Source organism: Papaver somniferum, chromosome 1, assembly GCF_003573695.1.
Source record: "Papaver somniferum cultivar HN1 chromosome 1, ASM357369v1, whole genome shotgun sequence".
Taxonomy (NCBI): Eukaryota; Viridiplantae; Streptophyta; class Magnoliopsida; order Ranunculales; family Papaveraceae; genus Papaver; species Papaver somniferum.
Genome location: NC_039358.1, coordinates 243,911,811 through 243,982,055, shown reverse-complemented (window position 1 = coordinate 243,982,055; position 70,245 = coordinate 243,911,811). Strand labels below are relative to the sequence as shown.

The following is a 70,245-nucleotide window of genomic DNA, read 5'->3' as shown; positions in this document are numbered from 1 at the left end:
GGAAACTGGTTTGAGCCTTGGGCTCAACAGTTCAATTTGATTTGGGCTTGGTTTTTGAAAGTTGGGCTCTGTTTCAGTGAGCTGATTTGAGCTTTGGGCTCAGCAGTTCAACTATGAGTTGGGCTTAACAGAGAACTAGGCTTTGGCCTTGGTCTTACAGTTGGTCTAGACCTTGGGCTTCTGTTTTAGTAAAGAATCTGGGCCTTTGGGAGTGATTTGGACTTGGCTTGGCAACTGCATGGGAAATGCACAACAGAGCAGGTGCACAGCAGGGATTGCAGCAGCAGCTTCAGCAGCAGCACTAGCAGGGGAAGCAACAGCAGGAGCAAGGGCTGCAGCAGTTGCAGGGCAGGAGAGGAAGCAAAGCAGCACAAGTGCTGCAGTAGAAGAGAAAGGGCAGCTGCAGCTTGACAGCAGCAGTTGCAGAGAAATGCAGCAGCAGCAAAAGTGACAGAAAAAGAACTGCACAGCAGCACAAGAGCTGCAGCAGCAATTGTAGCAAATAGAAGAAATGCAGCAGGAGCAAAGTAAGCAGTGAAAATGCAAAACAGAAAATGCATGTAAACCAAACAAATGAAAGAAAACATACTAACAGTTGAAGATGGATGGCAAACTAGGGCATTGATTCCACCTCTTAACCTAGACTAAGTTGGATATTCCAATTGCAACCAAAATGTCCTCCCGGTACTAGTTATCTGATTAAAGCATACTAGTCTGAGGTTTGGACCATAAGCAATTCACATGGGTTGCTGCCTTCAGTCACAGGGGTATCCTAACTACAGAGTATGCCTGACATACAATGTGAGAGCAAAGTGATGAAAAGCAAAAATTGTACTCTCCTACACAGTGGCTTTAAGGTTTCATCTTCACCCTAGTGGTGAATTAGAACATGCTAACAAACATCAAACAGATACACACAACAACATCATACACATCACAATAAAAAACATATGCAAATGGTTAACAGTGCAATGTAACAGGAGCAAGATAATAACAGTAACAATTGAAATTAAGCTAACCCAAATTGGGTGGAAACTTGGCTAGTCCAAGAACAGTTTTTACATCTCCTACACATCCCCTTTTATAGTTTTACAAATCCCTAAAATTTCTACAAACCCTAATGTTGATAACCCTAAATTGATTTTTGGGGAAAATCAAATTTGACATACCAATTGGATAATTTCGACCCAACCCATGCTTTGTACTGGCTTTACGCTGCTCGAAATCCCCTATTCTTCGTCTTCTTTGCACTGCAACCCTATCTTGGAGCGAAACCCTAAGCCTGCCTCTCTTAATCTTAGCACCTATGTGAGAAGACGCTACGAGGGAGAGAGATAGACTAGGGGGTTCGATAGGTCTCTTGGTCGGCTGGTTGTGGTGGTGGTGGAGCTCGAGGTCTGGTGGTGGCAGTGGAGTTGCAGGCGATGGTGGTTCTGGAAATGGTCGGGTGGAGAAGATGAGTTCGATGTTTTGGGAAGGAGGGAGTGTTTGGGTGGTAGTATAGGGTTTGGTGCTAGGGTGTGAAGCGGGATCATCTGAAGTTGATGCGCAGCGAGGAGATCCGTCGGATGTGAAGATGGTAGGTGGATCTAACGGTGGTATGAGAGATGAACTTCGACCGTTGGATTGTGAAATACAACAAAGTTAACGGCGAAGATCGAGGTTAGGTGCTGTAGTGTTAAGCGAAAGTATCGAGATTTGATGAACAGCAAGGGAGCGACCGTTGGATTCAACTACCATCTAATCTGAAGGCTTGGAATTTCAGCGCTGTGGTGTTTGGCAGAGACTTCAGATTTTGATGATCTATGAAGGAGAGATCATCGGATGCTTTGAGAACTGATCTGATGGCTGAGAACGGAGGCGTTTGTGTGTAGAAAATGAGGTGTGCGCACCATTCTTCGCGGCTTCCTTGCGTGATTTCTCCCGGCTTTTCACTACTTTTCTGCTCTTTTCCGCTCCGCAAGTCATCCAGACTTTATTTATTACCTAAAAATGCAAAATTAAGTAAGAAAAATATTTATTCTTGAAAACAATGAAAATACAGAATATGGGATAAAATGTAGAATTAATGCATAAAAGATGAGTTAAATGCCAACAAAAAAGGATAAATATATACAATATTTGGCACTCATCAGAAATCTCGCCACCTCAAGGCTATCCCAACTACTGTTCCCTTCCATCTACTCATTTATTCCAAATCTCCTGCGACATCTTCGCAAGATAAACCTTTATCTCCAATTCATGAAGACACTGCCTCTGACTTCATTTCTTCCAAATCTCCTGCGATATATTCGCAAGATAAACCTTTATCTCCAACTCGCGAGAATGCTGCCTCTGATTTCATTTCTCCAGTTGATCTTCCTATGACTGAAACTCCCCTTATGGTTCCTTTGCGAATGAAGCCTCTTCCTTCCCATGAGAAGTTTCTAACTTTCTGGCTCTACCAGTTCTCTTCCAAGTCTCCTCCTTGCGAAAGACCGTGGAAGGGATAATATTGCTTTCAAGGTTTTATCTGAGATTCTGATGATGGCAAGAAGTCTTCTACTGATCCCATCAAGTCTAATGTTTGCGAAATTCTGAGCAAGCATTTGGGTTCTGACAAAGCTGCTTCGCAGACAACTTTAGAAAAAAATGTAATGCTCTTCGTCTTGAAAATCAGAAACTTCAGAATGTTTTGCTGGATCGTGATAATCTTCGCAAGAAGAATGATGAATTAAGAGGTATGATTTCCTCATCTATGTCTTTAATTTGCCTTTTCGATGGTTTTATCCTTCCCCTGTTAATTATCCTTTAAATCCCTCTTTCGCATGTTAAGCATTAAATCAGAAACGAGTAATGGAGAGATATCAATTTGAATCTGCTGTTGAAGAAGCCCGTGTTGATAAAGAAGTCTTAATGGATCAATATAACCAATTAGATAACTCTATTCATATTCTCTTGATCAAATAAATAACTTACCAATGAAAATACCCAATTAGTTGAAAACAAGATCTATTAAGTAATGAAGTATCTCGTCTTTCTTATTCTTTAACCAAAGCTAATTTAGGGATGGAAACTTTATCAGATGAGAATAAAACCTTCTCAAGAGAAGCGAGTTTATTTAAACAAGATGGCGATATCTTCGCAACAACTTAATATTCTCCAAAAAGTATGTGCTGACCAAGAAAATCTCTTCGCTCTTTAAGAAATGAACTTAAAGAAGTAACAGAATCATCTATCACTGAAAGAGATTCACTCATTCAAGGTAGAATAGCTTTAAGTGTGAAGGCAAATCAGCTTAAAGATCAATATTCCAAATTAGAAGAATCTTATTCTTCTCTTGCGAAGAAAAATGCCTTCCTTGTTTCTAAAGAGAAAAATCTTCAGTCTCGACTTAAAGGTTTAGTTGGAGATAAATTTGATGACGCAATGGATCATTGGGAGAATAGTTGTCTATCCTTGATTCAACACTTATTTCGCAAAAGGAAGGTAGTCATAATAGTTTGACTGCCTTAATTATCTTTCCTTTGTCATATCTCTCTGAATTCCTTATCTTAATAAAATTTTGTATTCTATTTTTCGCAGAGTCTGAGAAGAATCTTCATTCTTCTATTTCTGATTTGGAGGCTAAATATGCTAAAATTCGCAAAGAGAATGCATTACTTGTCTCTACTCTTACTGGTTCTCGCGACCGGCAGAAAGGACTTGATTATCTTGCTTATTTTAAGGATATTCAAGATAGGAATCATCAAAGCACTTCTTCGCCAAGTTCATCTCCGGGCTGAAGTCCTTGTAAATGACATTTTATGTCCAACTCTCTTCCTCCTACATCAATTGATCCTTTAGAAGTAGATGATGATGAAGTTCCTCGTCCTGCTGATAGTGATTACGATTATGAAAGCGGTGCAGAGGATAATTTCCTGGAAGATGAAGAAGAAGTTCCTTCTAAAGAAGTATCTGCTGGTGTTAATCAGAATGAGAAAGAAATTTCTCCTGAAGAAGTAGTTGCTGGCGATATCAAGATGCTAATCAAGTAATTGCTGGTGATAATCAAAATGCTAGTCATGAAAGATCAAAGCCGAAATGAAGGAGAAGCTTGCGAGAATGTTGGCGAAGAATTCTGTCATCTCCTGCTACTGATATTGATATTGAAGCTTGAGCTTCTTTTCTAGCTTTGTTTTCTTGAGCTGTCTTATTTTTATTACTTTTGAGAGCTACATTTTTCAATCGACTTTTTGGAGTCAACTTTTCTTTTAATATTTTGTTGATAAGAAAGATAATGCTTCTTGTATATCGATTCCCATACTTGCCTCTCATTATCTTTCTTGCAAAAATAATCTGTTATAAATGCTTATAATTAGTTTGTTTTATTATATGGTCTTATTTTGCCTTCCTAATTAAAGGTCTTATTATGCCATCTCTTGTCATTGCGACAAAATCGCAGGACGTCCTTGCACTTTCATACAAAAACCCATTGATCTTGTCTTAACTTTTTTTTTATTATGGCCTCTTCAGGAATGTTGCGACAATATGACAGGCCTAAATATTCTTGCGAAAATAAAGCCCCATGACATTGCCGTCTTGCGATGAAATCGCAGGACGTCTTCGCACTTTCATGCGAAAACCCATTGATCTCATCTTATCTTTTTCTTTTGTATTATTGCCTCTTCAGGATGTTGCACAAATATGACAAGCCTTAATTATCCTTGCGAATAATAAGCCTCATGACATTTGCGTCTTAAGACACTTATCAGCTCCCTAATGGAGGGTGCCGCCCTTATCTTCCCCCTGGTTGCCCCTTCAAGGAGGCGTACTTCTACCATACAAGGTTAGCTCCTCCATCCAGTCTTAACAACAACCAGTTGTTTTCGCAGCCTCTTATCCCTTTTACCTATAGGGCTTATGGTTACGAGACTGCACCCTAAGTGGGGTTTTCTTCAGGCCGAGTGCAGTATAAGCCAAGACTTGTCAAGAATGGCAAGGACGCTTCAAACGCCCTCGGCACTCTTGACTCAACCGTGTACCTCGGCGCCTTGATCAGATCTGCACTCCTTGGGAGAGTCCTTATTACCTTAGTCGCCCAACCTAAGTCATATGCTTAAGTTGAGAATCCAAGGTGCCTCTCCCGGATGGGTTTTATTGACCCCAAATCTCCATGACTCAGGTTCCGGTGGCGGTATAGCCTTTCCCTGAGCATGTAACAGGTACCCCCTAATATGACGTACTTTAGGTCTTACATTTGCCTCTTGCGAAATTTTATTCGCGAACTAGGGTGTACGCCATAAAGGTTCGCCCCTTTCTTTTATGTCATTGTTTCTGCGAAAATTTCGCACATCATGATCTTGTTTGTCATGAATAATCCTGCAATTATTCTTTCAGAATTCATAACTTCTCAAAGCTTCTTACGGATAATATCTTTTCAAGTACAACTGTTCCATGGTCTATCTAATCTATGACCAACATCTCTTCCTTCTGGGTCCATTAATCTATAAGCTCTGTTCCAACTATCTCCTTTATGTAAGGTCCATCCCATTTTTTCGCTAATTTTCCACCATTTTCTCGCTGATATATTGGTGTTTCTCGCAGAACTAAATCTCCTGGTTGAAATTCACGTATTGACACGTTTATTATATTCTCGAGCTAATCTTCGCTGATAATTCTCCATATGTTGTAAAGCTTTTTCTCTTTTTTTCTAATTCATCAAGTTTGTTTAAATTAAACCCGCACTAAGATTTTTCTCCCAAGCTTCTCTTTTTGTTGTCGGAATAACAACTTCTGTTGGTAACACCGCTTCAACTCCATATGTTAAACAAAAAGGTGACATTCCAGTAGCTTCTCTTCTAGTTGTATTATAAGCCCATACTGCATTATGTACTTGTTCACACCATGATCTGTGATGTCCTTCTAATTTCTTCTTTAATATATCTGCAATTGTTTTATTTGTTGCTTCTACTTGCCCATTAGCTTGTGGATATAAAGGAGTGGACTTTCCACATTTTATCTTGAATGCATTAGTAACATTTCTATGTTCTGCCCCTCAAACTGTTTCCCATTATCAGATACCAACTGTGCAGGAATTCCAAATCTGCAAATGATATTTTCGAATATGAATGTAAAGATATCTTTGTCGCGAATATGTTGTACTGCCTTCACTTCTGTCCATTTTGTGAAATAATCTGTTGCGACTATTAAGTATCTTCTTTGTCCAGTTCCTGGTAAAAATGGCCCCACAATATCTAAGCCCCATTTTCCAAAGGGCCACACTGGTTGAAGATGACAATGGTGCTCCTGGTGCATGTATCTTCTTTCCATGCCGCTGACAATCTTCGCAACGTCTTGATATTTGTTTTGCATCTTCATGCATGTATGGCCAGTAATAACCTTGCATTTTTGCTCTATGTGCCAAAGATCTTCCTCCACTATGATTGCCAGCGTCTCCACTATGTAACATTTTCAGCACCTTTTCTCCTTCCTCTCGTGTCAAACATCTGAGTGATGGTCCACTAAAGATTTTCGGTATAACAACCCATCTCTTAATTCATAATTCGTTGCTCGGCTTTTTAACTTGTGTGTTTCCAATCTATTTCTTGGTGTTTCTCCTTTCGCCAAATATGCGTGAAGTCCATTCTCCAGTCTGCGACATATTTATTTGTTCTTCTTTTTCATTATCTATGACCATCACATCCACATCTTCCTCTTCTTTATTATGATGGTGACAGAAGTGTTTGTATTTTTATGCATCTCGCAGTTGGATCTGTCATCATACTTGAGATGAAAGCAAAAGCGTCTGCGAGTCTATTATCCTTTCTTGAAATGTGCCTCCATTTTATTTTGGGATTTTCGCTGACAATTCCAACCAGCTTCTTGTATTTCTTCAGGATGGTTCATTTGTAGTATACTCTCCTTTTATTTGGCGAATAACTAGCTGCGAATCACTAGTGATCCTGGCGTTTTCTAGTTTCATTTCTATTGCGAATTTTAATGCATGTATCACAGCTTCATATTCTGTTTCATTATTAGTGGATTCAAATTCCAACTGAATGAAAAAGCCATCTTTATTCCTTCTGGCGAAATTAAAACAATTCCAACTCCATTTCCTTCTCCATTTGATGATCCATCTACCAGTATTTCCCATCTATTTGGTTCTGTTAATAAATCTTTTGGATCTCCATGTTCTCTTCTCCATCATTTCTTCTACTGCTTCATCTTCTTCTAAAGGAAATTCTGCCAAGAAATCCGCAACAACTTGTGATTTTGGTGAAAAAATTCATATTTAATATCAAAATGGCCTACTTGTGCATTCCATCTCTCTACCCTTCCTGATCTTTTAGAATTCTTCATCACTGATTCAATTGGTACTTTTGTTAATACCTTTATCTTGTGTGCTTGAAAATATATGCGGAGCTTAAATGATGCATAAACTAATGCTAAGATTAACTTTTCAATCTTTGAGTAATTCTTCTCTGCGGTATTAAAAGTTTTGCTAATGTAATAAATGGGTTTCTCCACTCCTGCGTCTACTCGCAATAATACAACACTTAATGCATGCGACGTTGTCGCAAGGTAAATCAATAATTCTTCTCCTGGTTCTGCCTTTTGTAAATAGTTGTATTCATAAGATGTTATTTGATTCCTTGAAAAGCCTTTTCACATTCATCACTCCATTTAAATTTCGCACCCTTCTTGAGTATATCGAAAAAATATTTGCATTTTTCTGATGATCGCGAAATGAATCTCCCCAGCGAAGCTAGAAGCCCATTCAACTTTTGTACATCTTTTATTGTTGCTGGTGTTGGCATGTCACGAACTGCTTGCACTTTTTCCGGATCAATATGTATTCCTTCCTTTGATACAATGTAGCCTAAAAATTTTCCCGATGCAACTCCAATATTACACTTCTCGGGATTCAATTTAATGTTATACTGCCGCATTTGTTCAAAAATCTCCCTCAAGTCTTGTACATGGTCTTTAGCTTCCTTACTCTTTACCAACATGTCATCCATGTATACTTCTAATGTTTTGTGTATCCATTTTGCGAACACCTTATCTACCATTCTTTGATATGTTGCTCCCGCATTTCGCAAACCAAACGGCATTTTCGTATAACAATATAAACCTCTAGGAGCAAAGAAAACAGTATGTTCTTGATCTTCTTCAGCGATAGGAATTTGGTTATACCCTTTGTACCCATCTAGAGATGATACCCTATCATTTCCTGCTGCAGATTCCACCATTTGAGGAATATCGGGTAATGGAAAACTATCTTTAGGGCAAGCTTTGTTCAAATCAGTGAAATCTATGCTGATTCCCTTGTTTTTCTTTGGGACAATGACCATATTCCCTATCCATTATGGGTATTTAGCTTCTCTTATAATTCCTGCCTCCAGCATTTTCTGTAATTCTTCTTCTATTTGGGAATGGTAAGTTGTTGCGATTTTTCTTATTCTCTGTTTAAATGGTCTCACATTTTTGTTAATCTCCAGTCTGTGGCAAGCAATTATTGGATCTATTCCTGGTATCTCATCCATGTTTCCTGCGAAAATATCTCTATATTCTTGCAGTAAATTGACAGTTATTTCTTCTTCTTCTATATCCATTTTGGTCCCAATTCTCAACACTAGAGGCTCCTCTTCAGTCCCAACATTTATTTCCTTTGTTGGTTCTGCGGCGTAACTGGGTTTAGGTTCTCCCATTGGTGTGGGTTCTTTAATTGCTTTTATGGATCCTTCTCCTTCTTCCGAAATTTCGCCGGGTATTCCTTTGCCTTCTTTCGCCCTTATCATATACACTCTAAATTCTTCTTCCTTCTATGCTTCCTTTACCAATTTTCTGTGAAATTGTTTCCTTTTTGCTTGTTCTTCATAACGCCTTACTTCAATTTGATGACATAATTTCGCATTATCAACATCTCCTCTGATTTCACCTATTCCACTTGGAGTGGGGAATCTAATACATTGATGCAACGTTGATACCACAGCTTTTATCGCATGTATCCATGATCTTCCTAATAACATATTATATGGCGATTCCATATCCACCACGCACAATGTCACATGTGTCGATTTTTCCAAGTGGAATTCATACCACTATTTCTCCTTTAGGTTTTGTTGTGGATTTTCCAAAGCCGTGAACAAAATATGTTTAATTGTACATTTGTTCATCTTTAAATCCCATTCTCCGAAATGCATGATAAAATATTATATCAACTGAACTTCCTGCATCAATTAAAGTTATGTTCAACATCCATTCTCCTGTGGATTTTTTGCTGTATCCTTCTCTTTTCGTGTAATAGGCATTGTGACAACCAATGGAGATGTATGATTCAAATTTTCTTTTGGTATTTCTTCTGCCATGAATACAATTCTTTGCTTTTCCCAATCTTTCAAAGGTGAAGTTTTTTTCCACCACCATAATTTTCTTTCTTTCAAAATTTCGTTTATGTATTCTTCCTTTGATGTTTTCATGGAATTCATTAACCAAGCTTTTTGTTATCATATTACACTCCAATTTTTTGCCATATTCATTAACTCTATTCATCTTTCCTCTAACTGATTCACTGATTTGTTTAATCACTTTCTTGATTTGAATTTTCTCAATCATCAATCTTCAACTTTCGATCTTCAATCTTCCTGTTTCTAGCGCCATTATGTAGTTGCAGGAAATCCTACAATACACCCCTAGCATGATTTTATCGTTGATCAGCCTATTTTTAGGTTTACACTCTTAATTTTATTGATTAATTTCTTAATATTCTTACAAGGAAAATAAAGAAATCAAGAATGATCTTTGCTCTCAACTTTCTCTCTCCTATTTACTTATCTCTCACTCAAAAAAGATCTCTCCCCTCCTTTACAACTCGAATGACTATTTATAAGGGAAATACATAGTGGATGACAGCTAATCTATCCTTTATTTTCGGATATGGTTTGCGACATTCTCGCAACCTTACAAATGTTGACTTCGCAAGCTTTCTAATTTTCGCAAGACCATCACACCTTTCTCATGATTCTTTCTGATATCGTTTCTGAAATTGTTCTGCGACACTTTTGCGCAATACCATTGTTAACTTCGCTGAGACATAACTGTTGTGAGATTCTGATCCTACACATAAACCATAAGCCCATTTTTATTCACCAATTAAAAAAACGATTAAAAAAATGATTTTTTGTGTAAACATATTGATCAGGGAGGTCTGGGTTTTAAGGAAGCTAACAAGGTAAATCAGGCTTTGGTTAGTCGAATAGCTTGGAGATTAGTCAGTCAACCAAATGACCTTTGGGCTCAGATTTTGAAAGGTAAATATTTCAAAAAAACAGGAGCGTCACATGCCAAGAAGAAAGCTCATGCCTCTTGGATATGGAAGTGCATACTTCAAGGCATTGAACATATTAAAAATAATAGTATTTGGGAGGTTGGGGATGGATCATCGATCAACATTTGGGAGGATAGATGGCTGCCAACTAGAATACAGACCTTAGCTAACTCAGTTCATAAGTCAAGCACCAACATAACACTTGTGTCAGAATTAATTAATCCAGACACTAAAAAGTGGAACTTGCTTTTGTTATAATCTACTTTTGATAATGCCTTAGTGCAGGAAATAGTTAACATAAACCTTTACACTACCAGGAATGGTCAGCTCAAAAAGGATAAGCTAAGATGGACCTTAACCAAGAATGGTGAATTCTCTGTAAGTCCTTATATGCAAAACTAATTAATCCCAACAATCCAGTATCTCAGTCATCCAAAAAATTCTGGAAAGGGTTATGGAGCATGGATACGTCTCAACAGATAAAATTGTTCATCTAGAAGGTTTTGCAAGATGCTTTACCAACAAAACTTAAACTAAAAGCAGCCAGCGATGAAGACAAAAAATGTGTTTTCTGCCAGCATATGGAAGAATCTACTTATCATCTTTTTTTGAATGCGCATATGCAAAGACAGTTTGGAGCTTGCCACCAAAAGCTTCACAGGGAGTACCTCTAAACCAACTTCATGCTAAAACCTTTTTAGAACACTATAATGAATGTCAAACAGGAAACTTAAATTCCATATCCATGGCCTTAGCAGCAACCAAGTGCTGGTTCATATGGAAGGAACGTTATCTAAGGGTTTTTGAAAATAAAATAAGAACACCTAAATAATTAGAAATAGCTATAGCCAGACATTTTGCTTATTGGCATCCAGAAAACATGGAAACAAATTATAGAATGCGTAGTTCTGTTCAACCTAGGAATATTTATTGGAAATTACCAGTTGTGAATACTTTGAAATTAAACTGTGATGCATCTTGGATATCTGAAATCACTAATGCTGGTTTTGGTTTTGTTATTCGAAACTCAATAGGAACCTTTCGAGCAGCAGAATGTGGATGGTGCAGGACCTTCTCAGCTCAAGAGGCAGAAGCTGTAGCTCTACTAAGGGCAATACAATGGGCCAACAGACACAATGTTCAAAATCTGGCGATAGAAGGGGATAACCAGGCAACCATAGAGTTTTTACAAGGAAAGAAAAATGCTGTGAACTGGCAATGCATAGCAATCTTGGAAGAAGTTAAACTTGTAGCAGATAAATTAGTTTCTTTTAAAGGTTTTCAGTATGTAGACAGAAGACACACAAGGTGGCAGACTTATTGGCAAAAGAAGGGCAACGATCAAGTAACACAACTTCTTGGACTGATCAAGCTCCTAGTTTTTTATTTCCTGCAATTGCTTTTGACACTGTAAAAACATGTGAATTAAGTAACTCTAATGACACTACCTATGTATCTTGTTCAGCCATGATTAATCTAACAAATTCAGTCATTGGACGAGCAACTCATCAAGAGTTAGTCTCTGGAGAGCCTGAATTAGCAGATTAATGATGGATTAGTAATATAAGTCTTATTTTCAAAAAAAAATTAAAAAAAAAGAACGTGAACCATAAGCCAATTTTTATTCAACAATACGTGCTTTTCTCTACAAAACATTTAGGACTGTGCAACGCATGGGCGTAACAATTATACATGTCCCAACTTTTATTTCTGTACCTAAAAATTAGTCCCGTAAGAAAACTTACATGTTTTCTGCAAATATCTAGGTTCGTGCAGAGCACGGGCGTCACACCTAGTTCAGTTAATCTCGGCCGAGTCAGACAATATTCTGGCCAAAATTTTGTATCGCCGAGATTGGAAATCTCGTTTGCTCAACAGCCGAGACCGAGAAAACTGGCGACAACCGTGATCAACTACTTGGGTTTCAATATAATAAGAGACAAGTTGAACATTCGTCCATTATAGTTCAACTTGAGGGGGGTTTCAAGACTAGTCCTCCGCTACACATTGCAGTGAGCCCAGCCCAGCTCTTTGAAACTAGGTGCCCCGTAACTGAATTTCCCGTCTTTGTAATAAGCTTCATAAAATGTAAACAATTCCAACAAAAATAGCACAATCTGCATCACCAACCGCAGAAGCAACAAACGAAAAGCACGTGTTTATGATCATTTCAAATTGCGCGGGAATATTTAAAGGTACAAATTTGAAATTTGAAAATTCGTACTCTATGAAAAGAGTCACGGGTTAACTTTTTGACCAGTCTTATCATCATCATCACTTTACTTTGCGCTCTTCTTCCTATAAAGCAACATTTTCTAGTCCTCATTATTCAATTGTCTTCTCTCTCTCCCTCCCACTGATTTTTCTTCTGGTTGTTTTTACAGGAGAGAGACTGAGAGAGAGATTAGTTTGGAGGTGAACTACTTCAGATCTGATCAATCTTCTTCTCTTCTTTCTCTTTTCCATATAATTTCAAGATTTTGATCATCTTTTTACTGGCATTGCAGGGTTGCTGTTGCTGGAAAAGAATCCTTAGATCTACCTACTTTGGATTGATTTTGGTGAGTACTACTGCTAATACCTTACACTTTTGTTTCTTTAGTTCTTCTTTTTCTTCATCAAATTCAAATGTTTGTTTGTGTTCTTGTGATATCTTTTAGGTTATAATTATACTCTAGTTTACACATGTTGGTTTGCTTCATGTTCTTTCCATGTTTATAAAGCATGGGGTTAGAGTTTGTATTAAGGTTATTATTATTCCTCTGATACCCATGTTCTGTTTTGATGACCTCTTTTTGGTATTATTAGATCTGGTTCCAATTGAAAACTTCTGTTCTATCTTTTTTCTTATGGAGTTCAAGGAATTGAAATAAATGATAAAAGCAGCTAATGTACATGTGTTCTCTACAGTACATGCTATACTTTTACTTTACTTGATAACTGATTTAAATTCTGCTTCATTTACCCTGATTTCTTAAGCGAATTCATATGTTATTGAGTCTAAAGATTGATTGAACATCTGAAATCCGAAGTGATTAAGTTGTTAAAATGACTTTGTTTGCTTCATGTTGTCTTATATTTTCGATTTTTCTATGTTTGGTTGATATCATGACGTTGTACTAGTTTGTTTATCTTTACTTTTCGAATGCTGTGTCTTAGGGTAAACTCTTGCCTATTCTACTTATAAATTGCTAGCTAGTACCACCATCTGTGATGCTGTAGTTGTTGTTATGCATCACCAACTGCTTGTTCATTTTTTGTTCTTGTTTATTAACATGGTTAAAGTTTTTCTTAGTCATAAACTCTAATCCATGCTTTGTTTAATCCATTTCTTATTGAGTATATACGGAATAGGAATGAATGTGTATTTTGTACTAGTATATCCAATACTCTTTAATGTTTGTCATCCTTTATGTATTAACCTTTGCTTATGTTTCCTTGGCAGTTTCGTGCATTGAATTCTCTGCTATAGCACAAAGCAGGCCACCACTCAGTTCCGTGAACTGAGAGGTGCACCACTCGATTCCGTGAATTGAGAGGTGCAATGGCAAGCCACTGCTCAGTTCCGTGAACTGAGCGGAGGGCAAATGCAAAGGCAGGCCACCACTTAGTTCCGTGAACTTTGGGGTGCACCGCTCAATTCCGTGAATTGAGCAGGCCGCTTCTTAGTTCTAAGAACTAAGAGGTGCATAAATGTGTGCTAAATGGAGAACGTCTCCCTCACTAAACCAGCTTCGCGATGTACACATTCAGCTGCAACTTTTGAAACACAGCCTAGTGAGCTTCTGTTTCTCTCCCTCTTTTTTTCTGTCAGTTTTGCATAAATTTCATTCTTACTTGAGGATTGGAGTATCTTGCATATATTTTTGTTGCACAACTTGATTACTTATTGCAGGGACATATTCAGTAGGGGGAGTAGTTAAATCAGAATGCTTGCCTGCTTGGCATTTGATCAGCCTGCTGCTTGCGTAAAGTTTAACCAAAAAATAACCCTGTTTAGCTTTTGTTATATTGCTGACTAGATCATTGGTACTCTGCTAGTATATGCAGTTCTATTATTTCTTTTATAATCATATCTTGTGTTGAATATGTTTGACAAAGAAGAAAACAGGTCACATGTCAAGTCAACTGGTACCCATTCTTAACTCTATCTCAATGTATACTTAACACGCCCTTATATTGCAAGAATGCCGGAGTTTCTTTTTTACTTGTAACAGGTCTATCAATCTTGTGCTAAGTTTCTGCCATTTTTCTCGATGAGGGTCAGGTTAGTACATTCTTTTCTTACGTCGACATGCGTTGATGCTTAGAGTTTAAAGCGCCCATGTCACATTCCATTTGGGCATAATGTTTCTTTCAGATAAAAAGGTAAATATTTTTAACTCTAATTCTATGCTTATTATGATCTGCCAAAAATTGTTTCTAACTTGAGCGTCGGAGTATCTTTTTTGTTTTTCGCAGGTCTTCCTTTTGTATTCCTATGACAAATTCAATTAGCAGAGTTGTTGAAATGGAATGTTGGTGCCTCGTGGGGAATATTATCTGTTTTTTTCTATGTTTTGCATTAAAATTGTTTCTAACTTGAGCGTCGGAGTATCTTTTTGTTTTTGCAGGTCTTGCCTTTGTATTCCTATGACGAATTCAATTAGCAGAGTTGTTGAAACAGAATGCTGGTGCCTCGTCGGGAATATCATCTGTTTTTTTTTCTATGTTTTGCATAAAATTGTTTCTAACTTGAGCTTCAGAGTATCCTTTTTGTTTTCTGCAGGTCTTGCCTTTGTATTCCTATGACAAATTAAATTGACAGAGTTGTTGAAATGGAATGCTGGTGCCTCGTGGGGAATGATATCTGTGTTATTTTTTATTATGTTTTGCATAAAATTATTTCTAACTTGAGCGTCGGAGTGTCTTTTTTGTTTTTTGCAGATCTTGCCTACGACCCATTCAATTAGCTGAGTTGTTGAAACGGAACGCTATTACTCTTTGCATAAAATTGTTTCTAACTTAGCATCGGAGTATCTTTTTTGTTTTGTTTTTTGCAGGTCCTGGCTTTGTATTCCTACTATCGCCAATATATTTAGCAGAGTTGTTGAAACAGAATGCTGGTGCCTCATTGGGAATGCTATCTGTTTGGCTTTTGGAATTTCATCAGTTTGCCTTTAGGGTATGTCTGACTTCTAAGGATACAAATGGAGACTGATCAGTCCTTTGAATTGTATAATAATGTGACCCTCCTCGTCCCTAAAGGAGGCTACATTTCAACTTCAAAAGGTGCACTTCCAACTCCTATCTTATTCAAATCAAAAGTATATATTCTAACTCTACTTTTGTGTAAAGTCTTCCTGAGTAAACCTTCTGAATATCTTTTTCTGATTTTGCAAGTCTTGCCTGCTTATTTGGAGGCCACTCATTAGGGATAATTTGTATAGTGGAATGCTGGTGCCTGGTAGAGAATGCTTTCGTGCTTAAAAGTATACCAGTCTGTTGCCAGGGTATGTTCAGACCAAAGCAACTCATTTTGAGCCTTCTCATTTTGTTTCTGATCTAGATTATCAGTTATAATTTAGTTATATCATTTGCTTAGTTTTCCCTTGGAAGTAGGAATAAAAGCATGGGGATCCAGTAGTGGGGAACTGATAAGTAAATTGCTTTGGTAGGAGTGCACTATAAGTTCTGTGGTACACAATGGCCTACCTTAACGTTACCTTCTTGTTACTTGTATTTGAAATGAGGTCTGTTGGTGAATGCGGTAGGGTGAATGTGATGATACAAGTGCCTTGCTCATTATCCTCCCTTAGCTGTTACAAAATGTAGAGGGTATCCACAGTATACCATTGTAAACTTAATTTTGTGTTTCATGCTTGGGATTGATTTCCTACACATTTGCATCATTTATGAGAATTAATAGATTTAGACCAATCATGTACACAAATCTCATCGGGTTTAGCTTAGGAATTCGAGTGTATTAAAATTTGCTATTTCTTCACTGTTTTGGTGTATAATAAAGGAAACCCTGGTTGCACAGATGGCTGTCACTTTTAGTGCTTCTTCATGATTGTTATTATGTAAAAAAACGGTGGGGCTCTATAAAAAATGTTCAGAAAAAGCAAGATGTATGTTGTTGAGCTTGCATCAATCTTAATGGTGTTCCAAATGATTGTACATAACTCTGCTTGCTGAATCTAATCAGTTCCATGTGATATAGAGTTAACCTCTCTGTGAGGATTCATAGAAGCATTGGACCACTGAGCCTCAGCTGACTTTCTTTTTCCCTGTTCTGCTGTAGGTTCAGGAAAGTACTAGTCACAAGTTTGATTCTAAAGTCTGACAAAGAGGCGTTTTATCTGGCCAAGTTAAACATGAATGCTAATTTAGACAATCTTGCCGGAAATAACATGATGCTGCCTGTAATCTATTCCACTCAGATGCACAACGGGATTGCGCGCTGGCTAAGAAGTTCTAGTTTATTTATATTCAATCAAGCATTTGTTACAGCTTGTATTGCTGTAAACAATGTATGAAATCATCCAGACAATTACAAACCCAATTTGAGGGTAATAATCCATATCAACTACTTTTCTCTAAAATTGTTCATATCTATGTACATTCCCCCCATTCTCCCAGCTCCATCAACCACCATCACCACGGCCTTGTTCTAATTGCGCATTCAGTGACCAAGTAGCCATGAGTACTTGAGCTGCAAATCTGCGCTTTCCCCAAAACACTTAGCTCTAGCCAAGCAGAAGTGAGTGCAGAACCCAAGTGATGACCCAACTCTACATGTTTTCAGAATATAACAAGATGATGCAGATTCAACTCCTTTCCCTTGGATTACCACCCCCCATGTCTTTGTGCTGTTACCACTCATATCCGAGGCAATAACCTCATCATTTTCGTCCTCGCCACCGTCATTCTCCTCCGCCTTTAGCTGTTCAACCAGTATGATTCCATCAGGTACAGGACTCCCTTCCTCCCATCTCTTTGTAACACCATTCCAACTATCCGCGTCAGCTTTCGTTTTCTCGAGCACTGGTTCCGCAGCAGTAGTAGATGTAGAATTAGAAGATCTAATTGATGAAATTCCCCCAACTCCTTTACTTATTGATGAGTAAATGTGCACCAGTAGCGGCGCCTCGCCTATGTTCTTCACAATCTGTTCAATTACAGTACAATAATTCAATCAATCAAATCAAATCACAAATCGAAATTCAACCACTGAAATTCATCAATCAACTGAACAACAAGAAGAAGAAATCTAAAAGAATTTATACCTCAGGAACTGAAAATGTCATCCATTGATCAAGCTTGTCAGCAGAGATGGGAGAAGAAGGTACCTTCTTCTCTTCATCCTCCTCCTCCTCATCTCCATACACTCCGACCTTGATTTCTCTGACAACTGCTGAAACTGCATTATCCTGTATCTGTTGATTCTTCTCCTTCTTCTTCTTCATTTCTGTCCCAAAAACTGTATCCAAGTAAGCTGCTGTTGTTGTAGATGCAGAGCAATTACTCACTACTGATCCTCTTCTGTTTCTGTGATGATGATTATTCAAAATCGAACATCCTTGTAGAGTGATTCTCTTCTGCTTCTGCTGATTGAATTTGAGATGATGATGATTCTGAAAATGAAGACAAGTACAAGATGAAGACGATGATGATTCAATAGATGATTTCAGAATCGAGCCACCACATCTGATTCCCAAAGAAGAAGAAGAAGAAGCCATTTGATTCGATTGATTCTTTTCTTCCAGAAATCAAATCAATCCAGAAAGAAAAAAACCCCAATTTCAATTCTCAATCCCTGAATTTGATTGATGAAATCCTAAATCTCTCCTTTCCCAAAATTCGCCTTCTGAATTCTGATGAAGAAGAAGAAGAATTCCTAAGGAGATAAAGGAATTGAAATAAGTGGGAGTTGAAATCTTCTTCCTCTTCTTCTTCGGAATTCGTCGTCATCTTCATTTCTCTTCTCTTTTTCTAGGAGGATTCGGATTTTGGATGAGAAATCCGATGTGGCAGAGGAATGCCTTGTACGCATTCCGGCACGCGCTTTTCTTGCACTTGATTCATGTGGCACACGTTTCGGCAATCGCTGCCTTTACATATACAAGTGCTGGGAAGGGGCTAAACGTAGGCTTGTACGTATGGTTTTGCGGTTTCGGTTCTCTCATCTACACATCAAATGATTTTTGTTTGTGGTATCGGCCGACATTGGATTGTGCCGGGGGTTTAGATTTGTGGGTGAACTATGGTCGGTCATATATAGATTCACGCCTTGTTTGGTCAGATTTGACTCGGGCTTTCAGTCTGATTTTTGGCTTGTTTGTTTGCATCTGGGTCGGTGTTCTGAGTCGATCCCTGACTATAATTTGTTTGTGGTACTGGCTGGGGGATTTTTGGTAAGTGGGTAAACTATAAAAAAAGTGAAAATTGACTTGCATTATAATTATTTGCATCTTACTCCCTCACGTTCTTTATTATTATTAACATTAACGACGAGGTTTATTATCGTTTCTCGCATGTCCCCGGAAATTTAGAGTGGGTGCAAATTCTCCCAATTTGTGACCCACCCTATGATCTGTTATATAAATATGAATAGCAATTGTATGGCCTATCATTGTGGGTATAATGGTAGATGCCCGGGTCCAAGTTACTATTATTTCTTTGTCTCCTCTTATGTTTAGCTTTTCAATTTTTCCTAATAAATGATTAGCAACAAAAGGATTTTTTTTAGTGCTTCTTCGTAATTGTTATTATGTAAAAAAACGGTGGGGCTCTATAAAATGTTCAGAAAAAGCAAGATGTATGTTGTTGAGCTTGCATCGATCTTAAGGGTGTTCCAAATGATTGTACTTAACTCTGCTTGCTGAATCTAATCAGTTCCATGTGATATAGAGTTAACCTCTCTGTGAGGATTCATAGAAGCATTGGACCACTGAGCCTCAGCTGACTTTCTTTTTCTCTGTTCTGCTGTAGGTTCAGGAAAGAACTAGTCACAAGTTTGATCCTAGCATCTACCCGAATTCAAGAAATGGTGTAATGGCTAGATATATTCTGGTGGTGAACCTCCTTCAGTAATGTTTTCTTGTACTAGTATTTCTGAATACAGTCAAGTTCTTGAACCCCTTGTTGCAACAAGTTTCCAAGTTAGAGGAAGCTCTGGATAACATCTAATTATTTGGTTCAACAAGTACATTTACTTGCCGTGTTTTCAATTTCTTCAGCACCTAAGTAAATCGCCGTGTTTCTGGTAAACCATTTGTTTTAATGAAAGCTTAGAATCAGTTGCAGTTCCTCGGATATTCCTTTTGTGTTTATTGTTAATGATAGCTTAGAATGATGGGTGAGCTAAGCGGGTTGGCAGAATCACATTAATGTTCATGCGACTTGGTCCTATTCCATTGATTTAAGATTTGTGTGTTCGGGTCGATCATGAGCACTGTTAAAATTTATGACATGAAAGTAACCAGGTTTAAGATAAATGTCTCCTATTTGAAATGTCAGTGTAATTTTACTACGAGAAGGATTAGTGCAAGTATTATGGGTGTTTTTGCCTTTGAACATAGTATCCTGTTAAGAACCTTTGCATGTCTACGTGTCATCAATCGGTCGGTTATTTTTGTGTAAGGTATCAAGATGCCGCAACACAAAAGCCTTTGTTGAAACTTTCCTCATTCTAGACTAGATAGACCCATATCCGTAGATTACAGGACGAGAACGAGAGTTGAATTGTAGCAGCCATGCCTCACATTGTCATCTTAACTCATTTGGTATACCAGTAGGGAGTCGAAACTTATTTTAGCTGTAGCTTCAGACTTTACTTTTTTTGGTCTCAAATATAGCAAAAGAAAGGCCAACAGGGTGGCAGATAAGTTGGCAAAATCAACAAGGAAGAATTGTCTCGGAAACAAGAAATCAAACCCAGTGCGGGTTAGAACCAATTCAAGGAAATATGTTTAGATTAAGAAATCAAACTAAATTTAGAAATCACTCCTTGTATTGAAATCACTGACCCAGTTTTTGCTATTAACAACTATCGTCCACTCAATCCCAAAGCCACTGGCTTGTTCCTTGAAAGAACTGCTGGAAGTCCAGTCCACTATCATAAAGAATCTTTCTACTATTTTCTCCTTCTTGATGGTGGCAGTAAATACGAACAAGGATGTCAAGTAGATAACGAGGAGGAGGATTACCAGAGGGACACCCATTTTGGTGGTGGTCGGAAATTTGCTACCAACGATCCAGAGGCAGGGATGTACGGGCCGGTGGATGAGTATCGTGTTCGAGTTAGTCAATCTTGTAATGGTCTTTTATGCTGCAACAGAAGGACTGAATTTTGTGGGGAGGATTACATACCTCGTGACACTGCTACGTATAAAACTTATACATTCAATCCAACCACGAGACAGTACAGATGTCTTCCACCATCCCCGTTTAGAGACCTCGATCCTATAACAGACGATCGTTGGATCAGAGTTTGCAGTATCAGTTTAGCTTTTGATCCAGTCAAGTCGATGGATGAACACTATCAAGTTGTCTGCATTTGGAGATACGTACTAAGCGTTTCTATGATCCAGCGTCGTAGGGCAATGATCGACCCAGACATTCAAAATAAGTTTTATCTTGAAATATACTCATCTAAAACAAACACTTGGAGGAAAATCAGTTCTCCCTCTGCAAATCCTTTGTATGCCATAGGAGAGAGTTTTCGTAAATCTGGCGTCTATTGGAACGGTTGTTTGCACTGGATAACGAGTGGCATATTGGGTCCGAATTATGAGTCCTCCATGTATTTTGATATCGATCAAGAACTAGTTAAGCCGTTGCCAGCTTCGCCTAATGGCGATGAGTCAAAAGTTATGTATTTTGGAGAGTGTGGTGGTCATTTGTATCTTGTAGAGCGTCTCAAATCATGTCATACTCATTACAACATTTTGAAGATGGAGATTGATTATTCTGGGTGGAAACTTGTACACAAGCTCGACTTGGAAACTCTTGTTTCTCTATATCCAGGGAGAGGTGGTGCATTTGATGAGGTGGTGCATTTCATGAGAACAATAGTTTTCCTCGAGGAAGATGAGTCGACATTGTCAAAGCTGGTGATGGTCGTAAGTGGGAGGGAGGTCATGTCTTATGATCTTAAAGATATGAGTGTTACCAAAAATTCATACTTTTCCTGGGTTATATTTTTTCCTATCGAAGGCGTATGGGGACATATTTATCATCACAAGGAGTCACTTGCATGTGTTTGAGCTGTTTGTGCAGCATTTGTCCCTGTTTGTAGTTGTATATATGTCGTGCAGCATGTAATTATATATGTTATATAAGTTTGGGTTCTAAGTAAATTTCTTACCGTCATTTGCAATATTCTGCACTTAGACACTCATATGAAGTTAAACCACTTGTCTTGTAGATTATTGTATTTCAGTTTTTGATTGTGTATATACGATTTATTTAAATTGGGATAACTTCACTCCAACTTCTGTTCAGCTTATTTTTTTAATTTGATGAACAGAGAAAGGTCATCTTTGTACATACTGTAGTCACCTGTTCGTTTGTACAGGATCTTCCATCATTGGAATTACTTGTAACGAGTCATAATATGAATGCTATATATTTCAGAGATAAGAAAGGGGCAAAGGGGGCACGTTATTAGAAAACAACCTTCACCAGTAATGCTAAAATCTAGATCCCACCTCAAATGAAACTAAATATCCTCCTCCTCCGTGACTTCCCTGCCTCGGTTAGGCCCTTCTCAACAATTACGGATCCTGCATGCACCAACCTCCAGCTCCAATACCAATATACAGTATACCCACCAGCCCAACTCCTGAAACCGGCTTCTATCAAAAAGCATTCCAAAATTGAACCTCAGCAACTAGTGGGACGAGAACGAGAACGAGAGTTGAACTACTGTGGCCATGCCTCACATCATCGTCTTAACTCATTTGGAGTAAAAGTAGTTAGATCCAGATCTAACTTAAGGTTGTACAAGTAGGAGGATTATTAGACCTCCACAGGGTGAGTACAAACCGTGGATGGGCAAGCACAGGTCTTTTAAAAATATCTTTGATCTTCTTCAAAACAAAATTATAATCAACCATTGCTCTCAGCCTCTCACCATCACCAATCGGTTGGCCTCAAAAAGTGACGATGAGCAAATATTCATATTAGCGCCAACAGCCTGAAAGTTACTTGTCGGGATTGTCATTTGTGAATCCTAGCATATTAGGGGCAATTTGAGAAATGATTGAGGGACACCTAACCAAGAATCGTGGTTTCTTCTTAATAAACCACGTGTAATTAATGGTAGCTAGCAATTCTGTAGCTTTCTGTTCTGCCTTAGTTTTTGTTCTTTTTTATAGTTGTCATGCGGCGTTGATGTCATCCACAAACCAGTGGTTCGTCCGTCCACTCAATTTACTTGTGTCGGCCAATTGGAAGTTGTAACAATCTGTGGTAATAAGTTGGTATTTTCACACTGCCAGCATATACGGTATATACTAGTGGTTAGAAGACGATAATTTTCTTATCACTACTACTCTGTCACTCAACATCTAGCTACAACTATTATTAATAACAGCCTCAGAGCAGTCTTTGCTCTCATTCACCCACTCCAATCGGCTATCTTTTAAGTCCTCGAATTCAGGATTCTGATTTTGAAGACACAAACTTGATCGCATAATCATCACCAACATTATTTCTTCATCAGGTATATATATATATATGGTACGCACTGATTATTTCTTTCATTTCGCTGTCCAGCGGAGAAAACTGCAGTGATGAATTCGTGTAATGGAGATGTTGTTCACCACCCTAGTGATAATGGAAACAAAAAGGTGTTTAAGATCTTTGTAGGATACGATACACGTGAAGATGTTGCTTACGAGGTTTGTAAACGCTCCATCTTGAAACGAGCTTCAATTCCAGTTGAAGTAATTCCTATGAAGCAATCGGAACTAAGGAGCAGTGGATTGTATTGGCGCGAAAGAGGTCCAACTGAAAGCACAGAATTCTCATTCTCTCGTTTCTTAACACCGTATCTCGCAAACTATCAAGGATGGGCGATGTTTGTCGACTGTGATTTTCTATATACTAGCGATGTTAAAGAACTAACTGAGCTTATCGATGATAGCTACGCGCTTATGTGCGTCCAACATGATTATACCCCAAAGGAGAGTACTAAAATGGACGGAGCTGCTCAAACTGTGTACCCAAGAAAGAACTGGTCTTCAATGGTTCTGTATAATTGTAGTCATCCAAAAAATAAGATTTTGACGCCTGAACTAGTGAATACCCAGACAGGTGCTTTTCTTCATCGGTTCGCGTGGCTTGAGGATAGTGAAATTGGATCGCTCCCATTTATTTGGAATTTTCTCGTTGGTCATAACAAGGTGGATGACAATGATCCTTCCACACAACCGAAAGCTATACGTTATACTTCTGGTGGACCTTGGTTTGATATGTGGAAGAATTGCGAGTTTGCGGATCTTTGGTTGAGTGAATTGGAAGCCCGTAACAAGGAAACAAGCCAAGTTTGAAAGGCATGCATGCATTTATGTTTATTATTTTCCGTCCGGCTTCGTTTGTTGTATTTATTATTGATGTTTTGATGTTTTCTTCTAATCGTGTTCTATATTTGATTGAATGAATAAAAGTGTTTCAATTCCACTGCAAACTTTATCTACCCTAAATCAATGTTATACAAATATATAAAAGCAAGCACATACTGATACTGCGTATAGTAAGTACTCTAAGAAGTAGAAAAGGAGTTTACTCCATCCGCAAATAATATAGTGCAAAAGATTTATGAGCTCATTTTTAAAGCTCTTTGCTGAAGATGGGATGACATGTGCAGAAGATGTGTTGTGCGAGCTTTTTTTGTAATGTAGTTCGCCACAGAGTTATATTTCATGTTTATATACTTTATTTGAGCGTGCACTAATTTTCTAGAATTGAGATCGCTTCTTGTATGGTATTATCCGCGCTCAAAGAAGAATCTTTGCAGGGTTTGTTGAGCGTCTCCGCCAGAATTTTGATGTCTGTCAGACACTAGATAAAATATGATTACTTAACCATGAAAACGCTTTTAGCAAAGCTTTTGATTCTGCATGAAAGCTGAGGAAGCCCACTCCGATCCAGCTGCGATATGCATGAAAATTTCATTTTCCATTGATGAAAGTATGAAAGCATATTTCATGGTCGAATCTTTGGTTTTATAAGCCACGTCAATAAAAGTTATCCAAATCCAAAGTTAAGTGGGACCATTTTTGTTTCGGGATATTTCTTCTTTTGATCTTCATAGTTAATTGGGGTTGTTGAGGTGACAACTCTGGTGCCACAGAAAACTAATAAAAAAATGTGTTCACTCTGACAGTCCGTACGTATACGGGCATGTGCCACTGGATATTTAATTTTAGCCAACCAATCTGTGGTCCAGTAATATGATTCACGTGCCTGAATGCATGGAACATGTGTCGTCAAAGTAGACGGAAGTGGATTCTTTTAAGGCCAGCATATATACACTAGTGTTGAGAACAAGATAATACTCTGTCACTCAACATCTAGCTACAACTACCCTTTCTCTCATTCACCCACTCCGATCTGCTTTCTTTTTTTAATCTGATTTTGAAGATACTCATTAGAGCATAATCATCACCAACATTATTTCTTGATCAATACGCACTGATTATTTCTTTCATTCCGTTGTCCTAGCAGCAGTTAACAAGTTGAAAGAAGAGAGAACGAAAGAGCAAACATGAAAATCAATATAAAGGAATCGATAATGGTCCCGCCAGCCGAGGAAACTCCACACCGTAACCTATGGAACTCAAATCTAGACCTAGTGGTGGCACCAAAATTTCACACACCTTGTGTCTACTTTTACAGGCCAGACGGGGCTTCAAATTTCTTTGATTCTACTCTTCTTAAAGAAGCTTTAAGTAAAGTGCTTGTGCCGTTTTACCCAGTGGCTGGTAGATTAATAAGAGATGAGAACGGTCGTGTTGAGATCGATTGTAATGGGGAAGGTGTTTTATTTGTTGAAGCTGAAACAACTTCAGTTATCGATGAGTTTGGTGATTTTGCTCCTACTTTGGAATTCAGACAGCTTATTCCTACCGTCCAATTTTCTGGAGATATGTCTTCATACCCTCTCCTAGTTGTACAGGTACATTTCTTGATTCATTTTCTTCATTCTTATCGTAGCGCTTAATTAACTTTCAATCTCTGTAGTCTGTTCTTTTGCTATACAGTTAGAATATCTAATGTTATTTTTCTTTCATATCTTCTATTAGTCCAACTTGTTTACATAAGAAATGTTTTCCTTGCATGATGAAAAGTAAAGGCTTTTGCTAGCTAACACATTATTTTACATGCAAAGTGATTAAGTGATGAATCATGATACGCACTAAGTTAATTACTCACCATAAACAAGGAGTCGCCCCACAGTTGAGTGGAGCAGTACATGATTAGCATTCAGGTCTGACTAGTGCAGCTGGTGGACCTTGTGTCTTTTTTGTTGTTGCTAGGTTACTCATTTCAAATGCGGAGGCGTCTCACTGGGAGTAGGAAAGGAACACCATGTAGCTGATGGACCATCTGGTCTCCATTTCATTAACTCGTGGTCTGAAATGGCACGCGGACTCAAACTGACAGTCCCACCCTTCATCGACCGAACTCTTCTACGTGCACATGACCCACCAACACCGGCGTTTCACCATATCGAGTATCCACCAGCTCCACCCATGAAAACACCATCACATTCTCCAAATTCCCAACCAGCTCAGGGTTCTTCGGTAGCCATCTTCAAATTTACACGAGACCAGCTCAACACGCTCAAATCCAAATCCAGAGAGGGTACTGAAAAAGTTGTAGCTAGCTATAGTTCTTATGAAATGCTTGCCGCCCACGTCTGGAGATCCGCCTGTAGGGCACGCGACCTTCCAGCTGATCAAGAAACAAAGTTGTACATTGTGACGAATGGGCGATCCAGACTGCGTCCTACTCTCCCCCTTGGTTATTTTGGAAACGTTCTTTTCAGTGCTACACCAATTGCTGTGTCAGGTGACCTATTTTCGAAACCGCTGACATATGCAGCTAGTAGGATTCATGATGCAATTTTGAGGATGGACGATGAGTACCTACGCTCTGCTATTGATCATCTCGAACTCCAGGCTAACATAACAGCTCTTGCCCGTGGTGCCCATACATTCCGAGGCTCAAATATGGCGATCACCAGTTGGGTTGGGTTGGGGTTACATGATGCAGACTTTGGATGGGGTCGACCGATATTCGCCGGTCCAGGTGGAGTAGGTGTTGAAGGCTTATCGTATGTATTACCAAGCCCTGTAAATGATGGAAGCTTATGGCTGGCTATTTCGTTACAGTCACACCATATGGAACGCTTCGATAAGATCGTATACGATTTTTAAACCATAAGATGATGATACCGTTCGCATCAACAATATTTGGTTTCAAAAGACAAAGAACTTCACCGCTCAGGAGTCTTAGCCCACACGCTTGTCTTCTAGTTCTCATATCCTGTTTACGAATTAATAATAATATCTCGGAGGTTATTGTAATTCAAAAATCTTATTGTTGGTTCATGAATTTACCTGTGTTTTCAAAATATACTAAGGGTATATTTTTTCACGATAGCTTAGCCGCTGGGATTCAAGATGTTGCACACAGTGCTATGTACACCTTTCAAGCTGAACTCCCTTATACCGTAACCAACATCATGTTCCCGCAGTAAAGATTTATGATAATAATTATTTAATATTCATAGACAACTGAATAAGAAATTCAAAATGAACACTAATGAAAATCCAAAACTAAGGGGATAGTACTAGTGCAAAAATAATATCTTAACCTTGACAACAAAGTCTAAAGAAACGTTAAAATGATTAAATTAGCATTTGTCTGGAGACAAACCACGCGCACCGATACGAGAATATTGCTAGAGGATATGCTTCCGCTTCTGTCTTGCTAAAACCGAAATGGGGAAAGGCTCTCCACAAAAGTCGAATACATATAAGGATGGTGAAAATTAGAGCCCCATTCATCAAAGATAATCATTTTGAAAGTCTTCTTTTTTCTGTTGTAAAAATAAAGAGAGGGAGACCTTATTTTTGCATGACAATTATAACATACCAAGAGTATGTAGTCTGATCCAGGAAGGGAATAAACATCAATCCAAGCGTAGTTCAAAACAATAGGTACTTCAATACTCTCTTTGGACCAATTCATCATGTTTGCATTCACCTTGTTGACACATTCATCATCCATTACATACAGTTCAATAATGTCGTAATCCAGTCTATTAGAAATAACAACACGCCCATCCACTTCCAACAAAACCGGATGAAACTTAAAAGTACGACCATCAGGACAGGAAAGGTCCAAGTGAAATTAGGAACATGAATAACTCTAAACTTCTCACTTCCAAGATCAAATGCCACTAAGACTTCATCATTACTTGTGTCTATTTTGGATAATTGTTCGACGAAGAAATGAAGACTACGGAGATCTTTAACAGAACTCCTCCAGTAAATGGAGTTATTTGCGAAAACATACTTTTCATGGAAACAACATGGTGGAATTACCTGATCGATTTTTTTCCATGTAATGCTGCTGTTTAAAGTTAATGTGGAACAAGGTAAAAGAAAGCAATACTAGATTGCTATAAGCAAGAAGAGAAGAGAATTCAAGCAAGAAGAGAAAGATAAGTTTTGTGTTTAATAATTTGATTGAGTAATAGATAGATCTTACAAGACTTTATCTAGCCTTTATATAGGTTTGAAGAATAACTAAACTAGGAAACAGAAAACTAAAAGGAAATCTAAAAGAATCCTAAAAATAAGGAAGACTGAAACTAGGAAACCATGGAAGCCAAACCTCTAAGCGGAATCTTCTGGAATTGTAGTATGCCCTGCATCAGTCCCCCCTTCTAGAGTAAAGCTCGTCCTCGAGTTGTCCAAACAAACCAGAAGTTCACTGTCACCATGAAACGTAAAAATCTCTTGAACATTAAATGTGTTGGAGATATTCCAATCATTTGGTAGATCAATAACATAAGCATTATCATTGATCTTCTTTAAAACCTTGAAAGGACCATATTTCTTCATCTTGGTTTTGTTATAAGTACCCACTGGAAATCTCTCTTTGCTTAGATGTATCATCACGAGCTCCACTTCCTTGAAGGTTTTAAACCTCTTGTGTTTATCAGCATCCTCTTTATATTTAGAATTGGACTTCTCCAGTTTAGATTTTACTTCATTATGTAATTCAGTTGCTTTGTCTACAAAAGAGTCGGCTGCAGCGTTTGTACTCTGTGTGGTGGGTAAGGCTACCAAATCAAGAGTATGATTAGGTACTTTAGAGTACACAATCTCAAATGGAGTTTTCCCAGTAGAACGATTCACAGAAGTGTTGAAAGCGAATTCCATATGTGGAAATAACACATCCCACTGCTTACTATTATCCAGGCACTTAGCTCTAATCAAATTCCCAAGTGATCTATTAACAACCTCAGTCTGTCCATCAGTTTGCGGATGTGAAGTTGTGTTGAATTGTAGAAATGTGCCTAAGCGCATCCATGAACTTTTCCAGAAATAACTCAAAAATTTGGTATCTCTGTCAGAAGTGATAGACTTTGGAACCCCATGCAATCTTACTACTTCTTTAAAAAACAAAGAAGCAACATTAGAAGCGTCAGTTGATTTCTTACAAGCCACGAAGTGAGCCATTTTAGAGTAACGATCAACTACGACCATAACAGAATCATTACCTCTAGCAGTACGAGGTAAACCAAGTATAAAATCCATACTTATATCAACCCAAGGTGCATCAGGAACTGGTAAAGGAGTATACAACCCGGTATTTTGAATTGTAACCTTTGCTCTCTGACAGACCATGCATTTTTGTACGAACTTTTGTACATCACGTTTCAAAGATGGCCAGAAATATCTTTCTTCAATCAGGGCAATGGTTTTATCTCTCCCAAAATGACCACCAAGACCACTGCCATGTAATTCTCGCATAAGATGTAAACGTAAAGACCCTTGAGGAATACATAATCGATTCCCTTTAAAAAGAAAACCTTCTTGTATAAGAAAATCATCAACCCCATGAGTTTGAGAACTGCATTGATCCCATAGTTTTCCAAAATCTTCATCTTCTGGATAAATGTCTTTGATATAGTCAAATGCATAACTCTCATTACGAATTGTAGTTAATAGATGACTTCTTCTACTTAAGGCATCAGCAACTTGATTCAATTTGCCACTTTTATGTCTCACGGAGAAAGTGTATTTGTTGAGTGTGGAAAGCCATCGATCATGCATTCTGTTAACTTTAGCAGAAGTATTCAAAAACTTCAAAGCATGGTTGTCAGCGTTGACAACAAATTCCCCATGTATAAGATAAGTATGCCACTGCTTAAGAGATTGAACAAGAGCCAATAACTCTAATTCATATGTAGATCATTTCTTTTGTGCATCTGAATTCTTCTCACTGTAATATGCAATTGGATGACCCTCCTGTGATAATACTGCACCAATACCAACAACAGATGCATCACAATCTATTTCAAAAGGCTTGTTGAAATTCGGAAGTGCAAAAATTGGTGACTTATAAAGCTTTTATTTAAGAAGAATAAAGATTTTATCCATTGCTTCCGTCCACTCAAACTTCTCCTTCTTGAGACAGTCAGTCAAAGGTGCAGAAATAGAGCTAAAGTTCTTCACAAATCTTCGATAGAAAGAAGCCAAACCATGAAAACTACGAACATCACGAATAGAAGTAGGAACTGGCCAATCTTCAATTGCTTGAACTTTAGAAGGATCGACATGAATACCATCAGTAGAAATCACATATCCCAAAAATGTTACTGAAGAAGCCATGAAGGTACACTTCTTCAAATTAACATATAAAGAGTTGTCAGCAAGAACTTGAAACACTTGTAAAAGATGTTGGAGGTGTTCTGGCTCACTGCGACTAAAAATTAGTATGTCATCAAAATAGACAATAACAAATTTACTGAGAAAGGGTTGGAGAACCTGATTCATAAGTCGCATAAAAGTACTAGGTGCATTAGATAACCCAAATGGCATGACCAGCCATTCATATAAACCTTCACGTGTCTTGAATGCTGTTTTCCACTCATCGCCACCTCGAATGCGTATTTGGTGGTAACCACTGCGTAAATCCAACTTAGTAAAAATAATAGAGCCCGACAGTAAATCAATCATATCATCAATACGCGGGATCGGAAATCTATAAGGAATGGTGATGCGATTTAATGTTCTGCAATCGATACACATCCTCCATCCATTGTCTTTTTTACTAACCAAGAAGGCAGGACTGGCACAAGGAATGTTGCTATGTCGTATTAAACCCTTTGTAAGCAAATCATTTACCTGTCCCTGTAATATCTCATGCTCAGCAGGACTCAAGCGATAGTGTGCTTGGTTTGGTAAAGAGGCTCCAGGAATAAAATCGATGCAGTGTTGAATATTCCGTAAAGGAGGTAATGCAGTTGGTAGTTCATCTGGAAATAAAAAATTATATCGAAATAATAAGGGCTTCACCTTTGCAGGCAACTCAATCATAGGCTTAGAATCTTCATGGGAATGTAAAGAATGTTGTGGGTGCAAAGAACGAATAACAGTGGCTACGACAGCATCAGTCTGCGCACAAGATTTTGAAGTGGAATTGGATGGACTAAGAACCTTGATTTTCCCATTATGAACAAAAGTGTAAGTATTATCGAATCCATTGTGAACCGCGTGAAGATCGTATTTCCAAGGTCTGCCAAGAAGAAGATGGGTTTCCGTCATATTAATGACATCACATAGAATTGTGTCTACATAACCCTCAAAAGAGAATGACACATAACACTGAAGAGTAATCTTCTGTGTACTAGAGGCATTAACCCATCCTACAGTGTAAGGTTCTGATTCTTGTTGAGATACCGCTACATCACTGATACACATATCTATTTCTTCACTTCTTGCAAATTTTTTTGGTCTATTAGATTCATGACCCCCTCGGATTTGATCTAGGCTTCGACGGTTGTTTTCCGAAGAATCATCCATCCGACTGTATTGCCCATTCACATCCGACCAAACTGTTTTAACCTGCTCCCCTGTCTTCGTTGTGGATCTATGCATGCGAGACTTTTTCCAGATACAGCTTTTTACCCCTTCATAAGGCAAACTGGCAGACGTTTCAGCAATGGCTACACTTTGGACCTCTACTCTCTTGCTCCTTGGAGAAGTAACGAGATTTTTGGAAGTCCTTGACAATTTCAGAGTACATCCATGTGTAGAAGAAGTGATACCCTCATTCAAGCAGTTAAAACGATTTACAGTGGCTTTTGGAGACCCAGCCACCTCTTTGTCAAATTTTGGAGTAGGAGGATTTTGGAGTATCTCCTCAGGAGAGTTGCTGACATTTGACTGAATATTCTCAACTAATGGGTTTCGTGTCAGTGATATATATCTTAAGCCTCGACAAGCATCTTTTCCATCTAACTTCGTAGACAAACCAGTCCTTTTAGAGCATACCCATTGCTTTAACTCAACAACGGAACTGTCACGAGCCTTTGGAAGTTCTGGCATAGGGTCCTCCTCAAAATTAACGTTCATGCCATCTTTCTCATCCCCAGTGCCACGAATCGGCTTCAAAAGTTGATTCTGCATGGTTTCAAGCTTGGTATCTCTTAACCCTAATTTGTCCTCCATGGACTTCTCAAGAGCTTCAATAATGTTTTTTGCCAAAATCTCGGTATGAGATTTGATGAGAGCTTCGATTGCTGCTAGAGTAACTGGTTGAGCAGTCATATTTTTTTTATTTTTTTTTTATTTTTTGTGTACTTAAAAGGAATGAAAAGGTGTTGCGTAAGCGATGTAAAGGATCAAGTTATAGGATGAAAACCTAAAACTAAGCGGTTGATACCAACTAATGTGGAACAAGGTAAAAGAAAGCAATACTAGATTGCTATAAGCAAGAAGAGAAGAGAATTCAAGCAAGAAGAGAAAGATAAGTTTTGTGTTTAATAATTTGATTGAGTAATAGATAGATCTTACAAGACTTAATCTAGCCTTTATATAGGTTTGAAGAATAACTAAACTAGGAAACAGAAAACTAAAAGGAAATCTAAAAGAATCCTAAAAATAAGAAAGACTGAAATTAGGAAACCATGGAAGCCAAACCTCTAAGCGGAATCTTCTGGAATTGTAGTATGCCCTGCATCAAAAGTAAACACCTCACAAGCTTGGCAATCTTGTACCCTCCAAACACAAACCACTTTGTATTTGTTAATGGTAGAGTCGAATCCAAAGAAATAATGTTGGGAGTCGGGAACTGCAACATAACTTGGATACTGCTTTGATTTTGTTAATAAAGTTGGCATGCTGCACTGTTGTACTACTTCCTGGGTGCTAAAATTGTAGATGGTAACAGTTGAAATGTAATTTTCGGCAAAACCAAATAACCCGTTTACTGGTCCAATTACATAGTCGAAAACCATAAAATTTGATTCCCTCTTCGATAAAGTGTGCATTGTTGTTTGCCTAGTTTTGCGTTCAACTGACAAGCTGGCTGTCAAGTAACTCTTCAGTTTATAGCTTCTCTGTGTGCATTCATCGATTCTAGCCTTAATCTGTTTAGGTACCACAACAAGACACGGTTGCTTCTTCGAGTGATTATTGTGCAACTCAACCAACCATGGATCTTCACTGATTAATGATTTCCAACGAGTGCACACACACTTAAACCTCATTAGTGACTTAACCGGTAACCTGCTTAATATCTGAATTTCCATTGCTTCATCAAAATGTAAACCACTATTACTTTTGTTCTTCTTCCTCCTAATGCTTTGCCTTCGCTGTGCTGGTGATTTTTCTTTGCACAAGATGTTGTTTTTGGTGGTGGTGGTGGTGGTGGTTAAGTTCAAGGGTTTTGGGACAGGTTTGGTTCTACTTCTCAGTTTCATTTTGTAATCCATGACAATTGAAATGAAACCCTAGAAAGTGAGAAAAGGAGAATCAATCTACTTCTATAATGATACTAGCAGTAGTATGCTTTAAGAATCATAAATCACAAAACTAGGGTTTAAGATTGACAACATACCGAATCGAGAATCGAGAGTGTGTTACAGATCGGCCGGCGTAATTCTCTTTCCATTCTTTGTTTTGAATTGGGAGAGCCGGGAAATGCCTATCCATGAGTCAATGACCCTCATTGGTAAAAGACTAAAACGCCCGTCCACCAACTTTTCCGAGTAAATCTCCATAATACAAGGGTTTAGGGGTTGATCTTCATCTTTTCAGTCAAAAAAGGAAAAATCTCTCCTATTTACCGTAAGTATCACCATTCATGGTATGCTTTTCATATCTTTAGAATCTCTTTTATTTTCCCTCTGATTTTATATCCTTATTTTAGGGTTCAGAAATTTTGAGATTTGAGGACTCAGAATAGCCTAAAATCATCATCTACATTGCTCCTCTTCTCTGGTGGTCTTCTTCGTCTAAACCACAGTAAGGAATAATGTCCGACACGACGAAGCAAGCATTATCTGAAGTAGAAGAGACTCTGGAGTTTAGATGGGTGAAGAAAAGAGGGATCGGTGGAGTAAGGAAAGAAGTTCAGTTTTATGAATCTTTTGTTTATGATGGTGTCCAGTATAATCTTTATGATTGTGTTTATTTGTACAAGGATGGTGAACCTGAACCTTATGTTGCTAAGCTTATTAAAATATGGGAACATCCAGGAAACTTGAAGAGAGTTAAGGTCTTATGGTTTTTCCGACCTAGTGAAATTGTTAATCATATTGGCAATGAACAAGAGGCAGTGCTCCAGAATGAACTCTTTTTGGCGACCGGTGATGGTCTAGGCCTTACCAATATTAATCCTCTGGTACGTAGTATAAATCATTAAAGATCGTATATTCCACATTTTATCGTAGATATTTTTAGTTGATAAGTTTATTCTTTGGTCGTCCTATGTATCTAATAATGAATTCAGGAAGCGATTGCTGGCAAATGCAATGTTATCTGCACGTCAAAGGACGCCAAAAACCCACAACCTTCTGAGGAAGAGATGAAAACAGCTGATTACGTTTTCTACCGCACGTTCAACGTGAACACTTTTAAGATATCAGATAAGATAGATGAGAAAATAGCTACAGTTCAAGGTACATGATTGAATTTCTTCCTCCCGCGGGATATCATGGATTTGACTTTGGTAAATACATTTCTTATTGTGGTATGTTTTTGATGCTGTGTTGCAGATACTTTCATTTATAACCGCACTGCTGATGGTAAAGACACAAACGGTATTTCGAAACCTGACTGTGGAAAGGCTGAAGTAAATTTTGCTAGTAAGCACATGCCAGGAGATACAGTAGGATGTGAAAAGGGCGATGATTCAGTGAGACTTGATAAGCCTGGTGGTCCGTTGAGAGTTGGAAATGAACGTTTGGTGGCTCCAGAGGTTATACACGATTCATTGCCCAGCGAAGCTGTTGTTTCTGATGAAGCTGCAAGCAATATTGTCAGTAAGCAGGGTAATGTATCATGTGGAACGGAAGCACAAGCAATGTCGCTAAAGAGAAGCCAACCTGATGGTAAAATTGAGGATGATATATCAAAAACCAGTTGCCTTGATGAAAACGGAAACTCAAAACCTGTCAATGGTGGTTCGCGTGAAGCTGATATGACGCCTTCGAAGAAACCCCGGGTTAAATCGTTGAGGAAGAAGCGCAATTAACCTGCTGCAATCTCCTCCGTCATCAACAGTGAATGAGAAAAAGAATGAATGTATAATGGTGGTCGATTCTCAGGGAGGATGATGTTGTGGGGGACAATGGTCACTGCTCCGAAGATATATTCAAAATTAAAATGTTGAGGATTGATTCTAATAAGAATAAATATGGAGTAATACTCTAATTTAAATTCGTTTTTTTTCAAGTGTTATGAACGATGCTGGATAGCATCAGAAGAAGTTTATTACAAGATTATACTTCGATCAGATTCATAGGCTTGCATACATTCTTTAATGCATCAGAAGATCCCCTCGTTTTTAATGGCAAGATGGCAAAGAGTGCAGGCTAAAGTTCTCTCAATTTCTTATAGGCATGCTTACAGGGAAGTCAATTTTTTTGATCACTTTGCAAAGAAGGGTGTACATCTCTTGAAGGGACAAACAATTACTTATGAAGACAGACCAAGCATCTTGACTATAATGGAATGGCCTAACCAACTTTATAACAGAATTAAGTAGCTTTTCTTGTTTTGTTTGTTTTAGTTTTTTCCCCTTTGGCTTGTATTTGTGAATTTTAATTCTTTTTAATAAAATTTCACTTTTTGGTTAAAAATAAAATAAAAAATGTGATCTAAAATGAATTTCATAATATTCAACCAGGAATTTTAATCAAAACTAGTGATAAAACATCTAGGTGACCAACTTTGTGGTACCAAAAATCCAACCATATTATTTTTAATAAATTAAAAAAATTTCATAAAAAAGTGACACAAAAACCCCAGGTCAAATAATAATGATCAAATTTAGTTTTTTTACTTTAAAAAAACCCAGACATACCCTTTTAGCTTTTTTTCTTCTTCTCTCCTTTCTTTTTTCTTCTTTCTTTCGTCTCCTTCTCCCCACCACCATGACCACCAGCGGTAATAACAGATCTTTACGAACACCAGCAGAAATTTTATGCTCCCCCGACCACATTACTGCACCTTCGTATCTCACCACTACCACCACCCTCCTCCGCCTCTTTCAATTCCTTCACCACCAACACCATTACCACCACCACCCCCAACCTTAATTAAAACCCTAACCATAGTTTCATCTTCAAATTCAGAAGAAAACACAGGTGGATCTGGTGATGTTGTGATGTTTCCGTAAGATCAGATGAAGAAATTGTTGAAATTAGGGTTGCGATTGTAACTTCAATTGAAGAACAAGAAGAACAGAGATGGGTTGGTGATGAATTGATGATTGTGATCTATTTTCAAGGAAGGGATGATGGAGTGGTGATGTCAAATTTGATAACCTAATTTGTCTCATCGGCGATAGCGGTAAGAAATCACAAATTTCTTGTAATTTTTTCTTAAATTTTTGTATATTTGTTGGTGGAATTAGTCTGTGAGGGATCTAATTTGATGATCTGTTTTTGGTCGAAGATTTTATGATTTTTGAACTAATTTTTCATTTGAAGTTTGACATGGATCTGTATATTATTGAATGTGTACATGGATCTGTATATTATTGAATGTGTACATGGATCTGTACTGAAATTTTTCATTGTTGATCCAAATATACATGTAAATTCAATTTTTGATCCAAATTTTCATGTAAATTGAAGCTATACATGGGACTTCTAATTTTTGATCGAAAATGCTATCAATTTTGCATTTACTTCATCATCAGTAACATAAGTGAATTGCATCTCTAATGTTTAGGCCTTGAATAATGCGTGTGTTAAGGTAAGGGTATGTGTGTGTGTGTTGGGTTGGTTAGCCTGGTCAAGGAATGATTGATAGTATTTATAACAATATCTTTATGTTTCATTATTTTGGTCTGCTACATCGAATTGAAAATTTAGACATTATTGTCCATTAATTATCAACTAATGCGTATGGCACAATAGAGACTGTATTATTGTTCTCTTATTCTCATACATCTCCATTTAGTTCACTTATAACAGAGTTTGTTGATATTTGCTTTACATGGTTTTGACTTGTGGTTTAGTCTTTTGTTTGTGACATCAGTACTGAAAGATCAAGTTGGTTATTATGCAGGTATTTGGGCTTAAGTCAAAAAGAAGTACTCTGGTGATATTTTAGAAGCAGTTGAATCTTTGCTGAGGAGATTGGTTAAGCAAGCGGAGTCTGGTGATACTTCTGGTGATATTTAGTCTTTTTTCCCCTGTTTTTCAATGCCTCTGTTAGTTGACACAAACTAGGTTACCCATCCATTTTAAAAACATCAACATAGATCGAATATTGTATGTCAGTCACAACATACATAAGTTTACTTGTGTACATTCAATTGAAGAATCCTTTCTTTTATGATAATATTATGAGTGGTGATTCTCAACTACATTCGTATTAGTTTTATATTGCCACTGTAGTTTGTATATATGTGTGGATGTTGAATATGGGGAACTGGGTAATTGTAGGGGGAAAAATGTGGGGAAAATGAATTTTGACTAAGTCAATAAACATAGACTTGACCTTTTTTTTTGGTTGCAAAAAATTAGCAACCTGAGTCCTCTGTTGCTAAATTAGAACTAGAACCAATAAATTAGAACCAGAACCAACAATATCTGGTTCCGGGGTAAGGTATTAGCAACAACACACTGTTGTTTGTAATAAAAAATGTAGCAACGACAATTTCCGTAGCGAATTGCCGTTGCTGACCGAGATTCGCAACGAACATAAGTCGTTGCTAAAAATTGCGACACTGTCATTAGCAACAGCGGAAGCCTGTTGCGACCCTGTTTAGCAACATCTACTGTAGGTTCCTAATACCTTAAAATGGTGTAGTCCATGGAGGCTACATACAGGGGCACGAAAGCTACATGAGGAAAAATAATTGTTTTGGCTAGTATTACGGTCGAGAATTATCACAACAAAAGCTACGGAACGAGACCCAAGTGAAGGAGGCAACGACATCACGGAGTTTCCCGAATTTATGAATCAAACAAAGAGCTGTAACAACGAACCGTACCATATCGACATCCCAAGCAGCAAACAAGATAACAAGTAACTATATAGTCCGGTCATGAGGCGAGTAATGTACGAGTACAACCTACAACTAGCCTTCCACACCATTCCAAAGTACAATAGAACAATGCGCCCAAGTATCAGGACTTTCCAGATCGGAAAAAAAGAACTTATGGACTTCATCGCCAGCAGCAAAACCAAAATCTATCACCAAAAAAAAAACAAGCTAAGTATTGCCTATCCCCAAGACTGCAAGTTGTTTTAACTAAAGGTGACATGTCATCCACACATTTCGGTTCATCATCGGCCACTATAAAATCTCAACTGATTGCTCGTTATAATAGTGCTAAACCAAACATGTGTGCTTAGTAGCTCATTTGACAGACCCCTATCACATGTTTTATTGCGAATTACGAATGTGATATCCTTTGTACCAAACATGATGGTACTTTGATATTTGATATAGTTGTCACTAGCCTCGGGCATTGCAGGAGCTTAAGTATTTTGTGCACAGATCTGGATGCACATCTTTGGGCGAGAAGAAAGACGTGGAAACTAAGGACGAGAGCTAATATGGGGCACAGGGGAACAATTATTGTCTTGAGACTCCGCAAACGAATAGGTGCAAGCCCACATGATTTCTAGTCATTCCTGATAACCAATCCGGCACGACCACATTGTTCAATCTTTTAACAAGCCCACTGACTATCTCAGAGCTGGAGTATCTTGTGCACAGACCTGAATATACATTTTCTGGCGAGAGGAAGACACGAAAACTAAGGACATGGGAAAGTAGGGGGCACGATTGCTGTCTTGAGACTACACAAACGAATAGGGGCAAGTACGCGTACTAGGATAAAGCAGATTGTATTCATTTGCGCAGTCCCTTAGACAACAATCAGATAGATACAAGATTGATGCAAGAAAAGTGCTTTGCAGGAGCGACACGAGAACACCCTCATCACGCTTTGAAGCAAACTGGGGATACCAAGACAGTCAGTTGGTTTCGAAAAACACAACAACCCATGTCCGTCTAGAGAGTTTCTACTACAATTCGACAAGAACTGATGCCCGCTGAACCAGTAAAATTTTGAGCATAGACCACCAAGGAGAAACACAACAACTTCGAACATGATGAGCGCATGACCAGATTGTTCAAAGTCTAGTCAGTTCGGGAATGCTTCATATATACTTCAGGCGAAAGAATAGCAATCCGACCCGAAGTGAGCGACGATTACCAAGGGAGACTGATAGTTCGGGGCAGAGGTCATGGTTCAGTTCACAACTGTTAGTTAAGACTACAGAGTACAACCCGATGGCGGCAGAGGTACGAAGAATGCCATAACACGACGACAACAATCAGCAGCCTTTAATTGCTTTGAAACTTTGCACAAGAATAGGGGCAAGTATGCATACTGCAGACGCAGTTTGTATTCTTCTGCTATACAACTCAATGCAAAGTACATCCGAGGCGCCATTCACCCGAATTATCGACTTACCCCAACAAAGGACTCACAACAGAGGAAGTCACTTAAAACCAAAAATAACGACTCGACATCATAATTTCCCAACAAGAGTGCAACATGGAAACGACAGTCAGCAACACCAAGAGAGCTGATCACCAAAGTTAGACACAATTGGATAGTCTCTTCGAAACATGGACCCTCTGTATCCAGTTGTATCGAATTCAACTCGTTAAGACATCGTAGACACCAACACCATCCTGAGCAAGTGCTAAAATAACTGTCCCGAAGAGAACCGCTACCATCCAGAAATTTCAACTCCAGATGAAACCGATTCAGACGTATAAGTATACCCGAGAATTTCAAATCAACCCAAAAAGGATAATCCTTACAAGACGAGACACTTGACTCCAAGACGATCATCTATGACAACACGATTTGAATTCGTCCACAATATCGAGAAAAGCCAGAGCCGATTAAAGAGGAAGTAAGCACGCAACGTCGAGTACAGTTGAAACATGCGAACCAATCGGGAAGCACAGCAAGATCGGAACCAAAGACAATGATATGCCTAGTCGGGAGGCATTCTACTCAGAAGCCCAAACCCAGACATCTCGCAACCCAACAGAAAGCCCAAGTCGCCACAATTTGAGAACCGGTTAACAATCAGTTTGACTCTGAATAACGCACATATAATCATCATCAAGCCAAGACCCGAAATGAAGGTACCGACTGCAAGACATCAACGACAGCGCAGACGCAGTATTTTCTTAAGGATTGCTCTTCGCAAACCTCGAGAAAAGGGGCGTAAATGTAGGAGTAGAAAATGTAACAGACACGTGTCCAAAGATTAGAGTGGGAGTAGCATAGTTGGATACATCCACGTATATGAATTATTACCTCTTTGCTAGTTTTTATCCTACCTAGTTAGCCCTATGGGCAGTATTATAACTTGATGGGTATCCCTACCCTTTATAAGGGAAAGAAAGAGATGTTTTTAAGGAGGCTTCTTCTTCTTCCTCCTCCAAGGACCCGAGAGCTCAAGAACTCTGTGTAACACTTCCTTCATTAATGGATCTTCACGTAACACTCCGACCATAGTGAAAATCCCGTGGATGTAGGCTTCATTAATAGCCGAACCACGTAAAAAACCTTGTGTTCATGTTTACTTTGATGCACTTCTTTTCTTACTTATTAGTAGATCTTCATCTTAAGTGTTGGATTGAAAGCGGGTGTAGTTGTAGGATTTTCTACATCTATAGCGGTAGAGAATGAGCCGTCGGAGGATCAAAACCAACCGAACGGCAGAGAGTACACCACGACGACGCTTTAGTCTCTACCTCCCGATCGAGACTGGATCGCTTATATATTTTAAACATTAGCAACCAGCACCGGAGCAGACAAGGCATGGGCAGCAGCAGCGTCACGACGTGTTTGTTTATTTCTTAGCAGTAACGTTACATTTTGCTTGGAAATTCAATACCGGATTCTACATTTCCTTTTTTTTATCAGTGGATTTTATTTATGGACCCAATTATATGATATGATGCTACGCTACATCTTTATCAATCAAATCGAAGTCAGTGGGACTTTAAATCCCAAAGAATCCGGTTCCTGAGTAGCTAAGCCACCGCCGATAATATTCCTCCTTCCATTAAAAAGAAAAGACAACCCCATCACTGACCACCAAATATATATATATATATTTTTTAATGTGAATCGGTATCACGTGTGTTCCGGGATCACTCATCATATATGACCGCTTCATGCTTGGAGAGCAGCAAAGCCGATAAAAAGCGGTCAAGATGGTAGGTCCTACTGGTTCATGCCACATGTACTGCTCCCATGCAATCAGTGTTGCAAACGCGTATAGTGTGTTATTGGTCCCACTTTGATTTTTTATTTTTTTTTCTTTTAAAGCGGAAATAGCATAGGAAGGAAGATGAATTAAAATTAAAGTTTCAACGCGTTAACATTAAATTATTTAATTAGTTAGATTATAAATACAGCGAAAGACCTTTATCTCCATCTAATCTAACACTTTTCCTTGCTTTTTATCTCTTCATCTTCTTTCTTCTACGGGTCGAATCTTCAAGGAAAATCATCATCATCATCATCTCTTACAGACAACTTATAATAATCTACAGGTATCTTCTTCATCTCTTTCATCTTGATCTTCTCCATCATCTAATTTTTCTTGTTATTATTATTAGGAAAACCTCATCATTCGAAGAACAATTTTAAGATTCTGATGTCTTAATCTCTTCATTTCAATCATCCTCCAACGTTTTTGCTTTCAATTTATATGTGTATGAAGATGATTCAACAGAAACATGTTTAAATTACATGGATACGACATTGTCTTCATAGATCTGATGATTTTGGTTTTGACCTTTAGATTCAACCCTGGACTATTTTGTTTAATTTCTTATCATCCATGACATTATTAGGATGTTATTCATATATTTTGTTTTGATTCATGGTATTATTTTGTTATTCAGCTTCTGATTAAGAATTCTTCTAATCTATGTGTTGCTTGTTTGTTGTAGAAGAAAATAGGCGGGGGAAACATGGATCCCAACCATAACAACAATTCTTATCCACCATATCCCTATCCTCCACCTCCTGCTGGTGCTGCCGGTGGTTATCCTCCCACCGGGTATCCTCCCCAGGGAGGAGGTGCTCCTCCAACTGCTTATCCTCCTGCCCCAACTCACGGAGGGGAAGCTGATGACAAAGGACTATTTTCAACCCTTGCTGCCGGTGCTATGGCTTCAGGAATGGCTGGTGGTCATCACGGACACCATGGAGGAGGACATTATCCACCACCTCCAGGGGCGTATCCAGGCTATCCTCCTTATGCTGGTGGTCATGGATATCCACCAGCTGGGTATCCTCCTCAAGGTGGTCATGGCTATCCACCAGCAGGTTACCCACCAGCAGGAGGTTATCCTGGTCCATATGGACATGCTCCATCTCACGGAGGTAACATATTTGTTCTCTTAATCTAGTAGTTATATATATATATATATATATATATTATCTGTGCAATTGTCTTATTTGAGGTTGATTCTGAAATTACAATACCCAATTCTCCATCTTTAATGGTGAGGCCGTGGAAATGAGATGTACTAAATGAGGCATGTCTTACTCCAATATGACTATATGCATGCTCAAGGACTAAGCTGTAAGCAACCAAGTGATCTGTAATTGGTTCTGTGTTGGCTGTTTACCAATCATTTGGTGTTTTTATATACTACTTTGTATCCTTATCACGAGGGTAGTCCTGTATCTAGGAGCGTTGCTTGAAGGGGGTCAAATTTATTTTTAGTTGTGGCCCAAGTCTAGAAGAACATTCGGAACTTTTTACATAGGATTGCTAGCTGAAATTGATCTTGTTATATGTTAATTTACTGAACTCTATGAATGTATGTAACAGGGCATGGACCTATGGGTGGCGGTGGCATGGGTGGGATGCTTGCTGGTGGTGCAGCAGCTGCTGCAGCTATGTATGGAGCTCACAAGCTATCACATGGACATGGTGGTTATGGTTATGGGCACGGCGGTTACGGACACCATGGGAAATTCAAGCATGGGAAGTTCAAGCATGGAAAGCATGGGATGTTTGGCAAGCGTGGAAAGGGTGGGTTTTTTGGTGGAAAGATGAAGAGGTGGAAGTAATGATATTCTAATACTGGCTAGTTCGTGCTCCATCACTATCCACTCTTTATACTACTAGCTCAAGTATTTGCACCTTGTTTTTTCAATATATTAGTACCTACTATGATCTGGAGAAATTACTGACTCGTGCTTGTGCCATTATGGCGGTCAGCTGCATTAATATCTTAACAAGAGCAGTCTTTCTGTAAATACGCTCGGATGATTTATGCATTTGGGTGATTTTAGTTTGGAGTTATATATATATATATTCCAATCTCTTGGGTTTATTGGCTATTTGTCTTTGTTAATCTCTCCTTATTTTTGTTGCATTAGGATCCTAATTGATTCAAAATTTCAAACAGTATTTGAACTCTCTCATCTTTATCCTGCGGTTCAATGTGCTCAAAGGAGGTCGCTGCAATAGCTTATAATTGTTTTCCATACCGGAAAACTTGACTCAGAACCTGTTGTTGTATCCTATATCCCTTGTTGTCATAAGACACCGGATCGTAAAATTGGGATTCCGGCTTGCTTATCATCCATTTAGATGCATGCCAAACACCAAAAATCAATTATCTAATTAGTTTTGTTTTTTTTTTACTGGGAAGAAAAATTACAGTCGGTGAAAATTACAAAATGGCGGGCTCAACCCAAAAACATTTCAGATTTGGAATTTGAAATTCAAATTTCCCGCCAAAACTGTATTCTGTATTTTTGTCTCGAACAATTCAATGAAATAATAACAAATAGGATTTCTTTTCTTTATTCATTTCAGTTTTCAGACTAAACTCTCTCTCTCTCTCTCTCTCTTTCTCTCTTAATGATCTCCATTCAGTGTTTATCTTGATCTCTGTAAGTAAGAAAAAGAATTTCTCCCCCAATATTTTCAAGCAGCTTCTTCTCAAGGTAACCAATGAGTGTTTTGTTGATCCTATTTTTTTTCCTTCATAGTGTGACATTTTCACAAACATCTAGAGGACTATATCTCTAATATCTTAATTTTTATTTTATTTTGTAGTTTGTGAGAAGATATTCAGCCAAAGAAGGGGGGTTTTCAGTTCCAGTAGCAGCTGGTTTCCTCCTCAAGGATTTTAAAGTAATTGCTAATCTTACCTTTCCCTGTCTCCCTACTTCTCCCAAGTTTTTCAATAACTCTGTAGTTTCATTGCTATTCCGTCTTTTCATTGCTCAATATTATTTTAACATAAATGTATTTAAAAGTTTGCTAATCTATCTAGTATACTCTTAGATGACCTAACTGATATCTACTTAGCAACCTAATGCTGTAGATTCCATTTTCTGATGCAGAAGTTATCAGAAAATGATCAGTATCCTATGGTGAATGTGTTATGTGCTACTGATTCATGATTAGTTAGTAAACCAAATAGCTCATGTTGTTAATGCTTGCTGATAATAAATGAACTACAATACACTCCGGGTTAAATATTTCGTTCCGTAAATTATTGTAATTTGATTATATGGTTGATTTCTGCACACATTGTTGTCCAAATGTTTGTGGTAATGGCTGGGGGTGCTAATTTCCAGTGGGAAAACTATTTCTCATCTTAAACTGAAGATTTGGCTTACTTGGTTTTGCTGGTTTGATTTTGGATTCATGGGTACTGATGTTTGGTCTCATTTTCTTTGTTGTTGTAGGTAAACAGCAAGGAAAACTAATACAACTTCTCCCAGGTCTGATGATGTGATATAGTTAACACCATCGTCACGTGCCATCGTCACAATCCATGGTCACAAACCATTGTCACAACCCATCCATCGTCACAAACCATCGTCACAAACCATCATCGCACATTGTGTGGTGAAAATTGGGGAGTGATGAAATTGGAGAGTGATGAAATTGGCTAGTGATGAAATTGGAGAGTGATGAAATTGGCTAGTGATGAAATTGGTGAGTGATGAAATTGGGGAGTGATGAAATTGGTGCGTGGTGAAACTGGTGTGTGGTAGACCGTCCTGACCGAGTTGCTTTCTCTCTTGAGGAAGTGTATACACTATGGAAGGTTTTCTCAACAAAACCTCTGAAATGTAAGTTCAGTTTATTTCGACTTTTTAGTACATTAATATTAATTTTTTGAGCTTCATTTTCATCTGGTACAGGTCAAGTGAGGAACAATAGGAAGGTTCTGTAGCGAAGGAATGGTTTACAACACAAAAACGAAAGGCCTTTGTTTAGAGTCGCTGAAGTGAAGACAAACCTGAGCCTCTTTCTAAAACAGGTTAAAGTGTAGAGTGATGCATGTAAAATTGTATTTGGGCATAACTTTTGTTTCAAATTAAAAAAGGTAAACTTTCTTAACTTTAACATAATGTTTACAATCTTTTGCAAAAAATTGATTCTAACTTCAGCATCAGAGTATCTTTTTTGTGTTTTGCAGGTCTTGCCTTTTTATTCTGAAAAATTCAATAAGGGGAGTTGTTTTGCATAAAATTGTTTCTAACTTGAACATCAGAGTATCTTTTTTGTGTTTTGCAGGTCTTGCCTTTTTATTCCTACGACAAATTTAATAAGGAGAGTTGTTGAAACAGTATGCTAGTGCCTCTTGGGGAATGTTATCAGTTTGGCTTTTGATCAGTTTGCCTATACGATATGTCTGGATTAAAAGGGGGAAAAGCATACCAATCAATCCTGTGAACTGAAAGCTTCAAAGAGAATGATTTTTGGATATAAGGGTTAAAAGGAGGTAAAACATATTTCCCTAAAAGAGGCTACATTTCGGCTCAATGTTTATTTATTTTTGTGTGAAATTCTTTTCGAGTTAAGCTTCGGGTATCTCGCAGTTGCAGTAAACTTAGATTCTGATTTCTTAATTTTCATCATCTTAATTTTTTGCTTTCAATTGGTATCACTTATATTATGGATACTGCATTGTGCCCTTGGATATATCTTTTGGTGTAACCTTCAAATTTATCCTCCAACTAAAGAAGGACCTACTGCTCCTTGCAGGGAGTCTGATGACAAAGAAATATTTTCAACCATTGCTGCTGGTGTTCTAGAATATCATTCTGATCTTTGATATGAGAGACCTGTAGCTGTAATTTATGTTGCTATGTGTTAATTTACTAAACTCTAAGAATGTATTGTAACAGTGCTTGGACCTCATACCGGTGGGGTGACATTGGCATGGGCGGGATGCTAGCCGGTCTGTCACACTGCACATTATAATAGTGATGTTCTGAAGAAAAATCACTGACTCGTACTTGCGATGGTGGTTCCATTTAGCAAGACTTGGTCTTTCTGTAAATATGCTCGGACTTTGTTTTTGAAGCATTGCTCGGATTATTTGTATGGTGGCTTATAATTGCTTTCCATACCAGAACTTGATCCAGAACCTGATGGGTAGTTGTATCCCTTGTTGTCAACTGACATCTATTCATAACTTTGATTTTCATGTACGCTATATTGAATATCTTTGTTAAAAGCTCCTTATTTTTCGTCAGATTAACTAACGTCCTAATTGACTTAAAACTCTACTAGCTATTTCTCAACGGAGAACACTGTCCTTTAAAACAAAAAATCATGGCTCCTAGTCAGACTTTGATCCGAATTCGTATTGGAGAACGTTAAGACAAGTTTTAAGAATACTCACTCGGAAAACGAAAACCAAAAGAGATGGAAATTAATCTGTAATCCCAATCTCATAGTAGTATTAGAATATGATAAGTATATCTTGGTGTACAAGTAAACAACAAAGAGACACATAAACTAAACACCCTTAGTTTCCAGGATGTTTTTGTTGTTAGTTTTTATTTGTTTTTTAAACTACTTAGTTGTGATGATCTCATCGTCAGGGCGACCCACACACAATTGTTTGCAGGTATTTTTTTCATCTCCTTCATCGTCTAATTGTTTTTTTTTGATAGCTTGGTACAGTGGATCGTCTAATTATTTTTGTTGTTAGTTTCATGATTGAAAGAATTCTTTTGATTTCTTCTTAATCTCTAGCTAGTTAATTTCCTGTAATTATATTCATTCTTCCACTCGTGATTGAAAATTTTATTCTATTATTTGTTGTAGAAAAACCTATATAGGTATATGATGGATCATCACAACTACAACAACCAAATCAACAATTCTAATTATTATCCCACTCCAACTCCATATCCTCCTCCTCCTCGTCCTACTCCTAGTGCTCCTCCTGAGGAGTCTGTATTTCCAACCCTTGCTCATGGTGGTGCTTTGGCTTCATCACCATTAGTCAGTGGTCATCACGGCCACCACGGAGGACATTATCCTCCCACTGGTTGTCTCATTCAAAATTATGCTGGTGCTTATCCTCCTCCTACAGCTCCTGTCGAGTCTGAGGTCGAAGGAATATATTCAACCCTTACTCACGGTGGTGCTACGGGAGCATTTGTTAGTGGTCATATTCACAGTCACTATGGACATTATTATCCTCCCACTGGTTGTCCGACAGGAAATTCTGGTGCTCCTCCAGCTGCATATCCTCCTCCTAATGCTCCTGGAGCGTCTGATGACAAAGGAAAATGTTTAACCCGCGACCAACATGGTGGTGGTAGTCATGAACATTGTCCACCACCACCTCCCAGGGACTATCCAAGGACCAAGTATCCTCTTCATGGTGATCACGGGGATAGGAGTAGCACTGATGTCTGTAATAGAGTGTTACTAACAAATGACGATGTTTTGGGTGATGCCATACCTGAACAACAACAAAATTTCCTTAGACGTTGGTGTAATGTGCTTCTAAAACGATGCGCAGGGACGAACTTTCCAGGATCACATCCAGTCTCTCTCGACTGGGAGAACTTTCAGTTTTTATGGCAGACTGATTACCGCGTGACATGGAAAGCTGATGGTACACGATACTTGATGCTGATAAACTCCGATGGATGTTACTTGATAGACAGGAAGTTCAATTTCCGCGGAGTTCAAATGCGGTTTCCCTTGACACAAGAGAATGGGCGGGGTACTACTCATGACTTGACATTACTTGATGGTGAGATGGTGATAGACACGGACCCGGAGACAAATGAACAAAAGAGAAAATACTTAGCGTTTGATCTTATGGCCATTAATGGTAAATCTGTCACCGAGTGTCCTTTTGGTGAAAGGTGGAAGATGTTAGACGAACAAGTTATCGGACCTCGAAAACTTGAGAGCCAAAGTGGTACAAATACTTATCGTCGCAGATATGACTTGGAGCCGTTTAGCGTTGAAATAAAGAACTTCTGGTTGCTGTCCGACCTTAACGACCTTGTAAAGGATTTCATTCCAAGTCTATTACATAGTGAAGATGGTCTTATATTCCAAGGATGGAATGACAAGTATATTCCTTCTACTAATCAAAGGCTGTTAAAGTGGAAACCTCGTGAAAAGAACTCGGTGGATTTCCTCCTGCTAGTTGGTATTAGAATAACTCCATCACTTTATCTGTACGACAGTGGAAGGAAGAGGTGTATGTACAGGTATGGTGTTAAGTTCAGGAACGGAGAAGATCCATCACAATTCTCAGGGAAAGTTATCGAGTGCTCTTGTCCTGAGAAAAATGTTTGGAGTTTTATGCGTGTCAGGGATGACAAGGAGGGAACCCCAAATTCATACCAGACATACGAAAAGGTGATGAAGAGCATAAACGATAACATAACCGAAGAGGTTCTGTTAGATGGGATTCAAAAAATTGTCCAGTCTACTGCATTCGGATCCATGGGAGCATGTATTCGTAAATGAGTTGGTTAAAAGGATGCTCAGCTTCAAGTTGATCTGGACAAAGCTAATAAGGCTGCTAATGATGCTAGCGTTGCTACGAATTCTTAACTCCCAACCATGTTTTACTAAATTTTGCATTAGTTTGATTCTGACTTGAGGATATCGGAGTATCTTGTTTGTTTGTTTTGTTGCACAATTTGATTACCTAATCCAGAATGCTTATGCTTGCCTACCCTAGACTAAAATAAGGAAAATGCGGACTGATCGATCAGTCAAAAGAGATCTTCTAAATGATACTTGAACTCATGTTCTGGCGATCGACCAACAGGCGATGTTTACTAGCGCAAGAAAACCAAAAGGGATACTAATAATATTACATGACAAGGACTTTTCATGCCCGTGCAAATGCACGGGCTGGGGTCATAAAATTGCTTCTAGTTTCTCTAATTTTAGTTGTCAAACCTTGTAAATTGTTATGTGATCATAAATTTATTAGTAATTCTTTGCCAGTACCGCGAACCCTTGCAAGCAACAATATGACAAAATTCAGTTTGCTTATTCAATAGACATTTTCGAATGAGAGCTGGTTAAGGATCCTCAAGTGTAAAAACAACGACATACAGACCATATACCATCGATGACATCTGTGGAGCACATGCCATAGGGTATTAAGATCACGTATAACTAACTTAACCTACTTAGTGAAGTCTAGAGATAAAAACTCAAGTTCACTTATCCTCATTCAAGTGTTGCTAACACAAAAGATACATGAGACACATGAAAAAAGTGATTGTACAAATTAGATGGTTTTCCAAACAGCTAAAGTAACTATAAAATTAGTTACCATGGTCTTCCACTTCTTAAACACCTCGGTGACTTCATTCTTATGCTTCATGGTGTAAAGCCAAACTCTCCTCGAAAAGTCATCGATAAAGGTCACAAATCACCTTGTACCTCCCTTAGAAACTGTACGAGAGGGACCCCAAACATCCGAATGGATGTAATCTAATTACTCTGCGTGTGGTGTGCAGCGGTACCAAAACTGCTCCTACATTGCTTCCCGAAGATACAATGCTCACATAAATCAAGCTTGCAAGTCTTTTCACCTCCAAGCAAGCCTTTACTACTCAACACGGACATACCTTTCTCACTCATATGACCAAGACGCATATACCATAGACGTGTTGACTCCACCTGTTTCTCATCAATTGATTGAGAAACCATAGCTCCACCACAAACTATATCTCCTTGTAAGAAATATAAATTACCATGTCTTTCACCGGTCATCTTCAAACGACCATTGTAGAATACCTTCAAGAATCCATATTCAGCAACATACTTGTATCCAAGTGATTCAAGTACTCCTAACGAAATCAAACTCTTCCTCAAATCTGGAACATGTCTAACCTCTGAAAGTGTTGTGATAACACCATGCGAACGAACCTGTACCGTACCAACTCCAACTGTTTTGCATGCATTAGAATTTCCCATCATAAGAGTACCACCATTCACTTCTCTGTAAGTAGTGAAACAATCCTTTGAAGGACACATATGATACGAAACACCGTAATAAAGCATCCAACCATCATTGAGATAACTCTTTGATGTAACGGTTAACACTTCCTCATCAAAATCACACATTGGGTCTTCTAAAACTTCACTGCCTTCAGCAACCGAAGCAACAATATTCTTTGAATCTGATTTCTCACGTTTCTCATCTCTTGCCTTAAGCTTGAGACAATCAGCCCTAATATGACCAGTTTTCCGACAATAATAACACTCAATATCGCTCTTTTTGGAACGATTCTTTGACTTTGACTTCTTATTACCATTCTTTCCTCTATCGACGAACAAGCCCTCGACTTGTGCTTCGTCGATGAACTCTTGCTTCCTTAATGCCTTAGATTGTAAAGCAGAGACAACATCATCGAAAAACAACTTATCTTCATCTTCGTCGTCTTCATCGGTTTCCCCACTCAGCAAATAGTCAACGAAAACATCATGCGATGAAGGCATATAACATAATAATATCATGGATTTATCCGTATCAGAGATAGTGACACTGATATTAGACAAATCAGAACAGATCTTATTAAACTCATTAATATGATCCATCATAGACTTACCTGGATACATCCTAAAGGCATGGAGTCTACGCTTCAAGTAAAGTTCAGAAGTCAAATCCTTTTGTAAGTAAATCTTCTCTAACTTCTCCCACAACACTTTTGCAGAGGTTTCACTCGAAAAGTTATGAGTGATATCCCTTGACAAACATAAACGAATAGTTGAACACGCCATCAAATCAAGGTCAACCCACTTCTCATCAGTCCAATCCTTTGGAAACGTTGCCGGCTTCGCCTTGATTGCTTTGATTTGTTTCATACTAACAAGAATATCTTTGACATCAGTTTCCCATGATGTGAAATTATTATTCCCATTGAACTTGATAATATCAAATCCATGTACCTTCGAAAATCCACTTGATGTAGAACTAGACATCTTCACTTCTAACTATGATCCTCTCCACCTTCACCACACCAATATAATCTTCCACCTCTCCCCTTAAACAGAAACACGGTTCTCATTCATTGTCAAAAAAGAAATTTTCTTTTCAGAACAATGCAATATCGCCTGGTTCTGTGACATCCAATCCATACCTACAATAACGTCATATTCCTGCATTCTCATAGGTATAAGGTTGATAGCCACTCTATGGTTTCCAAGGGTTAGGTCACAATCCTTACATACCTTACTGATACTAACATCACTTCCAAGTGGAGAGGATACACTCAAATTAAATCCCAAAGAATCATAATTTAAACCTAAGTATGCAACTAAGTGAAAGGATATAAACGAATTAGTGGCACCCTTATCGAATAAAACTTTAGCACGAGAACTGAAAATTAAGAAATTACCCTCGATGACGGTGTTCTCTTCCCCTCCATTACCCTCTGCAACATAATTAAGTTTTCCTTGCACATTAGGTTGCCTCGGTTGGAATGCTGGTGTAACGGTACGTGACTGATTCTGTAGTCTCCCGCCAATATTCTGATTACGTGACTGATTTTGTGGTCTACCCGCAACATTCTGATTACGTGGATGATTGTTATTCTGTGGCTTTGGTTTAGCTGGAAGAGGACATTTTCTAGCGAAATGACCCACTTGTCCACAATTATAACACTCTGACCCAGTCCTCTTGTCATTCTTTGCAACATAATCAGTACGTGGCCGCTTATGTGTTGCTGGTGGGTTTGGCTTCACCTTTTTATTCTTGTCTGATTCTTCTCTTTCCTTCAGTATTTGAACCCAATTATCTTCAACAGCCAATGCAGTTCTTAAAACCCTCTTATATGTAACATGTTGATGGCTAACCACCCTATCTCGAATGGGTTCCTTCAAAGCACTCTCCAACTTACGTGCCTTCAACTCCTGTGTTCGTACAAGATGTGTTGTATATCGTTCTAGCTTCGCAAACTTCTTATCCAATTGAGTTACTGTCATATCTCATTGCTGTAAGAACATAAACTCCACACATATTGCAGTTTTGGAAGTAGGCGGAAAATATTGTTCTAAAAATAATTTTACAAAGTTTTTCCAACTCATCCTGGACATATCCTCCATTCTCTGAACAGATCCCCACCAATTGTCTGCATCTCCATGAAACATATATGTACCGAACCTGACTTTATCTTTTTCTGGAACCAACGTAGCTTTGAACTCCTTTTGTATATTCTGCAACCATTTTTCAGCAATTATTGGCTCTTCCGTTCCATGAAATATGCCATCGGTTCCTAAGAATTTCTTAAATCTTCACACATCAACCTCCTGACTAGGTTTGTTCTGCCTTTCCATCGTAGTAGCCATAGTCTTCATGGAACCTGAAAACTCTACCAAATTCTGCTCTATAATCTTAGTCCTCTTACTACGCCCCTTCATCTTCTTAGTTGGACCAGAATGAGATGAACTCGCTATATTCGACATCTACAAATCAAATTCTTACACAATTAGTTTTTTTAGTAATTGCTCATTACTAACAGCCCAATCATATACATATCATGTCATCTGGTTGTTTTTCTTAAAATTCCAAAATAAAAAGACTAAACTTTAGTTTCAGAAATTCAACGATAGAATCAACATTTCAATCTTTGAAATTATAACCATAACAAAGTAAACTTGTGGAAAATTCTACATGTAAAACAATGAAATTCCCAAAGCAATTCAAAAGTTTGCTCTGATACCAACTGTGACATGCCAGAATTTTTTTCGCTTCTGTTTGACCTGGAGTTCAGTCAAGCGGCAAGTTCCAAAACTCCCGAACTTCCATATGGGGTGAAAACAGTTGAAACAGAAGAATGACTATTGTTTTAGGAAGCTTGACAAAGAAACACTTATTTACATTAGCTAGTATTTTGAACAAGAAACAGACAACGACAACCATATTGTAAACTTACAAATTATCTTACATCAAACTGTTTGAACATGTTTCACATTCAATAGAACACAAGGTTGATACTATATTATTAAACAGTACCAAGAAAAGTTTCATTTACATAAGCCCAGTAACCCAAAAGAAGTGACGAAAAGATTATATACAACTGTACCATGATTTGACAAATTTTCAAATACCCTATGAATTCACAACACATCCTATTTCAGAATAAAAAACAACAAGAAAGGATAGTGTTGTGTTTTTCCAAATCAAACCAGATTACACATGAGTATATACACGAAAACAAAGTGAGCGTACTCACTTTGTACCCCAAAAGCTCTCCGCACCAAGCCTTCATAAGCTTACTGCCTCAAGCCGCTCTCATACTCTGTCAAAAACAAAACAAAATGGGTGAGCCACAGCCCAGTAAAGGAATGCGTAAAAGAAAGCAATTCCCAAGTAAGGACTAAAATGAGTAAAGCGCAAACAATACTTAAATTTGCTGAGCACGCATTTAACAAAATGTCGAAGGCTTTACAAAGCAATACACAATAGAATTCATCTAAAGTATAAACAAATCCAAATATTCTACTGAGAGGGTTCAACTAGTTGTCGAGGTTTATCAGAAAACCACGCTATTGTCTCGGACGATCTTCCGCAGGTCACCATTTGTATGGATTTCCCCTATAGGGACCGACAATCTCAGAAGTAGAATTACAGCAGAAAATGTGCTCAACACAGTCAATGAATGATTCACAAACGTCATTATGTACAAGTAATGTTCAAACCATAGCAACTGTCATTTCATAATCCATGAAAACAACTTACCTTGCGTAACAGAAAGTCAAAAAAAAAAGAAGAAGTATCTCATTATAATGCTGGGCATTAACTCAGAACAAATCGAGAGTACCAAATAAAATATTTTGTGAAACAAATCCATTTCAAACTCATTATACTCAAAAGTTCTACGGAACTTATTGCAAGTAAGAATTCAATGATTCTCGATGATTTAAAAACTGTAAAATGCCTCATTTCAAGCAAATAATACCAGCAAAGAGTAAATTCAGTTGCTATGATAACTACGAATACAAGTGCAAAACAACACATAAATTTTCAGAAATATCAGTTTTCGTGACCTGTTTTCAAACAATTCTATAGAATTCGTTACTGATTCTTGGCTCATTTGAAAGAGTAAAAGATAAGAATTCACATAAAAATTACATAGAAAATTATTGAGTTCTGTAGCTGTGTCAAAGTACCTCAAAAGAACTGGACAGAACCTATGTTTTTCAGAAACGACAGTTTCAGCAGTGGACGTTCAAAAATTTGTGCAAAATCCATTACACAATGAAATTCAATGAATTTGGTACCATTAGAAAGAGAAGAAACCCAACTTGGACATAAAAATAATAAACATAGGTAATTAGGTACATAACTATGTTCAAATCTCTCAACAACACAGGACAGAAGTGTTGTCCTTCAGAAAATTCAGTTTTGGTACCCTGTAATGGGAAATTCGTGCAAAATTCAGCACTCAATGGAATTTAGCAAACTTGGTTTCGTTAGAAATCTGGGAGAGTCATATTTAAAACAAAAATAATAGGAGAAGCTTTTGAAAGACATACCCGTACGAGAAGTTCTTGACCAAACAGAACAACAACGTAGGTTCAGAATTTCAGTTTTGAAACAAGTTCATGAGATTGAGTGATGATCCAAAGGAACAAGATGAATAACAAATACCCAATTAAACAAAGTGATGAAATAACAACTTCATAATCAGGTTAAATTAATCATGGAGTTGGAATCAAATTAGGGCAAGTGAGGTTTAAATTGGGATAATCAAATCAAAGGGTTATAAGAAGGGAAAATTGGGAAAATGCCCCAATATGGGGTGCAATGTTGGAAATCTGCCCCAACGTCAAAAATAGTTGGAAAAATGTCCCATTCCGTTAAAATTGCCATCCAACCCAGTTAAGTCACATGTGTATGACAACCATCACCACCAGAACCACCACTAAACCAACGCCACCACCACCCGAACCTTAAACCTTGAACCCTAAACCTTGAATCCTGAATTTTGAACCCCAAACCCTGAATTCTGAAGGATATATTTGGCTTTTTTTTCGCATGTATAAGCTCACACATGTGACTTAACTGGATTTCTAACGGAATGGGGCATTTTTCCAACTTTTTAAATGTTGGGGCAGATTTCCAACATTGCACCCAGTTTTGGGGCATTTTTCCAATTCTCCCTTATAAGAATTGAAAACCTAATCAAAGCTAACCCAAATCAGTTTCAAAGCAAATTCAATCATCAACATGACCAAATTATAAGAATTAAAAGCAATATTTGATAAGAAAGAAATTGAAAAGAGGAAGAAATCCCCTACCCTTTGAGCAAAACACGAATCCAAAGCAACCAACAACCGTGTGTTACATTTTAGTTGGTCTAGCTACATGTTACTTGTCAATCTTTTTACTGGGAATCAAAAAGATTATTACGCCGGTAAAAAAAAAAAGTACAAAATGGCGGGTTCAACCTAACAAAATTTGGTTTCCAGATTTGGAATTTGAAATTCAAATTTCACGCCAAAACTACAATCTATCTGTTTGTCTCGAACAACTCAATGAATTTTTTTTACAAATAGTGGTATCTTTATTGGACTTCATTCAGATCATTCTAAACTCTCTCTTTCTATCTATCTCCTTGAATAGATATTAATTTTTGGTATTGTTTTGATCTCTGTAGGTAGCAAAAAGATCTTCCCCAAATCTTCTGAAGTAGCAGATTCTTCTAAAGGTAAAACCCAATTCCTGTTGATCTTAGTTTTTCCTCTCAATTTTTTTGGTGTGACATTTTCACAAACATCTAATGTACTTGATTTTGTTTCTCTACTTCAGCCAACAGGGGGGTTTCAGTTCCAGGAGCAGCAGCTGGATTTACTTATAGCTTCTCAACGCCTCAATGATTTTAAGGTAATTACCAATCTTACCCCTTCCTTGTTTCTCTAATTCTTCCAATAATTTCTTACAATCAATTTATATGTTATTTTGAATTGCTACAAGGTTTGTGATTTCGTTTCTGGTTGAGCTTGTTAAATGAATTAGAAATGTTTATACCTTTTCATTGCTCAACTTTTTTGAACATGTATACAATTTGGAGAGTTTGCTTTTTCATCAACATCTATGTATCCAGCATTTAGAATACTCCTATATCTGTTTAGCAAGCTAATCTTGTAGATTTCATTTTCTGATGCTGTGTTCCTTTTATTTGATTTGTGCAGGTTACTTTCTAGAATGCAGAGATGCAGTTGCAGGACCTGAAACCATGTGTGCTTAGTGCTGTGGTGTGCTGATGGATGTGTTGCTTATGCCTCACACTATCGGCCCACGGCATTTGGCTATGGTTTCAAGATGTGTGCTTAATGCAGCGGTGTGCTGATGGATGTGTCGCCTAGTGCTCACATCTAACGGCCCGCAGCATTTGGCTATGGTTTCAAGATGTGTGCTTAATGCAGCGGCGTGCTGATGGATTTGTGCAGCTCACTGCTCACAACCTGCGGCCCGCAGCATTTGGCTATCAACCCACGATGTGTGCTTAGTGCAACGGTGTGCTGATGGGTTTCTGCAGCTCACTGCTCACAACCTACGGCCCGCAGCATTTGGCTATCGATTCTTGTTCTTAGTCTGTCAAAGAAGCTAATTATCAACTCCAAAAGTATAAAGTCTTAATTCCCCGACTATGTTTTACTAACTGTTGCATCAGCTTCATTCTGACTTCAGGAACGAAGTATCTTGTTTGTTTGTTGCACAACTTGATTACTTCTTCCACGGACATTGCATATTCAGTAGGGAGAGTTTTTCATCCAGAATGCTTGCCTACTTGGCATTTAATCAGCCTGCCGCTTGGGTAAAGTTTCACTGATAATAGCCTAGTTTACCTGTTTAGATTTTGTTGTATTGCTTTGCTGACTAGATTATTAGTACTCTGCTAGTATATTTAATTTTATTCTTGCTTTCCTATAATCAAACCTTGTGTTGAATTTGTTCGACAAAGAAGATAACAGGTTACACTTACATGTCAAATCAAAAGGCACACATTCTTAATCTATCTCAATGTACACTTAACTTGTTCTTATATCTCTAGAATCCCTGAGTTTCTCTTTTGCTTGTTACAGGTCTATCATTCTTGTTATAGGTTTTTACCATTTTTCTCGATGAGTGTCAGGTTAGTACATTTTGCCTTTACAAAGGCATTTAGTAGTTTTTATCTCATGGAAACAATTGCAGGAAAAACAACGAGATGTATAAGCATTCTTATCTTACATCAATATGTATTGAGGCAGCGATGATCTAAAATCGTTACTAACTTGAGGGTCGGAGTATCTTTTTTGTTTTTTTTTGCAGGTCTCGCCTTTGTATTCATATGACAAACTCAATTAGCAGAGTTGTTGAAATGAAATGCTGGTGCCCTTTTTTGTTTTTTGCAGGTCTTGCCTTTGTATTCCTATGACAAATTTAATTAGCGGAGTTGTTGAAATGGAATGCCGATGCCTCGTGGGAAATGTTATCTGTTTTTCTTTTTTACTTTGTTTTGCATAAAATTGTTACTAAATTGAGCGTTGGAGTATCTTTTTTGTTTGTTGCAGGTCTTGCCTTTGTATCCCTATGATAAATTCAATTAGCAGAGTTTTTGAAACGGAATGCTGATGCCTCCTGGGAATTGTTATCATTTTGGTTATTATGTTTTGCATAAAATTGTTTCCAACTTGAGGGTCATATCTTTTTTTGTGTTTTGCAGGTCCTGCCTTCGTATTACTACAACCAATTCAGTTAGCAGAACTGTTAAAATGGAATGCTGGTGCCTTGTCGGGAATGTTATCTGGTTGGTGATTATGTTTTGCATGAAATTGTTTCTAACTTGAGCGTCGTGGTACCTTTTTGCAGGTCCTGCCTTTGTGTTTCTACGACCAATTCAGTTAGTAGAGCTGTTGAAATAAAATTCTGGTGTCTAGTGGGGAATTTTATCTGTTTGGTTATTATGTTTTGCATGAGATTATTTGTAGTTTGTGCATTGGAGTATCTTTTTTGTCTTTTTGCAGGTCTAGCCTTTGTATTTCTATGACAAATTCAAGTAGCAGAGTTGTTCAAACGGAATGCTGGCGCCTCATTGGGAATTTATTTTTATTTTTTTACTATGTTGCAAAAAATGTTACTAACTTGAGCTTCGGAGTACCTTTTTTGTTTTTTTGCAGGTTATGCCTCTGTATTCCTATGACAAATTCAATTAGCATTGTTGAAACGGAAAGTTGGTGCCTCGTGGGGGAATGTTATCTTTTTTTTTTGTTTTTCTTCTAAGTTTTGTATAAAATTGTTTCTAACTTGAGCTTCGGAGTATCATTTTTGTTTTTTTGCAGGTCTTGGCTTTGTATTCCTATGACCTAAACAATTACCAGTGCTGCTGAAACGGAATGCTGTTGCTTCGTGGGGATTGTTATATTTTTGGCTCTTGATCAATTTGCCCCTAGGTTATGTCTGACTTCAAAGGATAATGCAAATGGAGACCGATCAGTCCTGTGAATTGTGTACTTTAATGAGATCCTCCTGCTCCCTAAAAGAGGCTACACTTCAGCTCAAATGTTACACGTTACGCTTATGACTCTTATCTTTACCAAATTTCAAATGAAAAGTATATATTTACTTGTTTTCGTCTAAAATGCTTCCTGAGTAAAAGCTTCAGAGTATCTTTTTCTGTTTTTGCAGGTCTTGCCTTGTTGTTCGGAGGCCAGTGATTAGGTAGAATTTGGAAAGCTGGTGCCTGGTAGACAAAGCTTGTGTGATCTTACTTTAAATGATGCAAATGGAGACCCATCAGTCCTGTGAATAGATACTAGTGAGATCCTCCTTTTCCTTTAAAGAGGCTGCATTTCGACTCCAAAAGTTAACTTCCAACTCTTATCTTTGCCAAATTTCAAATCAAAATTATATATTCTAAATCTATGTTTACCTATTATTGTGTAACATTCTTCCCGAGTTAAGCTTCGGATTTATTTTATTTTTGCTGTTTTTGCAGGTCTTGCCTGCTTATTTGGAAGCCACGCGTAAGGGAGAGTTGTTGATGTGGAATGCTGGTGCCTGGTAGAGAATGCTTGTGTGCATCGCATTTGACCAGTCTGTTGTCAGGGTATGTTCAGATCAAAGTAACTCATTTTGAGCTTTTTTATTTTTTTTCTGGACTCCCTTGTAAATAGGAATAGAAACGTGGCCGCATCCAGTAGTGGGGAACGGATAAGTAAATTGCTATGGTAGGAGTGCACTGGTAGAAGTTCTATGGTAAACAGTAACTTTCCTTATATGTTGTTCCTTCTTGGATTTGAGATGAGGAGTTCTTGGTTAGTTTGGTAGGGTGTACATAAAGATAGTGTGATGATATAATTTCTGTGCTCGTTATCCCCCTTGGCTGTCACAAAATGCAGAGGGTATGCTCAGTATGCTGTTTGTTTATTTAGGTTTACCCTTTCCAGATGCATTTCCTATATATTTATGTGATTACATTGTTTATATTTTAGCCCTTTTATGCATGTCATTGGGAAACATTGGCTCATGAAACTAAGTTATGATTTGTGTTGCAGATATACAGGGGATCAGAGATCCGGGGCATCATTGTTCATCGGATAATCAAGAGAATGTTATCTTTTTGGCTCTGGTCAGTTTGCCTCTAGGGTCTGTCTGGATTAAAAGGAGGCAAATGCGGTCCGGCCAGTCCTGTGAATTGAAAGCTTCAAAGAGAATGATTTCTGGATACAACGGTTAAAAAGAGGTGATATCCTCTTCTTCCCTATGAGGCCACATCTCTACTCAACTTCAGATCAGATGGTACATAATCTCACTCTATATTTATTTGTTTTTGTGTAAAATTCTTTCTGAGTTAAGCTTCGGGTATCCTGCAGTTGCAGTAAACTTAGATTCTGATTTCTTAGTCTCTAATTCTCATCATCTTAAATTTTTGCGATCAATTGACTTATGTAGTTGAAGCACATTAAGCAGTAGTTGAAGCATGGGATGTTTGGTGGCAGTGATGAAACTATACTAGTTACTTCCTGCCCAATTACTATCCACTCTTTATACTACTAGCCAAGTATTTGTGTCTTCTTTTTTCAACAGTTGAATACTGCAATGTTTTGGACTAGCTAGTCTTCTCTCCGCCGTAGCTCATTCCAACAAGCAGGAAGAGCTGTTTATTTAAGGTTCAAAGACCTACCCGTTTAATTTAGGCTTAAAATGTTAGCGCTGATTGGTTGATGGATGATACATAATTCATTGTCATATTTTAGCCCTATATTGAACGGGCAGATTTTTGAGCTTTGAATAAATTGAGCTCATTTCTTCTGGACTATTAGTTGAATATTTAGTTATATCATATCTTTAGTTCCCCTTGTAAGTAGAAATAGATACGTGGGGATATAGTAGTGGCGAAGTGATTAGCAAATTGATTTGATATAGGAGTGCACTAGAAGTTCTATGGTACACAGTGGCTTGCCTCATATGTTGTTTCTTAATGTTACCTTGCTGTATTTTGAAGTGAAGAGGCCTGTTGGTGAGTGTGGTAGGTGTGAAAAGGAAGGTAGTGTGATGATACACTTTGTGGTGATTATCCTCCCTTAGCCACCACAAGATGTAGAGTATGCTGTTTGTTCTCAGATGCATTTCCTGTTTATCTGATTATAGTAAATTGTTTATATTTTAGCCTTTTTATGCATGTTACATAAAACGTTCGCTCATGTTGTGATTTGAATTGCAGAATATATATATATATACATATATACATGGGATCAGAGATCAGGGGCATCATTATTCGTTGGATATTCAATGCAAGTCTCCGAAACAACATCATTCGTGCACTGCATACATCTGATTATGGTAGGAGGGATGGCGATTAGAAGAATATATAAGCTGAGAAGAATACAGCTCAAGAATTCACTTTGTGTTTATTTACTACACTGGTGCTAAATGTGTGTTGCACAGTGTTTTGATCTGATGATACGAAATCTCTCCGGGAGATGGTCTAGTACTCTAGTTGCAAATTACAAAGTGGTGCTGTGGCTGTGCTTACTTATGCCAGATATGCGCTGAAAGTGTATTTGTTGTTTCATGTCTTACAAACATGTGGAAAACCCATTTTGAAGCAGCAATGGGCAGGCAATATTAATTTTTCAGATTACTCGCATACCGGACGTTGTATAAATACAGACGACGGACAGATTGTAAAAGTAGTTTAACAAACGGATGTAACGGACTTCTTTGGTTAACTGATTAATCTGAAGCTTCTATTTTGTAAAAAAGAAGCAAAAACAAATTTGTGCATGCACGAAATTTATTCCGACATGTTGTGAGCATGGATGGATAGCGGCAGCAGATGCAAGCAATGGTGTTAGTGGTGTATGAGTGCACCCCAAGGGATACCCCTTATAAAGTCCCTCGGCCTATAAATAACACCTTTGAAAGGGAGTGAGGCTACCACACTTTGTGTTTCTAAAAAGAAAAGAAAAGAAAAAAAACCCTTATTTCCTTTCTTTCACTCTCTCCATCCAACAGATATATAAGAATAAATCCCTTTCTTCCTTCTCTTTGGAGAGACTAGAGAGCAGCTGCTGTGTGAATCTTCTTCTTCTTCTTCTTAGAAATCAAATCACCATGTCTGACCGATTGACTCGTATCGCCATCGTCAGCGGCGACCGCTGCAAACCTAAAAAGTGCCGCCAGGAATGCAAAAAGACTTGCCCCGTCGTCAAAACTGGTACGTAAATTTACAGATCCCTCTTCCTCCATCGATTACTTGCTGGTTCGATTTGCTGATTGGAAATTCATGTCTTTGTTTTGAATCAGATTTAGGGCTTATTCTGAATCTTTGTAATTTAGGGTTTTGTTTTTCAATTTCCTAATTTGGGTTTTATGGGTCTTCAACAGGGAAACTGTGTATTGAGGTTACGGTAGCTGCAAAGATTGCTTACATCTCTGAGGAATTGTGTATTGGATGTGGTATCTGTGTCAAGGTACCACCTTTTCTCTATTTTTTTTTTCTTTTTCTATTTTGTTCTGTGGTTATTCAGTTGACTAATTGGGGTGTGTTCTGTTTGTTTTGATGTTGGAATAGAGATGCCCATTCGAAGCCATTCAGATTATCAACTTGCCTAAAGATTTGGATAAGGATACAACTCATCGTTACGGTCCCAACACTTTCAAGCTGCACAGGTATACATCTCTCTATCTATCTATATTACCTCTCTGCCCTGTTAATTACTAGTGTATTTGTAAGATGGCTGAATAACTTGAATTGCAGGTTACCAGTCCCAAGACCAGGACAAGTTCTAGGTTTGGTCGGAACTAATGGAATTGGAAAGTCTACGGCTCTCAAAGTCTTGGCTGGGAAGCTGAAGCCTAATCTGGGTCGATTCAATGTAAGTGCATTCTCTGTTTCTTCTATTAGAATTTATGTGTTCGCTTGCGTCTCTGCGTTAACACACAACTAACAATGAATGTCATGTTTGATGTTTCTTTGTAGAACCCACCTGATTGGCAGGAAATATTGACATACTTCAGAGGGTCTGAGCTTCAGAACTACTTCACCCGTATCTTGGAAGATAACTTGAAGGTAACTTACTACTATGGACAGAACTTGCAATTTTACAAACCTCAATCTCTAGAAAACAGTTGTTTAATATAAAAGTTATCTTCTTGCAATAGGCGATCATCAAGCCTCAATATGTGGATCACATCCCAAAAGCAGTCCAAGGGAATGTTGGGCAAGTACTGGAGCAGAAAGATGAGAGAGGTGTGAAAGAGGAACTCTGTCGTGATCTTGAGCTCAATCAGGTTATAGAGCGAAACGTGGGTGATTTGTCAGGTGGAGAGCTGCAAAGATTTGCTATTGCTGTCGTTGCCATACAGAATGCAGAGATTTATATGTTTGACGAGCCTTCCAGTTATCTTGATGTCAGACAGAGGCTTAAAGCTGCCCAAGTTATCCGATCATTGCTCAGGCCAAACAGGTATCGTCTGTTTCAGAACTCTCATGCTACTAAATTCATTCATGGTGTGAAGCAGGGCTCTAACTATGTTTTTACGTTTCCATCATCTTCAGCTATGTGATTGTCGTGGAGCACGATCTTAGTGTCTTAGATTACCTGTCTGACTTCATTTGCTGCCTATATGGGAAACCTGGAGCTTATGGAGTTGTAACCCTTCCCTTTTCTGTTAGAGAAGGAATTAATATTTTCTTGGCTGGATTTGTCCCAACTGAGAATCTAAGATTCCGTGACGAATCACTTACTTTCAAGGTATCAGTTATTTCCCGTGGTATTGTATGCCTTCATTCTCTTGTTTCCCGTTGCTTACTTGCTAGTTTTTTTTCTTTCAGGTTGCTGAGACACCACAGGAAAGTGCAGAAGAAATTCAGTCATACGCACGATACAAGTACCCAACTATGAGTAAAACTCAGGGAAATTTCAAGCTTCGTGTTCTGGAGGGAGAATTCACTGATTCCCAAATTATTGTCATGCTTGGTGAGAACGGGACAGGGAAGACAACATTTATCCGCATGCTGGTACGTTTCTCTACATTCATATAGTTTTATATGTGCTTTTTACCGTTGATTGTTTGAAGACATATGTGTTGCATGAACTCGAAATGAGCGTGAGTTCTTGTTTATGTTGCATCTACAGGCTGGTCTCTTGAAGCCAGATGAGGTGGAGAGCTCAGATGCAGAAATACCTGAATTCAATGTTTCTTACAAGCCCCAGAAGATCAGTCCAAAGTTTCAAGCTTCTGTCAGGGCCTTGCTGCATCAAAAGATCCGTGATTCATACATGCATCCTCAGTTTGTGTCAGATGTCATGAAACCACTCCAGATTGAACAATTAATGGATCAGGAAGTTGTGAATCTCTCAGGTGGTGAGCTGCAAAGAGTTGCATTATGTCTTTGCCTTGGAAAGGTTTGCATTATTTCGTTTTGTTTGCTTTGATCTTCAGTCACCTTTCATTATATTATCAATAAATTTCGCATATTACCACAGTAATGATACTAAACCAAAAGTTGATTTGATTGTGATTTCGAGCAAGGCGCTTCTTTACATTTTTACAAAATATTTTTTTTATGTTTAATGCAGCCTGCGGATATATATCTGATAGATGAGCCAAGTGCTTATCTTGATTCAGAGCAGCGTATTGTTGCCTCAAAAGTCATTAAGAGGTTTATCCTCCATGCGAAGAAGACTGCTTTTGTCGTTGAGCATGATTTTATAATGGCAACTTATCTTGCTGACAGAGTGATTGTGTACGAGGGACAACCATCTATCGACTGTACTGCCAATGCTCCTCAGTCTTTGTTGACAGGGATGAACCTTTTCCTATCTGTAAGTTGCAGCTCTAGCATGTTAAGTTTACTTCAGACTTTTTTTTTTCTAGCTCAGATGTTTTTTCCTACCTTCACATTTCTAGTTTGTGTGCTGTAAAATGTTTCTCATTATCTTAAACCTAAAATAATGACCACCAGAGTAAGACGATTTGCACAACAATCCCATAGAAAGTATTCAGTAGCCATGGACAGTTCTTTCAATTATAGCAGAGTATTTAAGTTTAGTGTGTTTGAAATTTTCTGTTGCAGCATATACTAATGACTAAATTTGGACATAAGTGTCGTGGAAATATAAACATTCCTGGTTGGCTTATCAACTTTGAACATGTTTTCTGCTCTTATTTTGTGCAGCAATTGGACATTACATTCAGACGGGACCCAACCAATTTTAGGCCGCGTATCAACAAGATGAATTCCACGAAAGACAGGGAACAGAAGAATGCTGGGTCTTACTATTACCTCGATGACTAAAGCACCATATATGCTACAAAGGTTAAAGCTCTTTTCACCCCTCCCTCATTATTCCTTTTTTGCACTTTGCCTTTTCTAATTGATATTGAATTACTGTTGGCTCTCGGTAGGCGTCTCTTCGGTGGTGTAAGATTAAAAGAGCACCACTCTGTTGCAATTGGGAAGGACCGCTAACTGGATGTGCATCTGTTGAGGATGAGGTTTCTGGCTTAGGTAGGGTGGCCAGTTATTGGAGAGGTCATGTATGTTGGAAGGACAAAGTAAAGTAGTGTCGCGTTACCCTAATTTAAGTTGTGCACCCCCCTCGAATCTGCTTCCTGGTTCATTTTTTTTTGTTGCTTCCTTGGGGTGTATGCGAGTAAAGCAGATTATATTAGTACTACTGCAGTATTTGATGTTCTCTCAGAATGAGCTTTTGAAGATCAACGAGGGCATGAGAACAGAGAGCAGTTTAAGCAACTGTACTTAAAAGGCCTATCCCATACTTTATATTTTTCTTTCTATGATGATATTTGACAAGAATTTTGGTTGAGGGTATTAGATCTCTATGTTTTATTGACCTAGCTTTCTAAAGTCTTTTAGGTAGTTGGTCTCCTTCTCTTTAATCATATTTTTCTGAGATGTTTTTTTGTTCTTCGGCATTTGTGGGTTTTGTTAAGAAGAGGTTTCTTTTGTCTGTCTGTTTCTTATGAAAATATATAAAGAGGATTTCTCCTTAAGAGCATTACATAAAGATGTTTTTCTGTCTTGTGTATCACTGAATCCTTGATGAGTTTCTAGGGACTCTCCAAGAAAAAAAGTATTCCCCAATTTGTGGGGCATCCCCCAAATGTGGAATCAAATTAATCTCCACTCACAGATTTTTTCTCAATCACCTCCTCAGCTAGCATATATGTGAGGATTTTATAGTGTCATCTGATTTCAGCAAAGAGATATTTGAACAACAAGCCTAGCTTAATTGGGGGCCATAACTTACAATTCGGGGCCATGCACTACGGGACAAAAAGGTCACCCAATCCTAATTTGGGTCACCCCTTAAAAAATATTTTCTAAATGGCAAAACTGTCCTTATATGATTAGTATTAGGAATTAATTAGTTTGATTAGTGTGGTAAGTGTATTTAGATTAAAATCTGATTTTAGGAAAAAAATTATGGAAAATATGTTTTATGTGTTGAGAAGAAGAGGAGGAGTTTTGAGAGGAAAACCTAGGGTTTTTACAAATGGGTGATTCAAGTGGAGGGAATGAGATTGGTGAAGCTTCAAATAACAACAATGATTGTGTTGATGGTAAGATTGTCTCAACTAATGATATGGGTTGGATGTTTGATGAGGAGATGTTGATAGAGGAAGGCATGAACAATGGTTGGAATGAAGATCCCATTGCTCAAGATGAAGGAACCAACACTCAAAATGAGGAACCCCAAGGCCAAAACAATCAGTTAAACTTCCTATACTCTTCAAATTGTCGGAATGGTGCTCCAAGTGGTCGAATCATCCACACTATGGAACAACTCAGAGAAAGGGTCGTCATAGTCGGGGGGTGTACCCAAACGACTCTCTAAGGTCGTCAGTATATTGACACTACCAATAACGACTCAAACCTGCAACTTTTCCAGGTTATGAAAAATCGTTAGGATAGTGTGCTAAACATTGACGACCCTTTTTAACTAGGTCACTTAGAGTCGTTTTGTTTTGTTTGACGACTCTAAAACCAAAACTCTCTGTAAAAAGTAACACTTAGGGTCGTCATACATGTAGTCATATGAAATGACGATCCTAGCTATCAATTACTAATTTCTTTTAGAGTCGTTAGTTTGATTAGTTATATAAAATAACGACCCTTGCACTAGATTCTCATAATTTTTGATTTCATAGAATCATTTCATTGAATCGTAAAAGGCACACATCTCGCATAGCGTTGCATTGAAGGAAATGAAATACAATAGATAATAAAGGTGCACTTATACACTTAATCATATATGGCGTAGTTATATCTAGTGCCTTCCAAGATAAAGTAGCAATCGTGGAGCTCAAACTTTTCCCCACGAAGCTCCTCATAATAGCGATACGCCTTCCCCAACTGAAAATGCAAATATACTTAGTATCGACCAAAGCTTTTTATAAGTTTTACCTCTTGTTCAAATACTTACTCTTACAACACTCAACATATCCGGAAAGGCTTCCCTAACAGCCTTAAGTTCTCTTTTCAAAACATCACACTCGAATTGTATCTTCTGGAAGCGTTCCTTGACTTGTTTCAAAGACCTTGAGTTGCAATTTCCGTCCAACGCCACAAAAACGATGAATAAGCGGTTCCACCAAGCATCCGATGTTTCATCAATGTCTTTGTCTAGACTTTCAAAGTGGTTAGTGACTCTTTTCCAAGCTCTTGTAATGGCACAATTCTCTTCATTAGTGAATGGAGTCATGATGTTTCTCTTTTTTTTTTCTCTTAAATGGTAATTAATGAGAAGGAGAAGAGGAGGTTGATAATTAGGGTTTTGATATGGAATAGGTGAGATATGGGCCTCTATATATAGAATGGAGCGACCAAACTTCCTCAACCACATTTGGTTGAGTTAAATTCAAAAATAAATGCAACCACTAACATGAATCGTTAATCCGTAAAGATTAAAACCAAACGACTCTTCACATGTACCAGAGAACGACTCGTAGAGTCGTTATTTTATATGTATACAAGGTGACGATTCAATGTGAAAACTGGGCAGAGTTGGTTATATCTATCAAAGTAGAGTCGTCACTTTATAAAAAAGAGTCGTCATACATCGAGAAAAGGGTCGTTGGTCTATAAAAAATCTTGGTGACGACTTAAAGAGTCGTTCACCTGTAAATTATGCTGACGACTGTCTGGGTCGTCATATTAACATCTTACAGAGTGACGACCCTATACTGATTTTGTTGTTCTTTTTTTGTAGTTGGTTGTACGGGTGAGCTCTCAACCTGAACCCCTCGACACTGTCGGCCCGGATACCTCCCAAGCATATATGACCGATTTGGTACGTTTTTATTGTTTGAGTCAATGTGTATCCATATGAAATTTTTTTAATTAGTGTTTTATAATGAATGCGTTATTTGTTTAATGTAGACGTGGAAAACAAAGGCTGAGGTCAAGGAATGGATTATTTCCAAGGCAAAAGAGAATATGTGCGTAATTTTTCAAAGCAAACACGTTGATTGTAAGCAAATGGAGATGGTATGCGAGAGAGCGGGGGATAAGGAAGAAAGTCACAAAGGGAAGAACTACAAGTACGTGAAGAAGACGACGAGGGTCTACAAAACTTCGTCGAAGAAGATAAAATGCCCATTCAGGATTGTTTTCAAAAGGCATCCCGAAACTCTACTATGGTGGATGTATAGTATTCCGGATGGTCGTCACAACCATCCTCCACCTAGTACTCTTTTAGGGCACCCAGCATATGCCCGATTGAAACCACATCAAATGTAAAAGGTTCGGCAGATGAAGCGATGTAGGCCCCTTAAGATTCTAAATGCAATAAAGGCGGAAGATAAGTCAAACTTGTCTATTCTTTCCACAATCTACGCTGCCAAAGCAACGATCAAGAGAACTGAATGGGATGGTAGATTAATTATGCAACAATCAGAGTGGTTGGCAGAAAAATTTATAACTATGCCATGCAAACAAGGGTCGGTCCGGGCGTCAAAGTGACTCATATTTTTCTTGCCCATCCTAGGATGATGGATTTGGCATAGTGCTTTTACCAGGTCTTGTTCATAGATTGCACCTATAAAACCAACAAGTATAACATGCCGTTGTTGAACGTGGCTAGTCATACTTCGGATAAGCAATCATTCACCGTGGCATGGTGCTTTATGGAAAAGGAAGAATATAAGACTATGTTTGGGCTTTGGAACAAGTTAGGTTGATTTACCGTGGCGAAGAGACACCGCAGGTTATATTTACGGATAGGGATTTTGCAGTCATGAGTGTCGTTCGTCAAGTTTTTCCCCTTGCTCAACATTTTCTTTGTACGTGGCACATCCAAAAGAATCTTTTTAATAATTGCAAGAATCAAATCCAAAAGATCAAACCTGCAAAGGATAATCAACGTTCCAAGGAGGAAGACGAGCGTCTTAGTAAACTTTCAAAAAAAGAGATAGCGGAAGAGAAAAAGAAATCCAAGGAAAAATTTGATGAAGAGGGGGATGTATGAGAGGATTTCTGCAAAGATTGGGACCTTTTGGCCCATTCGAAGACCGAAGTAAAGTACTATGCAAATTTGCAAAAGTTCATCGATGTTTGGAGGACATATTATAAGAAGGTGGTCGACTATTGCCAAGATATACCTGGTTGAATCCTTGGAAGGATAAGTTTGTTTATGCATGGACCAATAAGTACAAACACTACCAAAATGAGTCCACCAGTATCGCAGAGCAGTCCCATGGACGTTTCAAGAAAATTCTTCGAGAAAACACTGGTGGGGTAGTTACTGTACATGAAGCTATTCATGAGCACGCCCAGGATGATCTTATCAAGATAGTGACTCAGATGGAGTATAGTAAGGACCGTTTTTTAAAGCAATACCTGGAAGACAAACAATTGCTACGCGGGGTTTCGCACCAAGTGTCATGGTGGGCAATAAAGCATATGATGGCTGAACTTCACAGATTTCGAGCGAAAGCTTCAAGTGGAAAAGTGATGAACTGTAATTGTACAACTGAGACGTGGCTTGGCCTCCCGTGTAGACATAAGCTTGGTGGTTACAAGTCGCTCATTCCTATTGAAGATATCGATCCTTTTTGGAAGAAACTTTCATTCACCTCTAATCCCACAGGAGCCGCTGATGAACAATTTGGAGACCTTGAGATTGGCAAGTATATCAGTGAGAAATATCAAAAAGCGCATTGTGCAGGAAGACATATATTGGTTTCTAATTTGTGGCCGGCTGCCCGTAAGAGCTTGGGAGTAGCATAAGAGCCAATCAAACAAAAACCATCGGGCAGACCAACAACAAAAAAATCATTTAGAGAAACCGTGAAGGCGGCCAAGAGTTTCAAAAGTGACCTGTCACGTCATGATTATGTCCAGGCGGAATATACAGAGT

At 38.2% G+C, this 70,245-nt stretch overlaps 7 protein-coding genes and 3 long non-coding RNA genes across 13 annotated transcripts; 9 read left to right on the top strand and 1 right to left on the bottom strand.

Moving 5' to 3' along the window:
- Positions 1-12,647: 12,647 nt before the first annotated feature.
- On the top strand, positions 12,648-16,715 carry LOC113322772. The gene is made up of 5 exons (XR_003347282.1): positions 12,648-12,706; positions 12,799-12,852; positions 13,737-15,562; positions 15,674-15,783; positions 16,578-16,715. It is a non-coding gene; the product is annotated as an uncharacterized LOC113322772 (long non-coding RNA).
- Positions 16,716-16,729: 14 nt separating this feature from the next.
- LOC113322762 lies at positions 16,730-18,260 on the bottom strand. The gene is made up of 2 exons (XM_026570909.1): positions 17,563-18,260; positions 16,730-17,444 (listed from the first exon to the last, which is right to left on the bottom strand). The coding sequence occupies exons 1-2, from the start codon at positions 18,013-18,015 to the stop codon at positions 16,959-16,961; spliced, it is 939 nt and encodes a 312-aa protein (XP_026426694.1). The 5' UTR covers positions 18,016-18,260; the 3' UTR covers positions 16,730-16,958.
- A 4,813-nt stretch (positions 18,261-23,073) lies between these two features.
- LOC113339801 (protein CDI-like) lies at positions 23,074-23,832 on the top strand. The gene has a single exon (XM_026585030.1). It carries the CDS (start codon positions 23,074-23,076, stop codon positions 23,830-23,832), a length of 759 nt encoding a protein of 252 aa, XP_026440815.1.
- Positions 23,833-25,049: 1,217 nt separating this feature from the next.
- Positions 25,050-26,724, top strand: LOC113339791 (shikimate O-hydroxycinnamoyltransferase-like). Its single transcript, XM_026585020.1, has 2 exons — positions 25,050-25,460; positions 25,822-26,724. The coding sequence occupies exons 1-2, from the start codon at positions 25,050-25,052 to the stop codon at positions 26,722-26,724; spliced, it is 1,314 nt and encodes a 437-aa protein (XP_026440805.1).
- A 7,120-nt stretch (positions 26,725-33,844) lies between these two features.
- Positions 33,845-35,065, top strand: LOC113275330 (protein ANTI-SILENCING 1-like). Its single transcript, XM_026524811.1, has 3 exons — positions 33,845-34,213; positions 34,322-34,490; positions 34,587-35,065. Exons 1-3 carry the CDS (start codon positions 33,845-33,847, stop codon positions 35,063-35,065), a joined length of 1,017 nt encoding a protein of 338 aa, XP_026380596.1.
- A 6,401-nt stretch (positions 35,066-41,466) lies between these two features.
- LOC113322739 (glycine-rich protein A3-like) lies at positions 41,467-43,451 on the top strand. Of its 2 annotated transcripts, none has more exons than XM_026570891.1 (3): positions 41,467-41,644; positions 42,050-42,482; positions 42,937-43,451. In XM_026570891.1, the coding sequence occupies exons 2-3, from the start codon at positions 42,068-42,070 to the stop codon at positions 43,176-43,178; spliced, it is 657 nt and encodes a 218-aa protein (XP_026426676.1). In that variant the 5' UTR covers positions 41,467-41,644; positions 42,050-42,067; the 3' UTR covers positions 43,179-43,451. The 2 variants fall into 2 exon arrangements, with proteins under 2 accessions (XP_026426676.1, XP_026426669.1); XM_026570884.1 differs by having other exon boundaries at positions 41,471-41,644; positions 42,047-42,482.
- A 625-nt stretch (positions 43,452-44,076) lies between these two features.
- On the top strand, positions 44,077-46,576 carry LOC113322755. Its single transcript, XR_003347275.1, has 4 exons — positions 44,077-44,253; positions 44,814-45,178; positions 45,276-45,859; positions 46,123-46,576. It is a non-coding gene; the product is annotated as an uncharacterized LOC113322755 (long non-coding RNA).
- Positions 46,577-47,214: 638 nt separating this feature from the next.
- On the top strand, positions 47,215-48,867 carry LOC113275323 (mRNA-capping enzyme-like). Its single transcript, XM_026524806.1, has one exon. The coding sequence runs from the start codon at positions 47,215-47,217 to the stop codon at positions 48,865-48,867; it is 1,653 nt and encodes a 550-aa protein (XP_026380591.1).
- Positions 48,868-55,844: 6,977 nt separating this feature from the next.
- LOC113322728 lies at positions 55,845-61,566 on the top strand. 3 transcript variants are annotated; one of them, XR_003347271.1, is made up of 7 exons: positions 55,845-55,925; positions 56,025-56,075; positions 56,177-56,251; positions 56,560-58,921; positions 59,039-59,459; positions 59,908-60,151; positions 61,077-61,566. It is a non-coding gene; the product is annotated as an uncharacterized LOC113322728 (long non-coding RNA). The 3 variants fall into 3 exon arrangements; XR_003347272.1 differs by having other exon boundaries at positions 56,560-59,168; positions 59,349-59,459; XR_003347270.1 differs by having other exon boundaries at positions 56,560-59,459.
- Positions 61,567-61,821: 255 nt separating this feature from the next.
- Positions 61,822-65,875, top strand: LOC113322717 (ABC transporter E family member 2-like). Its single transcript, XM_026570860.1, has 12 exons — positions 61,822-62,072; positions 62,243-62,328; positions 62,430-62,527; positions 62,616-62,733; positions 62,838-62,927; positions 63,020-63,324; positions 63,417-63,612; positions 63,693-63,878; positions 63,997-64,266; positions 64,441-64,686; positions 65,040-65,180; positions 65,270-65,875. Exons 1-11 carry the CDS (start codon positions 61,970-61,972, stop codon positions 65,157-65,159), a joined length of 1,818 nt encoding a protein of 605 aa, XP_026426645.1. The 5' UTR covers positions 61,822-61,969; the 3' UTR covers positions 65,160-65,180; positions 65,270-65,875.
- Positions 65,876-70,245: the final 4,370 nt, after the last annotated feature.

Excerpts from the sequence above, each read along its gene's own strand:
- LOC113322762 (XM_026570909.1), bottom strand. The coding sequence starts at position 18,015 with ATGGCTTCTTCTTCTTCTTCTTTGGGAATCAGATGTGGTGGCTCGATT. Across the intron at positions 17,445-17,562 it reads TGACATTTTCAGTTCCTGAG|ATTGTGAAGAACATAGGCGA; the intron begins GTATAAATTCTT and ends GTAATTGAACAG.
- LOC113339801 (XM_026585030.1), top strand. The coding sequence starts at position 23,074 with ATGAATTCGTGTAATGGAGATGTTGTTCACCACCCTAGTGATAATGGA.
- LOC113339791 (XM_026585020.1), top strand. The coding sequence starts at position 25,050 with ATGAAAATCAATATAAAGGAATCGATAATGGTCCCGCCAGCCGAGGAA. Across the intron at positions 25,461-25,821 it reads ACCCTCTCCTAGTTGTACAG|GTTACTCATTTCAAATGCGG; the intron begins GTACATTTCTTG and ends TGTTGTTGCTAG.
- LOC113275330 (XM_026524811.1), top strand. The coding sequence starts at position 33,845 with ATGTCCGACACGACGAAGCAAGCATTATCTGAAGTAGAAGAGACTCTG. Across the intron at positions 34,214-34,321 it reads TTACCAATATTAATCCTCTG|GAAGCGATTGCTGGCAAATG; the intron begins GTACGTAGTATA and ends TAATGAATTCAG. Across the intron at positions 34,491-34,586 it reads GAAAATAGCTACAGTTCAAG|ATACTTTCATTTATAACCGC; the intron begins GTACATGATTGA and ends GCTGTGTTGCAG.
- LOC113322739 (XM_026570891.1), top strand. The coding sequence starts at position 42,068 with ATGGATCCCAACCATAACAACAATTCTTATCCACCATATCCCTATCCT. Across the intron at positions 42,483-42,936 it reads ACATGCTCCATCTCACGGAG|GGCATGGACCTATGGGTGGC; the intron begins GTAACATATTTG and ends TGTATGTAACAG.
- LOC113275323 (XM_026524806.1), top strand. The coding sequence starts at position 47,215 with ATGGATCATCACAACTACAACAACCAAATCAACAATTCTAATTATTAT.
- LOC113322717 (XM_026570860.1), top strand. The coding sequence starts at position 61,970 with ATGTCTGACCGATTGACTCGTATCGCCATCGTCAGCGGCGACCGCTGC. Across the intron at positions 62,734-62,837 it reads CTAATCTGGGTCGATTCAAT|AACCCACCTGATTGGCAGGA; the intron begins GTAAGTGCATTC and ends GTTTCTTTGTAG. Across the intron at positions 64,267-64,440 it reads TATGTCTTTGCCTTGGAAAG|CCTGCGGATATATATCTGAT; the intron begins GTTTGCATTATT and ends TGTTTAATGCAG.